Raw genomic sequence first — 72,089 nt, 5'->3', positions numbered from 1 at the left:
CAGCCAGAGACTTCCTCACCTCAAAGCATGCTTCCACTGTTTGCGAAAACAGTCCTCAGCCTCCATCTTGTGCCATATAAGGCAAGGGGCATCCAAAATGGACCCCATTGGCACTCATTAATCAGGCTCACCCATACACACAACCTATTACTGTACACATGCTAGGAACATTACATATGTACAAGCACTTGACATTTGGTATGCCAGCAGAAGGCTATGTGCAGCATACACATAATAGCAGAACTTTATAGAGGTGGGCCAGTAGGCCTCTACCCCCTTGACATAGTTGAAAAGGTCTGTATATCAATCAATCAATCAATCAATCACAATATTTATAAAGCGCGCTATGTACCCGTCAGGGTTTCGAGGCGCTGGGGGGAGGGGGGGGGCGTGGAGCGCTGCTGTTTAGCGGTCGAAGAGCCAGGTCTTGAGGAGCCTTCTGAATGCGAGGAGGTCCTGGGTCTGGCGTAGAGGTGTGGGGAGAGAGTTCCAGGTCTTGGCGGCGAGGAAGGAGAAGGATCTGCCGCCGGAGGTCTTGCGCTGGATTTGGGGTACGATGGCGAGGGCGAGGTTGGCGGATCGGAGTTGACGTGTTGGAGTGTAGAAGTTAAGTCTGGTGTTGAGGTAGGAGGGTCCGGTGTTGTGAAGCGCCTTGTGAGCGTGGGTGAGGAGTTTGAAGGTGATCCTCTTGTCTTGTGGAGTTCCTTCAGGTGAGGGGAGATGTGACATCGGCGGGGTTTGTCGAGAATCAGTCGGGCGGAGGCATTTTGGATACGTTGGAGTCGTTTGATGTCTTTGGTTGGGATGCCTGTGTAGAGTGCGTTGCCGTAGTCAAGTCTGCTGCTGACGAGGGCCTGGGTCACCGTCTTTCTGGTTTCTGTTGGAATCCACTTGAAGATTCTGCGGAGCATTCGAAGGATGTTGAAACAGGAGGAGGAGACGGCGCTGACCTGTTTGGACATGGTGAGGGTGGAGTCCAGGATGAAGCCGAGGTTTCTTGCGTGGTTGGCAGGGGTGGGCGGGGGTCCGAGGTCGGAGGGCCACCATGAGTCGTTCCAGGCCGAGGGAGTGCGCCCGAGGATGAGGACTTCCGTCTTGTCGGAGTTGAGTTTCAGGCGACTGTTGTTCATCCAATCGGCGATGGCTTTTAGTCCCTCGTGGAGGTTTGTTTTGGCGGTGAGCGGGTCTTTGGTCAGGGAGAGGACGAGCTGGGTGTCGTCAGCGTAGGAGATGATGCTGAGATGATGTTGGCGGGCCAGTTTAGCGAGGGGGGCCATGTAGACGTTGAACAACGTAGGGCTGAGGGAGGATCCTTGGGGGACGCCGCAGATGAGGTTGCAGTAGGTACACTACTGATTACCTCTAAAAACAGGCCAGGAATAGTATTCCACTGCCCACAGTGAGGATACTGTTGGTACATCTCTCAAGGTAGCAGGACAGTCCCAGGGCCCCCCACAGTCAGGGACATGCCTGGATCTCTGCGCACAAATAGAGTAGCATGACACTGGAGTCAAAATAAAACTCAGGATACCAGATATACACTCAGTTGAGTGCTCGGGGCAGGGGAATGCACCCTATACAATTCCTATCCCAACAATTCTGTTGTATTCAGTTCATTGCTGCCTAATATGGAATAGGGAAAAATCAGAGATGGGATAAAGTCTTAGAACACACTGGACCTGATTCACAAACTACATTATGTAGAATTAGTAATAATTGCTTACTATTAAATGCAAATCACAAACCTAGGGTGGAGATCTCCACCTCCACTTCTTCAATCTCTTCTAGGAGGAACTCTGCATGTACATGTTTATTACTTAATAGTAAATATAGGAGGGACCAGAAGCAGTGGTGGGAAAATTGGAAATATCTATTATTAAAAGGGAGGGATTTAGGGAAAACTAAGGATTGGTTTAGAGAGGGACATGCACATAAAAAACACCCACCCATGAAATAGTAAACCCATTGCTATTCACAATTATACTTCTAGAGTTACTGCAGCCCAAAAGGCCACAAAGGAACTAGAAAATGTACTTCAGTCAAACCTTGGAGTAACTGTAGCACCACACATGGCCACACATAGCCACTTACAGTTACTTCAACACAATACATTAGAAAATAATTGAGACATAGAGACTTAAAATAACACTCCAATAGAAAAGAATGATACATTAATTAATTTTTTTGACCTTTAAAACAAATATCTATAATTGTGTTTAGTGTTAAGTAATATTAAACTTAAATTTTCATATTTTATCATTTTAAAAAGACATTAAACTTTTAAGATTTCAATTCGCATTTTAAATTATTTTAAAATAAAAACAAACATACATTTTACTTAAATGTACTGAATAGTGATTAAATATTAAAATGGTAGTAAGGGTGGGATTTTTAAATGTTGATAAAAAAGTGATATTTAAAATTTAAATGAATGTGTTTTAACTATTAAAATACTTAATGGACATTTAGTTTGATGAGTTAATGTGCTGTAATATTTTATTTTAGTAGTTCTAGGATAATGACAATTATTTTAATTTAATTACATTTTTTATTTCACATTAAAGTATTTTAAGAGCCCTGATTCACAAAGGTACCTATGTGTATTAAAGTTATGAATGTGGAGTCTCCACACTTGGGACAAAGTCGCTGCAATCTGAGTGCAATCTCCAAATGGTGCATTGCCAAGAGTGCACCGTGCAAAGATTCCACCCCAAATGCGGATATTCCGCCCCGTGTGGAGATTCCAGGGTAGGTGTTCTATACTGGAGCTGCTCTCCATCTAAACTTGGGAAGTATCCAGAGTTCTCTCTTCTGCATAATGTATGCATCACTCTATGCCTGAAAGGGTATTGTTTTGACATAGTGGGTTCTCCCTTGTGTCTGGACAATGCTGAATTTAGCAGTCATAGTTGGAGTTATTTCAAGTAACTACACTTCGTACCCTAAGATAACTATAACTCACGCTCCCACCATGCACATTTTTCTTCTCAATAATTTTACTGCAAAAGCTACATTGCTATTATCAATGATGTTATCAAAGATGTCATGAGTGTTGCAATATGTGGGGTAATTAGCAGTGCATGGCAAAGGTGAGAGTTATAGTTACCTTAGAGCACAAGCTATAGCTACTTTCCACACAACACCCATGATGCACTCCCAGATTTACAAGAATATGTAAACCTGGGAATGTGTCAAAACTGTACACCTCCCTAGGGCAGGTGCAATGAGGAGAAATATTTGTATTTCTCCTTGTTGTTTCCTCTTTCTATAGATGTGCCATTCTGCAGCACTCATAGAAACAGGACAATGCCTCTCTGGATTTTTTTTGTGCAGGATGGTGCCCCTTCCTGCTCAAAGGCAATCCTGCCAACAACGCTGACAGCCTTGCCGCATGGTGCAAGTGTGCCTGGGTAAATGTTAGGCAGCAATTTGTGCTTGTAAATGAGGTGCGTTTCTACCCTTTCGAATTGGTTTAGGGCAGCACAGCAGAAAGGCTTGAGGAGCTGCCCTACACCAATTCCTAGTAAATATGCCCCTTAGTTTTAAGCAACTTTCCAGAGCTAAACAAGTTTTGTGCTGGAAAGTAAATCCAACTAAAAACGGTTTGCGCACGTTTACATAATTTTTATGATGCAAAACCAGCGCACAAAATTTGTAAATCTGGACCCACATCTCTACTGCTGGGCGTTTCCTCTACAGAAGACTCAGAAAATGCGAATAAGACTAGATTAACAAGGTGCTAGCATGGCAGACAATGGAAAGTTGAAAAATAAGTAAAACAGTGTACATTTTTTAATTGGCATTGCAGAACATTAGACGCGCATATCAATTGCTATTATTTTAAATATGTAACAATGTAACCAAGCTAGATGCGTGTACCCACTGAAAAATGTTGAAACTACCAAGAATGATAAGAGTGGCCATGCAGACACAGGCCAAGGAAAAGTTGTATTATTTACAAATCAGGCAATAGTAAGTCGGCACCACGCGCTCTGTTTTAAATGAAGTGACAATTTCGGCTTCAAAGATATGTGTATTTGGATCTTCCGGGTAGGTGCTAAAACAGTGAAAATGCTTGAAAGTATGCAGAAACGAGAGATGCTCTGCAAATAGTCAAGCCCCGCTCTACTTTTTTCACTTCGGAAACTCTTACTCATCTCTGGAGAGAAGCAGGGGGTGCTGCTTCTGCAAGTGTCTCAATTCTAGCCCCGTGTGATATTTTCTGTGTGCCGTCTGCGAGGCTCGATATATTTAAAATGGAAAAGGATATGGTTTTGGCTGACTAAACTGTGGAGTGGTATTTCACAATAAAAGGACTCGGGGGATTTTTCGGGGCGCCCATGCCAAAAATACATATCTACGTAGGTGTGAACAACAGACTCGTTATCTGCTGTTTGTGGCTGGCACAATCTTTTCGTCTGATAGACAAGTAGGAATGTCAAGACATTTTGTGCTGAATATAAGCACGGGGTCTACCTTCCAATCCGCCTATCAGCGCTCAGAAAGTGTGTAAGCCTGACATTATTTTTAGAGCTGTTTTTCATTCTGTGTTCACGTGTGTTCCACCCTTCCCATCCCCTAACTATGTTCTTCATTTCATAAGATTCATTATACACGCAGGTACCTTCTCACCTATCCCTTCTCATCACGCCTTCTCGCCTGTGTTCTGCTTGTGCTTTTGTGAAAGCTGAATTTATTACTAATTAATTTATGTATTATGAGTTATGAATTTGCATAAAATTAGGTTAACATAGAAAATAATGTGTGACTTGGAAAATGTGGCCACTTGAGTGGCCGTCAGTAAATACGTAAATGCTTTAAAGTGATACATATTAATCATTATTTAAAGTGTATATGTAGAGAAATTATAATAATATGTTATGTTAATAATTTTATGTTATGTATTTGCTTATTAACAGTAGGCCATAAGTTAGCGAAGTTTGGGCCTAGTTTGCAGAGTCACATATTAAGCTGCACTGTTTAATAAATCGTGGGAACGTATGTTCAGGGAAATTAATTCATGTATTGGTCACACCGCGTTGACAAACGGTAGCAGATGTCTTTAACTTTCTCATGAGAACTGCTTGCTAGAATATTTTGTATTAGTAGTTGTTACACTGTATAGTTTGATGCATGAGTAAGTGGTGTTCCCAGGAACCAACAATGGATGCACTGACTGGAGTGTGGATGGATACAAAATTGTTACCTGACGAGCTTTTGTTCCTATCTTTAACTTCATTGCTTAGATTTCCGATGCTGAATGCTGCTCCCTTAGACATTGCTTCTTAAATTGTTCAGATAGTTAGAGTCCCCGTGTCAGAACCATCCCCTTTCACTGCTTCTTGCTGAATCTGACTGAACAGATGTCCAACTGACGAAGATAATAGCAGATTGCCGATCCATATTGAGGAGAGGTTCTTGTTGGCTATGTTCTTTGTTTCTAGGTACCAACTGCTATTTTGATAGAGTCATAGTTAGATGTTTTCCAAATTAACTTTGACTAAAAGTGTTTTACATGAAGTTCAAACATGCCATTCTAATCAGAAGGTTAGTTAGGGAGACCTAGAGAAGGCTAACAAAGTATTAATAACAATTGATGATGCTCATTTGCTGAACCCAGATGTATGCTATTTCTATTGCACAGTTGTTATTGTTATTGATTTGTACTGTGACTCTCAAATGTTTAGTGATCAATGCATTACCTAAATTGAGATTCTTCAGTCGATTTGGTCAATCGGTGTTGTTCTTATCTGTTTATCAGTTGGTTTTGAGACTAATTTACGAGATATTAGCATTGTTAATATAGGGAAATAAACGTTCTAACTTTTACTAAAGGAGTGGTTATTCGTGGCCACATGTGTCATGGTGTGTAAAAATTACTGACTCCAAAGAATATTTGATGATGTTTATTGAGTATGATGTTGAAATTGTTGTGAATTGGAGACTTATGGTGGAATCACTCTAAGCGTAGTCAAAAGGTCTATCAAACCTCTAATGCGTCCCCTTATAAATTAAATATTCAAGACCAAATAAGGACAGACGCACTAACAGTTTCTCACCTGTGCTTTTTCATCTGTGCCTTCATGTCTGTGTCTTTCACCTATACCTTCTCATCTATGCCTTCATGCCTGTGCCTCTCGCCTGTGCCTTCTGACTTGTCCGTCTCACCTATATCTTCTCATCTGCGCTTTCTCACCTACTCCTTTTCACTGTACCATCTCGTCTGTGCCTCTCACCAATGGCGTCTCACCTGTGCCTTCTAGCCTCTGCCTTATGTACTGCCCCTTCTCAAATATGTCTTCTCACCTGTGCTTTCTCACCTATGCCTTCTCATCTATTTTTTCTCATCTGAGCCTTCTTTCCTATACCTTCTGACTTGTACTATCTCAGCTGTTGCTTTCTTGTTCTGTTCGCCTGGGCCTTCTAACATGCACTCCTAACCTGTACTTTCCATAGTACACCATACCTTGTAATGCCGTACCATACCAGACTATGCCATATGATAGTGCACAACACGAAACCACAGAGTGCCACATCCTGCCATTCTAGAGCCTAACATATCACCCTCATCAAAACTGAGCCCAAGTAATTTTAGATACAAATGGTTCACTTTCAAAGACGATCCCTATAAGGAATGGCTTACGCCAAGGATGTGTTCTGGTTCCATTATTATTCGCTATATTTCTGTCAGACTCACCATGGTTGTTAAAAGAGGCTGAGGCCTATGCCCAAAAATGGCTGGTGTTCATATTTCCTGCTTACTATATGTGGACAACCTAGCGATAATCGATATGACAGAGATAGGGCTACAAAGAAAATTTGATGTGTTTAACTCTTACTGTCAAAGAAAAAAATGGTAGTAAATATGGATAAAAGGAAAATTAAGACAATAGGAAAAAAGAAGAGTGTATTTACCTACTTTTTGGGACGAGAAAAAGTAGAAAAGGTTAAAAAGAATAAATATTTAGGCATGTGGTTTGACTCAGAATTAAGATGGAAAGAACATATTGAAGCTCTAAAGAATAGAGCTTTAACATCGGTATGGTGGTTGAAACAGTTTAGCAGTAAGTATGGGGGACCATCCCTCCGTCCTGTTGTGTCTGCTTTTAATGCTATGCTACACCCTCAATTTCAAAATGGGGTAGAAGTTTTAACACTCTCTGGGAAATTGAATTGGGAGGCAGAAGAAAGTAAATGTGTAAAACGCATGGTATCGCTGCCTTCCTCAAGCATGATACAAACTATAAGGGTGGAATGACAAATGGCGGCATGGACCTACCAGGGAATGCAGGACACGTTGAAATTTTGGTTGAGCCTAAGAGATAAGGGAATCCCTAAGATTGCAAGACCGTGTAAAACAGAAATAAAGACAAGTGACTTACACTGGACATCACAAGTGAGAGATAAGATTACGTCCTCTTAGGTTTATCTGGAAACCAGTGGTGCTGAGAACAAATCCCAAAGCAGGCTCTATGTACAATGGTAATTAAAGGGCAAGAGAAGTAGATCTGGAGTACCTGGAGAGAACATTTTCCACCCAGTTTATGGTAGGTGGGTCAGGGAATCCTGATAATTTCTCTTATATAGAGGCCCTACCCAACCCAAGACTAAGAAATGCAGTGTTACAGTTTAGAGTCGTGTTAAACCCCGGATATATGGGCCCCAAAGCAAAAGCCATACTTAAGGATGATCATGGTCTATGTACATGTGACCTACAACAAAAATGTAGCGCTCAACATATATTATTGGATTGCTTTTGGTTTTTAGAAGTGTGTAAGAAGTTTTAAAACCAATTTTCAAGGAATATGATATTATAAATCGGGATCAAGCGCTTAAGTTACTAGTAGATATGAGATTTTTTAATGTAATGTGTGCGCTAGGATGATTTTTAATTGAAGTACAAGGGATTTTAACGGGGCTTATAGGACCCCGCAAAATGTAGTAAGTGAAGTTGAACAAGAGATGACACTTTCTCAGATGAATGAAGAGTTTACAAATTAATTGCTTTTAAAATTATAGTGATTGATTGAAACATAGCACATTGGTATTGTTATAATGAGGTTTAAAGAAAAAGCATTGCCACTTTATTCAGATTTGTGCCACATGGAAATTATAGGAACCCTGGGTTCATCAGAAATAGAATCGGGTTAAGCGGGTATGCATAACTCACTTTGTAAAATTAGCAGGAAAATTAAATCTGTATCCGAGGTTAGGAAAATGTATTGATTTATGTAAGGAGGGCATGGTAAATATGAAATGTTATGAATTAAGAATATTGCATGGGAATACATCATGTAATAGATTAATTTTATGAAATATTGTAGAATTTATTTATGTTTTATACTTTTAAGGTTTTAAGCCAAATACAGAATTTATACAACAACAACCCTATCCCATCCCAAAACATAGCATATCAAAACATAGCCCAAAATAAAATAGGCATAGCCAACCATTATAACAAAATACACCACAATATTACTTTCCGTGACAGCACTTCAAGGCACATGAATGTGAATATGAGATGAAGTGCCACATAACCTCTAAATGTATCATCACTTTACCATTATTTTTCAACGTCATAACATCACTTAATATACCTCAAGTAACATAACACAAGATGACATGACATGCCATCCCACCACCCATTTCTAATTGTCCTACTCCCCTCTAAGCCAAAACATGTTTTCACCACGTATTCTGCCTCCTGAAGACTATGACAGCCACTGCATCCCTTCTTCTAAACACCTACTTGCTTATCATTGACTCACAATTATCATAACAACCGCACACACCTCCATTCAAATTTAATAAGCCCTACCTGGAGCAATCTCCCCTTCCCTTCCGTCTTCATGGCCAGTCTGGGCAGAGCAGATAACGCTGCTCCTCATATTACTTCAGCTGCCTCTTGGACCAGGATGCAGGTGCAGAGGACTCAGGATCTGGAGAACATTGGCAACTGGAGAGAAGCCAGATACATATGTGTACATGGATGTCTGAGTGAATAAGTCTGTTTGTGGCCAAAATCATGGACATTAATAGCTAGCTGCTACTGGTAACTTTCTTTGTCTGGAAATTGGGGCATGAAAGAGGCAACGTTCTGTGCCCTGTACCGTCTATTGTGTCCACAATGCTTGCACAACGGTGGCAGACTAAGCCATGGTCGGGCCTTGAAGACTGTCTACAGAATGGAGAACTCACACTGGAAATTTAGAGCTAGTAGTAGAGTTCTGGTAAACTAGCTCCTGCTACCTTGGGATCACTGAGAGCTAGGGCTCTTCACTTAACAACAAGATAAAGGCCCATGTCGTGAAGCCTAGTGTACCTCTCTTTCCGCATGTACAGACTCGTTAGGGACAGGAGCAACTGACACCTGCCTATCTCACATTACTTTCAGTTCCTTCTTCAGCGTTGTGCTATACAGATATATGTATAATGGTATCGCTTACCCATACCCTTTAAAAAACTCACCTATACCTGTGCAGCTCAGGCATAAAATCCCAGATTGGAGAACCTCACCTGGATGAATCACAACCGCAAAATAATGTTTGCACAAAGCTCCTAGAGATTAAGCAATTGACAAATGCTGTGCTATACAAATGCCTAGTATCAACATAAGAGAGCAGTGTGAATTCTAAATATGCCACCTAATTTTTTTTATTGGTATACTGTGTTCTTCTTAAAAATGACCCTCAGCCCATCATACTGTTAAATAGTTTGGAATCACTTTGGAATGCAACTACACATATCCTTAACTAGAGTTTGGTGGATAGACCATGGTTCTTCTGTCATGAAAGGGCTGATTGATCCATCAGGCCGGTGGATATCCATCTTCTGTATTTAGGGTGAGACCCGACTGCTATTCATCATAATGGAAGATGGTCCAGAGACTGAATTTCAGTCCTCTGTTGTTGGTCCCCCTGTCCACCACTGGAGGACATCACTCGCTAGTGTGGCAGGCATCTGTCAGAGTGGTCAGATGGACCCTCATGACAGAGGACAGCAGTGGCAGATAGGTTTTCCAACCACAGACGCTCCATAAAATGGATGAGTCCATAAACAAACACCTGATCAAAATCTACTTACATCAGCACGTCCAGCTAATAGCATAAAGGACACTCCTTTAACCACACAATCTGTTTACCACTCACAACATGAACCACCAGAAGCAGACCTACGTCTTCATTTTTAAGAGAAATGTCTGGAAGAAGACAGCCCCTGTTCACTAAAAATGAGTTAACTGTTATAGGGATAAGATAATTAGGGTTGAAGCCCATTTATCTGAAGCACTGGCACATACCACAATCATGAGCCAAAGAAGGTAAATGTGTGACAGAATCGTCAATAAGGTGAATGTCAACTCCAACATGAGATGCTCCCAAGATGACATCTGCAAGTGGTGGAAACTCTGGTGGGGAGAGCCCATTCCCTTCACACCAAGAGGCTCCGCAACCTCATGCCGTGGGAGGAAATTATGTAGTTCATACTCCACACTGAAGGTATCATGGGAATTGCAGGAAGAGTGGAGACTAGTAAGTACAAACACTAGCTCTGTCACAATAACTATTTTACCTCCTATGCACTCTGCCACCCTTAATCCCTAAAGCACATCTATGCACTAACACCCTACTTATTCAGGTAGTAGGCTAACAGATATCTCTCTCAAACCACTACATTCTCTATGGATTCATAATGCACCATTTACTCACTCTGGCACAACATTCTCCCTAACACAAGTCATATACAAATCACAATAAAACAGGTGTGATTTTACATTTGCACAAAAAATCGCACCCCCCTAATGTATCAATAACATTCTATCCAGCTGTTCATACATACAGTCTGTACTCTCTTCTTATTGGATTCACCCAACCCATGCTCTGTCTCTTGATCTGATACAGAATACAATTATTACTTTGTGGTAGTACAAGTTGGAGCATGTGAATACAATGTTCCATTTCTGGTTTTGCATATCACATATCACTGCATTTGTTTATTCGTTTTTTCTTATTGTACAAACCAACATGATTTTAACGATACCTAGAACCTAAATGATAGAAAATGGAGTCAGAGTGAATTGTAATCATGTTTATAAATAGCACTCTACTTTGACACACATTTTTATCACACATAACATTGAGGAGCTTGACCTTGAAAAGTGCAAGGACTGCTTATTTTTATTAAAACAACAAACATACATCCATTGGGTTATCTACATAGAAGTGGAAATATAATGCCATATATATGCCACTCAGAAGCACTGCACAGTGGCCTGTGTCTGCTGTACAGAGTGGTTAAGCAGTTTTACTCAAATTGTGGCACCACATACCTCTCCTAACAACAGACTGTCACTGAACTGTGGCACTTATACCTCTGCTAAGAACAGACTGTTCATGAATGGGAAACGCTTGTCAGGTGATTTCCAGAGATTATCAGTGCATAGGAAACACAATCCCACAGTAGTATGTAATGAATGATTGTAGGAGGCTGGTCTGGCTTATAGTGGGTACCTGATGCTACTTACACCTTGTGCAGGGTTCCAGTTATCCCTTATTAGTAGATTAGTAGTGTTTTAGCAGTTTAGGCTGATAGAGGTAGCTACATCAGAGCAGCTTAGGTTGAACTAGGAGACATGCAAAGCTCCTATTATGCCACTTATATCGTATAGGTACTATATCATAAGAAAGACAATACTCAGAGTTACTAAAAATAAAGGTACTTTATTTTAGAGACAATGTGCCAAAAATATCTCAGAGGATATACTCCCTTAGGAGGTAAGTAAAATGCACAAAATATACACACAAACCAGAATCAGATAAGTAAAACAGTCCGAAAGTAGTGCAAACACTGTAGAATACAATAGGATGCAATAGGCCTAGGAGCAACACAAACCATAGACTAAGAAAGTGAAATGCGAACTACAAATGGACCCCTAGGCTAGTGTAGTGTGTAAGGGGTCACTGGGAGTGTAAGAAAACACTAAGGGTGTCCAAGATACCCCACCCCAAGACCCTAAATAGTAGGAGTAAAGTACTACTATTTCCCCAGAAACACACTAAACTCGTGATAGAGTATTTTGCAAAGGCCACAACAGACTGCAAAGCATTGAAGATGGATTCCTGGACCTAAGGACCTGCAAAGGAAGGGGACCAAGTCCAAGAGTCGTGAAAGTGTCCGGGGGGGGGGGAGGCAGGAGCCAACTAAACCGCTGATGAAGGTGCAAAATGGCTGCCTCCAGATGGAAGAAGCTGAAGATTCTGCAACAACGAAAGGTGCTAGGAACTTCTCCTTCATCAAGAAGATGTCCCATGGGGTGCAGGAGGATGCTGAATTCTTTTTTTTGGCAAAAGACCGCAAACAAGCCTTGCTAGCTGCAAGAGTTGTGGTTGAAGAAAAAGGGTGCTGGCTGGGCCCAGGAAGGACCAGGATGTCGCCACTTGGGAGAGAAAACAGAGGGGGCCCTCAGCAACGCAGAGAGCCCATGCACAAGAAGGTAGTACCCACAGAAGCACTTGAACACAGGTTTAAGAAGTATGAACACAGTGGTCATCTCAACTGCAAAAGGGGGTCCCACGAAGCCAGAGATCAACTCAGGGAGCTGAGCATTACAGGACAGAGTGCTGGGTATTTGGGCCTGGCTGTGCAAGAAGGATTTCCTGGAAATGTGCACAGAAGCCCTAGTAGCTGCAGTTCATGCGGTGCACAAGATTACTGTCTGGAGAGGGGAGGCAAGGACCTACCTCTTCCAAATTTGGACAGTTGGACCACTGGACAGTCTGAGTCACTTGGGTCTACCACCTGTGTTCCAGGGGCCATGCTCGTCAAAGATGAGAGGGGTCCCAGAGTACCAGTGACGCTGAAGTTTGGTGCCTGCTGGAGCAGGGGGAAGGTTCCGTTGACCCACAGGAGATTTCTTTGTTGCTTCCAGTGCAGGATGAAGGCAGGCAGCGCCCACAGCATGCACCACCAGGAAACAGTCGAGAAAGCTGGCAGGATTAGGCACTACAATGTCACAGGTAGTCTTCTTGCTACTTTGTTGCAGTTTTGCACGCGTCCTGGAGCAGTCAGTGGTCGATTCTTGGCAGAAGTCGAAAAGAGAGGTGCAGAGGAACTCTGGTGAATTCTTCCAAGTCGTTATCTGAGGAAAAGCCCACAGGAGAGACCCTAAATACCCCTCAGAGGAGGATTGGCCACCTAGTCAGGTAAGCACCTATCAGGAGGGGTCTCTGACGTCACCTGCTGGCACTGGCCACTCAGGGGCCTCCAGAGTGCCCTCACACCTCTGGATTCAAGATGGCAGAGGTCTGGGACACACTGGAGGAGCTCTGGGCACCACCCCTGGGGTGGTGATGGACAGGGGAGTGGTCACTCCCCTTTCCTTAGTCCAGTTTCACGCCAGAGCAGGGACTTGGGGTTCCCTAAACCGGTGTAGACTGGCTTATGCAAGGAGGGCACCATCTGTGCCCTTCAAAGCATTTCCAGAGGCTGGGAGAGGCTACCCCTCCCCAGCCTTTAACACCTATTTCCAAAGGGAGAGGGTGTAACACCCTCTTTCAGAGGAAATTCTTTGTTCTGCCTTCCTGGGACTGGGCTGCCCAGACCCCAGGAGGGCAGAACCCTCTCTGTGGGGTGGCAGCTGCGGTAGCTGCAGAGAAAAACCCAGAGAGATGGTTTGGCAATACCCGGGGTCCATAGTGGAGCCCCGGGATGCATGGGATTGGCACCCCAATAACAGATTTGGCATGGGGGGACAATTCCATGATCTTAGACATGTTACATGGCATATTCGGAGTTATCTTTGTGAAGCTACATATATGTATTGACCTATATGTAGTGCACACATGTAATGGTGTCCCCACACTCACAAAGTCTGGGGAAATTGCCCTGAACTATGTGGGGGCACCTTTGCTAGTACAAGGGTGCCCTCACACTTAGTAACTTTGCACCTAACCTTCAGCAAGTGAAGGTTAGACATATAGGTGACTTATAAGTTACTTAAGTGCAGTGAAATTGGCTGTGAAATAATGTGTGCGTTATTTCACTCAGGCTGCAATGGCAGTCCTGTGTAAAGGTTTGTCTGAGCTCCCTACGGGTGGCAAAAGAAATGCTGCAGCCCATAGGGATCTCCTGGAACCCCAATACCCTGGGTACCTAGGTACCATATACTAGAGAATTATAAGGGTGTTCCAGTGTGCCAATTGAAATTGGTAAAAGTGGTCACTAGCCTATAGTGACAATTTTAAAGGCAGATAGATCATAAGCACTGAGGTTCTGATTAGCAGAGCCCCAGTGACACAGGCACTACACAGGTATACACATTCAGCCCACAAACTATGAGCACTGGGGTCCTGGCTAGCAGTGTCCCAGTGAGACATATTAAACACACTGATAAATAGGGTATTCACTATGAGCACTGGGGTCCTGGCTAGTGGGATCCCAGTGAGACAGTAAAAATACACTGACATATACTCACAAACAGGCTAAAAGTGGGGGTAACAATGCTAGAAAGAGGCTACCTTCTCACAATGATGAGCAGTTACACCCCCTAGTGTAACTAGCTAATATCCCCAACTCTAAATAAGTAACAGGGAATCAACTAACTAAGTTGTATTTGAATTACACCTTCCTATTGCCTAACTGAAATGTAATTTCTTTTTCTATTTTAAGTATCAGTTACATATCAATACTATTTGTCCTAAATCAAATCAGAAGGAATCATTGTGAATCCACATATTTTAAAAGATCTATACTTTCAATGTTGAAATCATATTGAACTGTATGTTCTCTCTATCCTCCACAAGATGACGTACTCACTGAACTGTGGAAGCTCAAATAATCTCAGTTTGCTCTGTATCAGTCTTTCTAAATCTTTTTCTATTTAATATGAATAAACAAAAACATCTGGACCCTCAATTCAATCAGCAGTGTACAGAAACTTTAAAGACATTTGACATTATAAACACAAATAAAGAGAACATGTTCTAGAGCTAATGATGTTGTTAAAATTGGTATAAATTATCATTGCATAAGGTGTGTTTTTCGTGCAATATGAAGCAGCAAGGTCTTAGTCTTCAACCTTAATTGTGTTGCCCCACTATCTGAGGCAAGAAGATCACAACTCTTCATTGGGAGCTTCACTCCTGCCGATAAGGATGAGCTTCAAGAACAGACTGGCCCATCCGGTTTGTCTGTTCAGTGTCCTATGCCCCTCCATGAGAACAGAAGGTCTACCTCAGCCAGTAGAAACCTGTCCCCATTACACACATCTGTGTGACCTCAGCCCCCCACCACACATGTGGCCCTTCACCAGCAGCAACTGTAGCTACCCCTGTCCTGATTTCTGCGACAAACACAGCCATAGCTTCTGCTGTGCAGCCAGGATACATTAGATCTACTCAAGGTCACAGGGTAGTTTGAAAAGGGCTGGGGCATGACCCGATGTGTGCAACGAGGTCCAGGATGCAGTAACCAATGTCAGCACCTTGAGGTCTTGGGGATCAGGAACTTACACCCCCAGAGGTCAGCAGGGCTCAGACTGGTCCAGTTTTTTTTAAAACAGATTTTATGAGGTTTTACGGAGTAACAAACCCAAACAAATTAACTGGGAAGACAAGGCAAGTGGTGCTATATATTCATGATATACCACGTAGTAATGTGATAACAGTATGGAACACTCTTATCCCGCTTCCCAACCAGCCACCTCCCCCCATCCTCTGATTCAGGCAGTCGCTGCCATGCAGTGAATATAGAGGATTGCAAGTGTAGAGCCTAAAAAAACGAAAAACAAATGCAGTGTGACTAGGCAGTGTCTCAATGAGAAATATGCAAGGAAAAGGGTTGAGTAGGGGCACTGGGGCAATAGTTGCTAAATGAGAGAGTCTCTTAGATAGGTTCAAACTGGGGGCTGAGGTATAGGTGCCCCGGGGGGGGGGAGGTATAGGCGTGCCCATTTGAGAAAGATGATCTGCGTCCCTTAGGCTGTCACCCAGAACTTCCTATGCTAGAGCTCTGTATAAGTTACTGATACCTCGACATGCTTCTCACAACAATATGGCTCCCTCACAGCTCACCCACTTTTCTAGTACCTTACGCCACATCAAAAGGCATGGGCTTCTCAGATCCTTCCAATGAGGGGTGATCTTGCATTTGACGAGTAATAATGCTAGGTCTGTAAATGTACTAGTTATCTTGGTTTTGGAGGTATTTCAAAACCAGTGGAGGAGGCAATGACCAGGGGTGGTGGGGACAGGTCTCTCAATGAGCTCTGCCAGTGTTGTCATGACTCCCTTCCAGAATGCAGTGAGGACGGGACATGACCAGATCATATGGAGGAAGTCAGCACTTAGGGCCAGATGTAGGTAGGTTTCCTTTTGCGAGTTGCAAATTGCGAGTCCCAGCGACTCGCAATTTGCAACTCGCAAAAGGAACTGCAGAAAGGTGTCTCAGACACCTTCTGCGACTCGCTATGGGGTCGCAAAGACCCACCTCATGAATATTTATGAGGTGGGTCGCAATTTGCGACCCCATAGCGAGTCTAGGCACTCACAGGGATGGTGGCCTGAGACAGCAGACCACCATGTCCGTGACTGATTTTCAATAAAGCAGTTTTTTTTTCTCTTTGCAGCCCGTTTTCCTTAAAGGAAAACGAGCTGCAAATAGAAAAAATACCGAAACCTTTTTGTTTTGGTTTTTTTCAGAGCAGGCAGTGGTCCATAGGACCACTGCCTGCTCTGAAAAAATATTTTTGTGAGCATTCACTAAGGGGAAGGGGTCCCATGGGGACCCCTTCCCTTTTGCGAATGAGTTACCATCCACTTCAAGTGGATGGTAACTGCGAGTTGGTTTGCGACCGCTTTCGCGGTCACAAAGCAACTCTACATCGTGATGCGGTCGCAAATAGGAAGGGAGCACCCCTTCCTATTTGCGAGTCGGAATCACATTTTGCAAGTCGGTACCGACTCGCAAAATGTAATTCTGCATCGCGGAAGGCCTTTTGCGCCTCGCACACGGCGTTGTTCGCCGTTTGCGAGTCGCAAAAGGCTTACTACATCTGGTCCTTAATTCCCTGCATCTAGGGCAGGCAGCATCAGCAACTCCAAAGTATTTGTTGAGTTTATCTGGGGTGAGATGGGCTCTATGTAATATGTAGAAACCAATCAGCTTAAAGCGTGCATTTCTTGAGATCCTGGGAAGCCGCTCAAGGATAAGTTCCCCGGTCCTTTCTGCAATAGGGGTCCCCAGGTTCTTCTCCTATCAGGTTCTCAGGGAATCAAGAGTGCTCAGTGTATCTATTTGTAACAACCCATGTAAACATGTTATTGCCTTAAAAGTACCAGCAGATAATGCAAGATATCGGCAACAAAGCTGAGCCTATGGTTCAAGACCTCCAGCCCCCCCAATGGTAGCGGATGGCTGCCATCATGATCTATGTAACAGAAAGTGCCCAGGGGGAAGGTCAAAATTTGTCCTGAGGTCGTCAAAGGGGAGCAGGGCTGAATCTCAATACAGTTGTTCCACCCTAGTAAGTCCGACATCTAATCATTCTCATAGGCCAGTCCAACCCACTCCATGAGGCAATTAAGTCAGCATGGTGAGGGGCAGGTCTGGGGAGTAGGGGGGTCTTAACATGTAACTTTCACAGTGTTTTAGTCAGACTGTCCAATGTGGGGACTAAGTGGCTCAGATCCCAGCCAGGGGTTTGTCTCCCTGCAAGCCATTAGGTGTACCATTGGAGTTGGGCTACCACATAGTAAGATTTAAAGTTGGGCAGTGCCATCCCTCCCAGAGAAGACAGCTTCTGTAGTGTGGTGAGGGCCACCCACCAGCGACCTTGGTCCCATTTGAATAACCCTAGTATAGGGTCATAGTACCTAGGTATGCACAGGAGAATCATTTCAAATAGGTAGAGAAAGCATGGGAGCACCACCATCTTCAGCAGGGTTATACACCCGGTTATTGTTACGACTCTTCCATCCGATTTCTAGGGGGTGCTGTAAACGGACTCTCTGTAGCCTGGGGATCATCATTAACACTCACCCAGAATGGTTTTCTGAATCCTGTTTGCTTCCCTTTTCGATATGGCATGCTATAGAACAACTACATTTGCTCCTATGGGCTTCAGGTTCCATAACGCACTGCCTGGTAGTCGGTAAGACCTGTAATCTGCTGTCCTTTGCTTCCTATGGGAAAAGTCTGGTTGCTTCTTTTTACTGGATTCTCTTCTTCAGGACTGGTGAGAGACTGAAACTGCACACACCTGTTACCTATCTTGTGCAGCCCAACCATGTGACTCCGCCCTAGGCTTGCTACAGCCTTAAACTGCTTATAAGCTGCCATTTCCTGAAGCTCCTCGTCGTGCTTTGGAGTTTGATTACTTTGTTTAGCAGACCCCTTGTTGGATTGTGTTCCAGTCCTGTTCCTGTTCTGCTTCAGCCTGAACTTACTCTCTGGTTCTCAGCCCTGTTCCTGCTTGTTTCAGCCAGAGCCTGCTCCCTGTTTCCCAGCCCTGTTCCTGCTTGTTTCAGCAAGAACCTGCTCCCTGTTATCCAGTCCTGTTCCTGCCTTGTTTCAGCCTGAACCTGTTCTCTGTTCCTCAGCCCTGTTCCTGCTTGTTCCAGCTCACTGTATTCCAGTCCAGTTCTTGCTTGTCCCAGCCAGAGCTTGCTCCCTGTTTTTCCAGTCCTGTCCCTGCCTTTGCTTCGGCCTGAGCCTGTTCCCTGTTCCTGCCTTTGCCTCCTAGTTTGTTCCTTCTGTTTCCTCTTGGGTTATCGTGTTTGATGAGTGTACTATCAGTCCTAACCTGTGTATAAGTGTTTTCTTTTGTACTGGGGTTGGCTCCTGGTTTCCAGCCCCCATCCTCTGTCTAGTGTTGTATGTAGTCTTTAGTGCCTAACAGTGACAGTGTGCTATTGCTGTTTTCCAGGAATTGCAACTGTGTTTCCAGCTGCACTCACAAGGGCTAGTCTCGTTTATGTAAGTGCAATCCTTGTTTGTTACCTAAGGGTCCAGAGACAGAATCACTTCTGCTGCCTCCTTTCTATGGGGCTTGCGTGGTGACTATCTGTAAGAGTAATCTGCACAGAGGCATTGACCTTCCCTGTTGCTGTGGGAAGTTCTGAGCCCTACCCTGTGTACAACCTTAGTGATAACCCCAGCGTGTTTGTCCATTACTGATTCGTTCCTTGTTTGTTCACACTAAGGTTGCTCTGCTTTCACTTTCCTGTTTCCTGTGCCATACCATAGCTGTCCTTTCCCCTTGTATGCCTTTAGCTGCTCCTCTGCTTCGGTACACTACCTTCTTGGGAGATATTCTGTGACCTCAAGGGGTGCCTCAACTAGAGTCCTGAAAAGACGCATCCAAAACCGTGACAGGCTACTGATAGTGGTAGGGTCTTCCAGAATTCTCTGTGGGTCTTTAACTTTCTAACAGTCTACCCCAGGGTCCCATCAAAAATATCTGACTGGGTTTGATAAATCTTGACTCTCAAGTAGGAAAAGCCTCTAGGGGCCATATGTACGAACACATTTCCCCATAGACACAGAATGGGTAAAACCCTTTGCTACATCTGGCACTAGGTTCCCAGTCAAGGATATCTAGCTGCCCAGGGGGTTGAACCCCATTGCTGGTAGGGAATAGGCAAGTCTTTTGCCATTTGACCCTGAGACCAGAAAAAATTACCAAAGTTCCCAATAATGTTTTTCGCTCCAACTAGGACATTCTGAGTATCATCTAGAAACAGTAAAAATCATCAACATAGAGTGCTATCTTTTGGATGACCGAACCCACCTGGATGCCCCCATAGAGGGTCCCTGTTCGGGCCATACACGCAAGTGGCTCCATAGCTATCACAAAAAAGAGAGGGGAAAGAGGGCAACCCTGTCAAGTGCACGTCTCCACTGCATAGCTTTCTAGATGGTCCAGCCCATGCAAATTCGGGCCATGGGGTTTGTGTATGAGAATCGCGTCCAGTCAATAAAGTAATTTCCTAATCCCATCCGGACAATGACTCTGTACAAGTAATCACATTCAATGCTATCAGAGGACTTCTCCATGTCCACACGTAGGATGGCGGCCTTCTCCTTATCATATGTAGGAGCCACTAACAGTGTCAGTAATCTCCTCACATTCGGGCAGTATTGCGCCCAGGGATAAAGCCCGCTTGGTTGGGGTGAATTATTTGTGTCATAAGTGGAAGAAGTCTGTTAGCAACGACTTTGCTCAGTATTTTATAATCGACATTGAGCATTGATAATGGCCCATATGCTGTGAAGTCTGTTGTTCGTCTCACAGGCTTTAAGAGAGGCACTACCAATGCCTCCCTGGTGCTCTGCGAGACGCCGCCAGACTGCTTGGCAGCTTTGAATTTGAAAAGAGTTGCTTGTTGGTGGGGAGAGTTCTGAGGAGTAAAGCGCTTAGAATTCCACTGGCAATCCATCAGATTCTGGGGTTTTGTCCTTTGCCAGCCCCTCCATTGCTCCAGGGATCTCCTGTGTTGTGGTTTCAGCCCCCAGGTTACTGGCCTTCTCAGCTGTTATTCAAGGGAAAGGAATGGGTGCTAACAAGTCTTGTATTGCTAAGCTATCATATTGGGACCTGCTTGTGTATAGCTGTTGATAATAATGTAGGAAACAGTTGTTAATGTCCGTTTGGGGATAGAGGGCATCGCCAGTCAGCGAAAGTATTACCACTATGGGTGTGCCCCGTCAGCCAGGCTAGTAGGCGACTACATTTGTCACTCTCTGCATGGGTTCTTTCTGTATGGGCTATATAATCAAATGATCGTAACTGCTCAGTATGGATCGCCACCCTCTCCCTGGCCTCTAAAAGGGTGGTCTGTAGGTCTGGGTGTTCGGGGCGTTTTTCGTTCAACCTTGTGTAGTTTGTCCTCTGCTTCACTGATTTCCCAGACCAGATTGCTTCGGATCCCCTTTGACTCTGACAAGCAATAGATCAGGATCCTACTCCAGTTGAGGGGGTGGAGGCAGTTCCTGCATTATCGGCAAAATACCTACGTATTTTCTCTCTCATTGTGAAATAATGGGTCATCCAGTGCTTCCGGTTCCAGTCTCCAGGTGGGTATTTTGGTACGTGGTCTCTGCCAGTTCAAATGTATGAGGACTGGATTGTGATCTGATGGAGTGCAAGTAAGATATTAAACATTTTGAATTAGTGCCTGTATTGTAGCAGAAAATGCAAAGGTATCAAGGCGCACATGTAGCTCATGAATGGGGATAAGAAGGAATAGTACTTAGATCAGGGGTACCTGTGCTGCCAGGAGTTCACTAGGGCCCAGTTATATTTCCAGTCCGTAAATACTCAAGCCAGGCAGTAGGTGGGAGAGTCATGCAGCAGGGGATATGAGCGATCTAGAGAAGGGTCGGCCATGCAGTTGAAGTCTCCCCCAATAATAGTATTGTGCATGAGGAACAGGGCCAGATGGGCTGAGAGCTTTGCTAAGAATGTACGTTGGTCAGTATTAGGCCCATAGACATTGGCAATGTTTATATCTTGTCTGTTGAGCTTACCAGCAAGTGCCAGGTACCTGCTCCCTGGGTCTATGTCAGAGGTGTAATGCTAATAGGGCACTCCCACTGTAACCCAAACCAATACCCCTCTTGCAAAGGCAGAGAGGGAGATGTAAAAGGCCTGCCTTCTCCATCACCACTGAAGGGCAGCACCCTCTTTGGCTATCAAGTGTGTCTCCTGTAACAGGGCAATTTGGACACTTTGCCACTTTAAGTACGAGAACATTTTGTAACATTTTGACATGGTGTGTATGCCCTGGACATTCCAAGAGATCATCTTATACCTGTCACTGGTTGCCATGTTAGTAGCAGGTTTAATCCAAAAGCTTCTGCTGCTCTTCTATATAATATGCTTGGTGGTGCGCTGTAACACAATAACCGGAATGTTAACAAGTGCTACAACCAATAATACCAAACTCCCTCTACCAAGGATAAGAAGTGGAACCCCTCCCGTCCAAACCATAGAACAATTTAAGGTGTGCAATTTGCTTCTATAGGGGAGAAGCAGTGAGATGATACCTAAGGACAGCTGCTCAAGCACCCATTCAACTTTTGATAGCTTAGGAAAAAGATACCAGTGGGGGGGACTACAGGATGTATCAAGCATTACCTCTTGCAGCGGTTTATCAGCCATCCAAAGTAACCCCCTCTCAGGTATCAGACCCCCAGTAAGGGAAAAGTATATTTAGATTAAGTCATCTGCTGATCTAGGGGTTACAACTGGCAGATGAGCACTGGACATCTCAGAAGCAGAAGTGTCGTAGTCTGAGTCATACTCGTCTCCTTCCACTTGCTGGAACGGGGTGGGTGTGCCAGTGCTGGAGCCACATAAGCAGGCCACTGCCTCCACCACATTCTGCCTTTCTCTCGGTGTCTCTGCAACTGGCAATCCCTCTGCTGCAGGGAGTGCATGTCTGTCGGATGGTAAGTTGGAGGGTCCTATATGTGCCAGGATGGAGTCAGATGGGGCTAGGCTCGCCAAAGTACCTGGGCTCACGTCTCACTCCATTCACAGCAAGCCACGCACCCCACAGACAGATCCAGTTGCAGGGCCAGGCCAGTCCAGTTACAGTAGGTCAGCTGGGCAATTGCAGAAAGGCCTCAGAAACATGTTATGAACCTGTAGCTCACACAGGAGATTAGCCTGCTTACTTTTGGAGTCACTCCTGTTAGCCTAGGATGAAGGCAAGCAGGTTTAGTCTTCCTTCTTAGAAGGCAATGCAGTCCCTCAAGCTTCAGGGCAGTCCTCTTGCAGCAGGGCATAATTTCTTCTGTAACTTCCACAAGTCCAGAAGTGTTCTGAATAGTTGCTCTGGAGGTCCAATATTTATTTATACCAAGTGCCAGTCATTGTGTGAGGGGACTCCCTGTCCTACCCTCACATCTGGTTTTGGAATGTTCTTCTCCTTCCCCTGTCAAGGCTCCAAACTGTCTAGGGTGACAAAAGGCAGGGAAGGCCTGGTGTCAGATTCCTTTGTGTGTGCAGAGTAAAAGCTCCAGGGCACTGGCAGAAGGCACAAATGGCTGGGACAAGAAAATGGCGCCTTTCTATAAATGGTACTTTCATAATTCTAACTTAAGATCCAACGTCACCATTAAAGAAGGTTTTAGATTACAACTAACATGAGCATGAACAGTATATTTTTATCTGCTCTCAAGTAGCATTTCTTAACTGAAATTAGGTAATCCAATATTAGTCAATGGGAGAGACAGACCTTCTAACAATGAATAGTGGATTTAGGAGTTTTTCACTGCCAGGACATGTAAAACATATGTGTTCATTATGAACACGATGGGAAACACCGCCGACCGCTGTGGCGGCGGTGAACAGAATTCCGCTGTTGCCGGTGAATGGAAACCCGCCATATAATGAACGAAAATCCCATCCCTGCCAAAAATCACCAGACCACCACTCCCTGCCATGACCCTTTCGGCGGGAATCCCGGACCTCCTCACCTCACCACCGCCAAGCACACCCACATCCCGCCCTCCAAATAATGATGCACAAATCACTGTGGTGGACAGTGGAGGCCAGGCGACTATTGGCGGCTGCGACCGCCATGGGCGGTATGTGGACTTAATAGCAAGAAGTGCATACATTGGATAAACATATAACCCACACACCTGACACATATCCAAAACCCCATAAAACACCCCCAGACACATCCCACAATCCTTTGCAACAAAACCAGGCCAAGAAGACTGAGAGTACCAGAGGCAGACAGCGAACACTTTTCTCACAGCAGAGCACCCTCACCTCGTTCCCAGCCCTGACACCATTCACCACACGCATCATGTCACCCCCCAAACATCCACGCTTCACTGAAAGGGAGTTAAGGACCATGGTGGACGAGATCTTGAAGGTGGAGCCACAGATATTCAGGGCTGAGGTGCAGCACACACACATCGCAAGGAAGATGGAGCTATGGCAGACCATTGTGAACAGGGTTGATGCAGTGGGACACCATCCATGCACCAGGGACGACATCCGGAAGAGATGGAACGACCTGCAGGAGAAGGTCAGGGGCATGGCATCAAGGTACCACATCGCAGTGCAGAAGACTGGGGGAGGTCCGCCACCAACACTACCAGAATACACAGACTGGGAGGAGAAGGGACACACTGGACTCACTGGAGGAATGGACTCGGGTAAGTCATCAACATATACCCCATATACACCATTCCTGTAATGTATGCACCACCCCAGCCCACCCACACCCACCAGTACCAACAACCCACCTAGGCATCAGCCACTAAATCCACCCCCGCATGACCACAAACCCACTAACAGGCCCACATCCCTCCCCCTGTGCACAGCCACCTACCCCTGCAAGTACCCACAATGGAATGACATCCCCCACCACAATGCAAACCCACACTGGCACTAAATGCAGTGTCAACCTCACAAAGGCACCCTGGAAGGCCACTGAAACGAACACCAGCACAAAATAGCCCAGTCCTGTTCACCTCAAACGTTCATGCATCTGTAACTGATATGTCCATGTCCTCCAACAGACACCACCACCCATGCAACCCTAACGGACGGGACAAGGAGTGCCAGTGCCCCCCAGGGAGACAGAGGCACCTCACAGGACACAGATGAAGGATCCCTGGACACTGATGAGCAGGCAGGCCCCTCACAGAGTCCTGGACTCTCACCATGCAGCAGCCCCACCCAGGAAACCACTGTCACCCCTACCACCCAGTCAAGACCAGCAGCCCAGGGCAAGCGTCCCCACACCAGTGTATCCAGGTCACAGACTGGTGGAACACAGGTACAGAGGCCCTAGTCTCCCACTCCCAACATGCAGGAAGGCGACGGCCCCAGTACAAGTGGTACTGCCAGACCGGTGCAGGGGACACAGGCACAGGGAGCTATGGCAAGTGCAAGGGTGGCAGTGGGCCAGGGGGAGGCCACAGGATGGATGCAGCAGCCTAGGACATAATATCAGAGGTATTGGGGGCCTACCAGCATACCCATGACAGGTTGGCACAGATTGTGTCCGCCCTGGAGCACAGTCAGAGGATGCGGCAGGAACACCACCAACAGGCCATTGAGCAGCGGAAAGAGCATAACGCCACAATGGCCACCATAGCAGGAGCACTGCTGCAGCTGGTCCAAAACCTGTCTGACACCCACACAGGACAAGAGGCCCCCACAACAGCACCGGACAACCACTGTGAGATTACACCATTAGCAGAAACATCCAGGAACCACCCTTACAGGAAACCCAAGGGCCTACCATGTCATCCCCTCAAGGTCAACAGCAGACGCCCAAACGGACCCTCAGGCCAAGATGTGGCACTGGAACCCAAGCAAAGAACAAGGCCCCCTTCAAGAAGTAACTCAGCAACAATCTGCACAGCAACCATCCCACTCAATCACCAACCACACATTGCTAAGAGGCAATATGAAGTACTGTTAGACAAGATGGACCCATCATTAGTACCAACAAAGCTGCCACCATGTTGGTCTTGAGCACACCCACCCCTTACGACTTGCCATCACTGCAAATAGCACTATTCACTCACATCAACCAATAAAACACATATCACACTTGTAACACTGTCCCTTGTGTTAAATTGTGAACAAAGTGAAGCATGGATGAAACTGGCTGATAACTACTTTATTGTCAAATCTGTGCATGAAGGGAGTCCTGTGTGCCTAAATGGTGGCTATGAGTAAATGCATAACATTTAAATCGGTACCATGAAGAAGTGGTACATGTTTCACCTATCATTACCAACCCCCCCTATATGACTGAGCACACTGACAGTATTTGTCACAAACCCCAATGTCAGGGCCCACATAGTTACTGGAAGTAGAGTTGTATCAGATGGGTCCTGGAATTTACATCTTCCCCTTCCTCATCATCACCATCACTCTCCTCCCCTCTCTGAGGTAGCTGGTCAGGACATACAGCACCCTCCACCTCCAAGAGGGGGATAGAATGTCTCACTGCCACGTTGTGCAGCATGCAGCAGGCCACCACTATTTTACACACCTTATCAGGCCCATAGGCCAGGGAACCCCCAGAGATATGTAGGCAACAAAATCTAGCCTTCTGGAGACCTATAGTTCGCTATATCACCCTCCTAGTACGTCCATGGGCCTCATTGTAATTTCTCTCTGCATCAGTCCTGGGATTCCTCACTGGTGTCAGGAGCCAACCCAAGTTTGGATAGCCAGAATCACCTAGAAAAAGGTGCAATTCAGAGTCGTCATTATTAAGCCCCTTAGTCAGACAGCCTGGCTGTCTGCTATGTGTCAGTTAGTGACAGGCACACTTACCTATGACCCACCCTCTGTCCTTTTGGAGTTGTTCCATCCTGTGTGGCACACTACTGTTCCTCAACACAAAGGAATCATGGACTGAACCTGGGAACATGGCATTCACATGTGAGATTTACTGGCCTGCAGTACATACCAATTGGATGTTCATGGAGTGAAAGTTCTTTCTGTTTCTGTACACCTGTTCACTCACTCTTGGGGGGATGATCGGTATGTGGGTGCCATAGATGGCACCTATAACATAGGGTATGTTGGCAAAGGCATATAATTCAGACTTGATGGCAGGGAGGTCAGTACTTTGGGGAAACCTCACATAGGACTGCAGGTGTCGTACAAATGCATTCAGAAATCTTGTCAGTACCCTGCTGAACATTGGCTGTGAAAATCCAACACCCATGCCCACTGTCACTTGAAATGATCCTGTGGCCAGGAAATGGAGTGCGGAGAGCACCTGCACTTCAGTAGGGATGGCATGCTGATTACGATTTCCCGGAGTTAGTGTTGCATCCAGTAAAGCACAAAGTTCCTGAATTGTTGCACGTGTGAGTCAGTAATTGATTATGATCTGACACTCCACCATGGTCCTCATATCCACAAGTGGTTTGTACACCGATGGTGCCCTTCCTCGCCACAAGAGTCGGTACCTACGAGGGGTTTCAAAAAGGTGTGATGAAGACACATACCTAGGCACACTTGTCATCATTTGTGCACTGCATAGTTCATTGTACTGACTCTACATTAACTACTTCCTGACGGATCTACATGTACATCACAAAGAGGCAACAGAGTATTTCAGGTGTGTTAGAATACGGAATGGGCAGAGGCTTAGGTGCCTCATGTGGCTAGAAGGGCCTGCATTGTGAAAAGTTTAATTTATAGATCCGTAGTTCATGCCAAAATGTCTGCCCACTGTAAATCTGCCCTTTCGTTGTGGAAGTGACCTCATACCACTAGCAGTTGACGTCACAGTGTAAGGCGGTGTTTACCGCTGTTCGCACACTCAATGGGGAATCCTGGCGTATCATGATCGCCGCCGGCGGTGACAGTGCACACCGCCACAGAACGTACGCAAGTTCGTCAGCGATTATTCATTTGACTCCCTGATCTCGTGCGGATAGGTACTCCACTGCTGTGGCCTGCCTCTGGCTATGGATGTGCCTTGTGTTGCAGGGGAAAGGGCCCCGGCCTTCACCCAGAAGGAACTGGAGAGGCTAGTGGATGGGGTCCTGTCCCTGTACGCAAAACTGTACGGACGGCCAGAGGGTTTGGGGGGCACTGTTTGTGTGTAATGTATGTTGTTGATTGGACATATGTGTACACCTCTGAGCCTGCATGGGCCATGGTGCATGGCATGCTGCATGCGTATGTCCTGTATGTCTGACAGTACTGTCGGTCCCATAGTGGACGAATAGCCAGCTGTACCTATCATGCAAGTGCCTGACCTTTGTGTTCCATTTCTGTGTCACCCTTTTAGGTCAGCGCCCACCAGAAGAGGGCACTTTGGCATGCCATCACCAAGGAGGTGTGGACCCTGGGGGTCTACAACCGGCAGAGCACCCACTGCAGGAAGATGTGGGAGGACCTGCGGCGCTGGGCGCGTAAGATTAGTGAAGCCCAGCTAGGGAAGTCCTCCCAACGTGGAAGGGGTGCCCATTGGGCACTGACCCCCCTCATGCCGGATCATGGCATTGGCGTACCCAGACCTGGATGGGTGCTTGAAGGCTGCACAGCAGTCACAAGGGGGTGAGTACTCATTTCATAAACTTCAGTCTGGAAGGATGTCTGGTGTGTGCATTAGGGATCATGCTGCTTAGAGGCAGGGACTTCGACTGGTGTCCATCTACTTTATGGTCCCCAAAGGGTGTAGGGGTGCCTTTGTCAGGTCTCCCACACGTCGTCTCCTTAGGTAGTCCAAGGGATGGGTGTAGAGCAGTACTCTGGTCAGTATTCAGGGTCATGGCCATGGGCAGAGTGAACGGTGCTGGCTGTTGGGTGTTTCTTCTGGGTGGGTGTATGTCTGGCCATTTTGTACCTCCATTCAGCTACTTACAATTGTCCCTCCTGTTTTGTCTCCCCGTCCCTATTCTCTTGTGTTGGTTTGGTAAAGCATCAACATCTGGCGAGGGAGCTGAGGCACCGGCAAGTAGGGAAGCAGCGGCCCACGGATCCTCGGAGGCAGAGACAACTGATACCCAGGGGACCATTGGGTGGGAGGGCGAGGGGAGTTCCACAGGGGAGGCAACTCTCACAGGCAGTAGTGACTCCGAGACCTCCTTCGATGGGGGCTCCACGGCGGTGGCGGACCCTAGTGGCCACACCACTACTGTGACATCTTCCGCCACCCCCCCATTCCATCACCGCCCTCCCTTCTGCTCCCCACTGAGTTGCCCGTGCCCGCTCACCCAGAAAGGTGGGCGTCTCCTTCGCCCCAGGCACCTTCTCCCCTGCCCCAGTCAGCCCTGCTGCCCTCACAGAGGAGGCTATTGACCTCCTGAGTAGCATCTCTGTAGGGCAGACAACCATCGTCAATGCCATCCAGGGGCTAGCATCAGAGGTGCAGCAGAAAAATGCCTAGCTGGATGGCATTCACGGTGCTGTGTCTGCCCTACAGAGATCTTTTCAGGCTCTGGCTTCCTCTTGGACGGCAGCCAGTTTCCCTGGCCATTTCGTCCCCCCTCCAACCTCCTCTACCCCTTCCAGCACCCCACTCCCTTTACCCCTCCAAGGCACACATTCAGACACGCAGTCAAGCACATCAAAATACAATAAGCACACTTCTAAACACAAGCACCACACCTCCCACCACAAGCATTCACACAGCCAACAGACACATGCACACACAACAACATCCACTTCCCCCAGTGTGCCCAACTCTTCCTCCTCCCTGTCTGTCCCCTTACATCCACACCCTCATGCACTGCACCTTCACTCACTGTTGCTGCTCCTCTTACTGCACTCACCACAATAGCAAACATCCATACATGCACCCCATGCACCACACCTGCACTTACCACAACTACTGTAGTTGACACATGCAGCACACTCACCAGACTTGCAGACACCAACACAACATACATCCACACTAGCTGTCTGTCTTTTCCCACTGTGTCCACCCCCTCCTCCAAAAACACACAAACGCACCTAGACACCCACCCATCAGACATCCACCACAGCATACTGTCCAGTCACCTGCACCCACTACACACACCCCTACACCACATACATCCACTGCCTCTGCCTCCACTCCCACGACCTCATCCAGAACCACCCCAATTGCTCCAAAGAAACCTTTCCTCTCCCGTGCTGACCTCTTCCAACCCACTGGCCCACCCCATCTTCTCCCCAAACGTGCTCACCTCCTTACTCTCTCCACTCCTTCCACATCACAGCCCACCCCTGTCTGCCCTTCACATTCCCGTGCCCTTTCCCCAGATAAAGAAAAGGCCCGGACTAAGCCGAGTCCATCTGGCTCCATCCGATCTAAACACCCCCCACCCTCTGCAAAGGACAAGCCCACCCCCTCCACCTTCCAAATAAAAGTCCAAGGCCCACCCCCGTCACAAATGAACACCCCCACCATCCCTTCCCCCGTTCCGTGAGGTGACTGGATGCCCATATGTTGCCCCATTAGGTGGAGTAACATGCACTTGTGGGAGTCAGGTTGGGTCCATTGTGGCCCATGGCAATTCTAGCCATACGGACTGGCCAATGGCCCTGTTTGGACTGTTTGGCTCTGTGAGCTTCACATTAAAGATTTCTGTGTTGCCTGTGTTTTGGTGGCATGCTGTTGAACCCTGGTCTTTTGTTTCATTGTTTATGGGTGTGGGGCATTTGTATGTACTATGGACAAGTTGGATTAGCCTTGTGTCTGGTAAGTACCTCTTTCTGTGGGGTGTATGACTTGTGCTGTTGTGAAGGGTTGTGGGGGTGTAGCGTGGGTATGTAGCTGTGCCCTTTCCTCCCTTGTTTCATAGATTGCTGAACTTACCGTCGCCGTCTTCGTGGGCGGTCTCGGTCGTGGAGGTATATGGCAAGGAGCAGGGCTGGCATGATCTGCAGCTCTCTATCCATGTCTGCTTCAGCACGTTGTGTGGGCCTCCGGTGAGTGTTTCCTTATATTTGGTTCATTTCCACCTGGCTTTGCGTGGCGGTGGTTCCCGCCCCAGAACGGGCGGCGGACTGGTGGTTCATTATTTGATGGGAGGGTTGGGCCATTCCGTCGACCTGTGGGCGGACTCTGCCATCGTCGGCGGCACTCCTCAGCTGGCAGTGGGTGGTTTTCAGGATGCCTGTCTTTCGTTTGGTTCATTATTTGGCGGTCCAGCCCACTCTGTTGTTGGTTTTTTCCGCAACCGCCAGCAGCGCGGAACGGACCACCATGTTCATAATGAGGGCCATAAGTACACATATCCTACTTTTTAAAGACAATGCACCCTGCCCTTCGAGCCTTTAGGCCCTACCTTATGGGTGACTTGTAAGTATTCAGAAGGAAGGTTTGGGGGTGTGGTCTGGCTGCCAAGGAGAATGGCCGCCTGAAGAAAGAGCTCTGCGTGCTGGGCTGGATTCAAGCCTCAGCGGGAGCACCATTATCTGTCGGCAGCCTCATCTACAGCCTCTCGGCACCGCAGGAGATGCGGACCAGAGAGGCAGCGGGGACTCGCGGCGCAGAACAGCAGCTACAGCAGTGCCGAGCCGCGGTCTGGTGCGCACGCCACGTCCGGACCTGAGAGCAGCCACGCAAGAGATCGAGGACGCCGCCGCCCCGGGGAATAGCGGCAGACAACGGGAGAACGGAGCCATACGCCGGGGGGCCCGCAAGTAAGGAACGGGGGGCTAGATCTTCTTCTTCCCCCCCTCCCTTCTCCACTGGCAGCGCTGCAAAAGCACATGCACTCCCAGGTTTATCATTGACCCTCAACTCGATAGTGGAGCCAAAACAGAGCACAGCACTAGGAGGCCCCCTAGGCCAGCCAGCAAAAGTGGATGGGCTCACATTATCGAGGAAACTTGAGCCCTTGCCCCATAACACCCATGGATTAAAGGGTAAAAGAACTCCTAAGCACATCCCTGGCAGAAAAACAAAGAGTGTATCACAAACATAAACTACAGCTCTCTTCCTGAAACAAACTGCCGCCCTGTTAGAGATCCTCACAAGGGATTCCTCGCTGAGGTAACGAGACAGATCGCCACGACGGGACAACACAAATGCGGAGGGGAAGGGCCTCTCACTGATCTGCAGCAGCGCTACACTTGAAGTAGTAGGCACTCAGGCCCCCCCTCCAAACCCCTCCTGCGATTGTCGCATCCTTAACCTCAGCCTGAGCACCTTATAGGGGACCGGAGGCAGACCCAGACATAGCACAAAATGCACTAGACAGCGCAGGAACCGAGGCCTATGGTCACCCAGATTGTCTGGAAGGACAAGTGAGAATGCCATCCACAGGCCGCACAGCTCCTCCCATGTTCAAATCTACCCCCCACTCAGCCACAGCCTATGGAGACTAGTCCTTTGCAACCGCTGCAGCCTCAATAACTGGTCCGATCGAAATAAGGACTGCAACCGACGAAACCTGGACCCATCACGCGCATACTCACTAGATACCCTCCTCCGGAGACCCTCATACACTGGGGGAAAAGCCAAACGGGAAGCCTTCAGGTAAACACTCCCGACAACTGCTGTTTTCAGAGGCCATTGCACAACCAAAAACCATGGCGGCACAGGCTGCACCACCCTGCCCCACACCCTCGCCAGCGGACCATCCTGCACTGGAAGCGACAGACCGTATATTGCAGGAGATTGCCTTGGTGGGACGTCGTCTCGAGGCAATGGATCTAAAGATAACGGACTTAACTGTGGCCTCCTCCTCCACCCGAGCTGACATTGCCGGCTTCTGGGAAACAGCGAATGCCTTAGACCAATGACTCACAGCTGTGGAAGACCAAGTAGCAGCATTACCCGATCAGGAGGCAGAGCTAAGATACCTCCGAGCATAGGTCACCGACCTGGAAGATAGGAGTTGCAGGGACAATGTACGCTTTTTTGGCATTCCGGAACATAAAGAGGGATCTGATATCAAGGCCTTCCTCAAATCACTCCTGTCTGACCTTTTCGGCAAAGAACTCTCACCACCACCAGAGTTCCAGAGAGCACACAGGATTGACCCACCCCATAAAGCCACCTCCGACAAACCGCGTCCTATCATAGCATGCTTCCTACACCATGAGCAAGCCCGCCAGGTCATTTCAGCAGCCAAAACACAAGGTCTGGTCTCCCTTGAGGGTCACGAGATCAGAGTAGCTGCGGATTTCTCCAGACTGACAAATGAAAAACGGAAGGCATTTCTGCCTCTCCGCCCGCAACTCAGGAACCTAGACATTAAATATAGCCTTTTTGAGCCTGCGCGTAAGTCGATCACTTACCATGGCAAATCCAAAGACTTCACTGAGCCTGAAGACCTTAGCTCCTTTCTGAGTGACCTTGCTTCAAACCCCATGGACACCTCACCCGGGCACACGGACTCTGACTCCCTCCAGACTGCAAACGTCCTCACTTCCACAACCTTGCGGTCCCAACCCCAGCGTACATCTACACAAAAGAGAGGCAGAATATACGAACGCCCCCCTAAATCTCAAGACAATCGTGAACATGTCCTGCAAGCAGTAATTGGCCACACCCAGGACATGGGCAGAGACAAATCCCGTTCCCCCTTGAAACCATCATTGGACTACCACCCAGGACATTGAACTACCAGAGCCCCTGAGGAATGCTGGATCCGAACCCGTCGCCAGGTCCACTCACCTTCGGACAGCTAAGTGGCAAACCCAATTAATCTAATTGAGGACTACCTTTTTGGTGGGAGGGGATCTGGGTGGGATGTGGGCTCCAACCTCATCCTATTATAAGTGAAAGACGTTCGATACCTATTGGCAATGCTACTACCATATCAGCTCAGGGCCCCAACTATGACTTCTGATTGGACAAATGGAGGAAACTCCAGGGGTGGTAAATGTCATGTTAATTTGTAGTTGTGTATTCTACCCTTTAATTTTTACGATGAGGTCTCTCTGATATAATCGTTACAAGGTTAAAAGTCCCTCCCCTTATGACGAGCCCACACCCCCCCTCAATATTCTTCCGCAACCTGGTTAAAGAGTAGGCCGATTCCACATCAACCAATCATCCCCTCCACGTATGATAGATGGGAAGGGTCTGCAGGGTTCTAGTACAAAAAAATCCCAGCAGCCACACTAAGGGGGTCATTCTGACTTCGGTGGTAAAAGGCGCTTACCGCCGGTCAGAAGACCGCCATAACACCGCCGCGGGAAACCGCCACGGTCATTCTGACCCGCAACAGGCAAACCGCCAAAAACCCGACATCCACAAAAGTCCGCCACACCAACGGGCAGTGAAAAACTGGCGATAACCAAACCTCCACCGTCACGCCAACAGAAATACGCCCATTCCATTCCGACCCACGAATCCACGCGGTGATCTTTCAACCGTGGTATTCCATTGGCAGTACACACCGCCGTGGTCAAAATACACACACAGCTCCAAAACACTGCCACATTGGACATTTTGAAATACACACACCTGATACACATACAAACACCACTCCCACACACCCAACACAATATAAAACACACACCCACATCACCCACAAACCCCTACGACCACCATTTATTGACTAAGGCCAGAGAGAGACACCACCAGCTAGTACAGAGCATTCACAGGCACATTACATCATCACTCACACAACATCCACGCACAAAACACCACACACCACCACACTCACCACACTCATCACCACAAACACCACCCCACACCTCATCCACACCACCCCATGGCACCCCAAAGACACCCCAGGTTTTCAGACGCTGAACTCAGGGTCATGGTGGAGGAAATAGTTCGGGTAGAGCCCCAGCTCTTCGGGACACAGGTGCAGCACACCACCATTGCCAGGAAGATGGAGCTATGGCAAAGAATAGTGGACAGGGTCAACGCTGTGGGTCAGCATCCAGGAAATCGGGACGACATCAGGAAGCGGTGGAACGACCTACGGGGGAAGGTGCGTTCCATGGTATCCAAACACAACATCGCGGTGCAGAAGACTGGCAGCGGACCCCCACCTCAACCCCCAGAATTTACAACATGGGAGGAACAGGTCTTGGCGATCCTGCATCCTGAGGGCCTCGCAGGAGTAGGCGGAGGAATGGACTCTGGTAAGTCTAATCCAACTACTTCATCCCCCCCCACCCACCGGCATGCCAAATCATACCCCCACCCTCCCCCCCCACCCCATCACACATCCTCCTTGCTAATGTCTCACCATCACAACCCACCCATCCCAACACCAAGCCCTGCATGCGACCACAAACCATGGACACCCATCACCTAAGCATGCCCACTGCACATACCCATCCCCCCCAAACCACCGTCACAACAGCCCCCACAAGGGAATGCAAGCACTGGGGTACACGGGCAGCCACCCATTGCACGCTATGGCACACACAGAAGCAATAACCATACTCTTATACCCCTGCAGGACCCGAACGCCACGACACCGCTCAGGAGGGTCCAGAAATGTCCATTCCACCCCCAGAAGAGGCCCACAGTGATGACAGCAGCTCTGTCTCCCTGGACCCAGATGACCAGCCCGGCCCATCGGGGACCTCGGGACAGTCGGTTCCCCTCAGACAGCCACAGGCCACAGCAGACCTACCCCCCTCTGGGAACACCAGCACAGCACCCACCCAGTGGGCCCATGCCTCTGTCTCCAGGACACGTCAATCAACGGTGTGTCCACCACTACAGGGCACCCAGGTTAACCCACCACCCCAACAACAACAGGGACCTGGGGGCAGTGGTAGTGGGCACACGGTCCAGGGGACAGAGGCCCAGGGAAACAGGGGAACTGGGAGGGCTACTGTGCGACAGGGGGGGGACAGGCCCAGGGAACCCACTCTCCACGAGGCCCTATCCTCCATCATGGGAGCATACCACCGCTCCCAGGAGACAATGGCGACGGTCCTGGCCAGGTTCCAGGAGATCCAGGTACTGCAGGAGGAACAGTTTATGGGGTTCAGGGAAGAACTCAGAAACATCAGTTCTGCAATGGGCACCATCGTTGTGGCTCTCAATCAGATTGTCAGCACATTGCGGAACCATGTGGCACCACAAAGGGCCCCTGTCACTAGCATGGACCAAGAACAGGCTACCACCTCCGCCGGCGCTAGTGGACAGGAGGCCCCGACACAAGAACAACAGGCCACCAGAACCCCACCCCCTGCAGAAGGAGAACCACCCCGCAAGCGGTGCCTGAGATCTAGGAAGATGACAGAGTAGGATGCCAAGACCCCCGCCAGGAAAGGATACCCCCTGATTGTCATCCCACTGTCCCACATTGTCACCCTGTCCAACTTTAAACTGCCCCAGCTCCACCTTCCACAGGCATATGGACAATGCACCTGTGAGACTGAAAATCTGGACTCTGCCATGGATATTCCTCCACCATCACCCATCACCGAATTGCAACCATTACCCAAAATTGAGCACTTTAATAAACACACTTATTGCACAAAAATAATCTGGAGTCTGCCTGGATTTTTGAACAAATGTATTACACAGAAACGTGCCAAAATGTCCAGTTACATTGTGATGACAACATATCATTGTCACACAGCTGCAGTCCATGGGGAAACAAAGCAGAGGTCACGGAGTGGGGCCCACATCTCTGAAATTGGAAGGGAAAGTCACAACTCAGTTAACATACACTGGGGGGAAACTCAGACAGTAGAGAGGCAGGAGATTTTAAGAAAATGTAAAATGCCGGTGTTGATTCTTACCTGTCTGTCATTGAAAATACTGCTGTATTACTGTGTCCCTGTTGTCTGTGTCGTCCTCTTCGTCTTCCTCCTCTTCACTCTCCGCAGGCTCCACAGCTGCCACAACACCACCATATGGACCATCCTCCTGCAGGAAAGGCACCTGGTGTCGCAAAGCCAGGTTGTGAAGCATACAGCAGGCCACGATGATATGGCACACCTTCTTTGGTGAGTACATTAGGGATCCACCTGTCATATGGAGGCACCTAAACCTGGCCTTCAGGAGGCCGAAGGTCCGCTCGATCACCCTCCTAGTTCTCCCATGGGCCTCATTGTACCGTTCCTCTACCTTTGTCCTGGGATTCCTCACTGGGGTCAGTAGCCAGGACAGGTTGGGGTAACCAGAGTCACCAATTAGCCACACACGGTGTCTCTGAAGTAGTTCCATCACGTAAGGGATGCTGCTATTTCGCATGATGTACGCGTCATGCACTGACCCAGGGAACTTGGCATTTACATGGGAGATGTACTGGTCAGCCAAACAGACCACCTTGACATTCATGGAATGATAACTTTTTCTGTTCCTGTACACCTGTTCACTCGTGCTGGGGGGGGACCAAAGCAACATGTGTCCCATCAATTGCACCAATGATGTTGGGAATATGTCCAAGCGCATAGAAATCAGCCTTCATTGTAGCCAAATCGCCCACCTCAGGAAAAACAATGTAGCTCCGCATGTATTTCAGCAGGGCAGACAACACTCTGGACAACACCTTGGAAAACATAGGCTGAGACATCCCTGATGAAATGGCAACTGTTGTTTGAAATGACCCACTTGCCAAAAAATGGAGTACTGACAGAACCTGCACTAGAGGGGAGATCCCTGTGGGTTGGCGGATGGGTGACATCAGGTCTGGCTCCAGCTGGGCACACAGTTCCTGTATAGTGGCTCTGTCAAGCCTGTATGTCAGTATGACATGTCTTTCTTCCATTGTCGACAGGTCCACCAGCGGTCTGTACACGGGAAGATTCCTCCATATCCTCGCAAGTCCCAGCGGACGGTGCCTAGGAAGGACAACATGGAGCACAGAGTCAATCAACCCACAGGTACGTTCCCACAGCTTGCACAGTACACGATTCTCAATGCATTGAATGGCTTGTATGAGTGTTGATGCAAGGCCTAGGCATGTGTGACGTAGTAGAAATTAAGATATGGGGGCCCTTGAAATGGCGGCTGCCTGACCTGTGAAGTGCGACAGTGGGATGTGAGGTCAATGCGCTGGCGTGGCACACCGTGGTGGTAGGCGGTCGAAGACCGCGGCGCAAAGCCGCATTGGTTAACATTGAACCCTATGGGTTTCAGGAGCCAATGACGATGTGCGCCGGCGGTCGCGGTACGCGCCGCCGCGGTACGCACCGCCGCGGGCGTGACCGCCATTTTCTATCTGCTTAATCACTCGATACCTGATCATCCACAGGAGAGGACCTATACTGCAAGTGCTGCTGTGACCTCGGTCTGGAAGAGACAATGGCTGCTGCGACTGGGGAAAGGGCCCCTGCCTTCACTTCTGAAGAATTGGAGAAACTCATGGATGGGGTCCTCCCCCAGTATGCGCTACTCTACGGTCCTCCAGACCAACAGGTAAGTACACTGGGACCATGCTTTGTGGCCAATGCCTGGGTTGAGTGGGGTGAATGAAAGATGGTGGGGAGGGGAGCGAATGAGGCATGCATCAAACGACAGATGAGAGCATGTGCCACATGGCAAGGGTGGGGATGGGGGGCACTCACATCGAGCATGCAGAAGGTGATGATGTTTTATTTTCTCCCCCTGTACATGTCACATAGGTCAGCGCCCATCAGAAAATCGACATTTGGCGTGCCATCGCCAAGGACGTCCAGACCCTGGGGGTCCACAACAGACTGGGCACCCACTGCCGGAAGAGGTGGGAGGACATCCGCCGCGGGAGCAGGAAGACCGCGGAGGCTCTGCTGGGGATGGCCTCCCAACGTAGGAGGGGTGCCAGTCGTACCTTGACCCCCCTGATGTCCTGGATCCTGGCGGTGGCCTACCCCGATTTGGATGGGCACGTGAGGACATCACAGCAGACACAAGGGGGTGAGTACAAGCACATTCTGCTGATTTTGCGCACATTGGAGGTGTCTGGGTGGGGGAGGAGGGCTGTGGGTATCCCTAGGCCAGGGCGATTTCTGTAGGCTAGGCCCCTCCATTAGGCATGGCCCTGTGCCCCCGCCCCCCACCTCTGTAGGTTGCCTAGTACAGCTATTCATGGCCCTGTGTCACCTATGTGTGGAGTAGTCGTCCATAGGCTTGTAGGCCATGTCCCACGGATTGAGTAGTGTACCCCAAGTGCGCGGCGTAGTGCAGGGGGCTTCTGTGTCTGTCCTCTCCGCCACCGGTGTCGCCAATGCATGCACTCAACATGTCTTTGTTTCTCCACCCCCCCCCTTTTTTGGTGGTCTTCCTGTTCATGTGTGCATTAGCATCATCAGGCGGAGGAGAAGTGGCATCGGAGCACGAGGGAGCTGCATCTCACATGGCCATGGAGGGCCATGCAACTGACTCTGATTTCACCAGTGAGACGGAGGGCGAGGGGAGCTCCACAGCGGGGACACATGGTGACACCAGCGACACAGACACGTCCTCGGAAGGGAGCTCCCTTGGGGTGGCGGCAACATCCGTGCCCACCGCAACAACAGGTACAGCCGCCACCCAGCGCACCAGCTCCGCCCTCCCAGCAGCCCCTCAGCCTTCGCCCGTGCCCGCTCACCCAGGAAGGTGGGCATCTCCTTCGCCCCAGGCACCTCAGGCCCTGCCCCAGTTACCCCTGCTGCCCTCAGTGAGGAGGTCATTGACCTCCTGAGGACGCTCATTGTTGGGCAGTCTACCCTTTTGAATGCCATCCAGGGTGTAGAAAGGGAGGTGCACCGGAGTAATGCATACCTGGAGGGCATTCATTCGGGTCAGGCTGCCCATCAGCGATCGTTCAACGCTCTGGCCTCAGCACTGACGGCAGCCATTGTCCCTGTCTCCTGCCTCCCTCCTCCAACTTCCTCAACCCAGTCCCACTCCCCTGTACCTCTGCCTATCCCAGACTCACCTACAGACCAGCCTGCACACACCTCAACACCCAAGGGAAGCTCATCCAGACATAAGCACCACACATCACACAAGCATTCACCCAAGCAACATCCAAATGCAGACATGCCAACAGCCACTGCCTCCTCTGTGTCCCCCTCCTCCTCGTCTCCCTCCTCCCTCCCTGTGACATCTCCACTCACACTTGCATGCACAACATCTTCAGCCACTACGTCCATCACCAGCACACCCACCAGAACACTCCGCACACGTGCAGTCACCACCCCCACTACCATTTACACGTCCCCTGTGTCCTCTCCCAGTGTGTCTGTCACCCCCTCTTCCAAACCACACAAACGCAGGCAGCCACCCACCCAACAGCCATCCACCTCACGACAGCCTCCAGCACAAGCACCTGCACCCAAAGACACCAGACTTCACTCTCCAACAACCACATCCTCTTCCTCCACTCCCATACCCACTCCAACTACCCGTCCCTGTCTCTCTAAATTGATTTTCCTTTCCAACCTCAACCTCTTTCCAACAACTGACCCACCCCCTCCATCTCATAAGACTCCAATCAGCACCTCAGCCACCACAAAACCTGGACCTACAAAGACAATAGTCCAAGGATTTTGGAGTCCACCACCTTCAAGGCCAGCTACTTCGGCTAGGAGTAAAGAGACGGCCAGCCCACCCCCTGAAAAAAAATCCAAGAAAGCCAGTGCCCGGCGCGACAGGCCAAAGACAGCAGGCTCCAAAAGCACTACCCTGGTGCCGTCAGGGAGTGGGGTGCCACCTGGCACACCGCCAAAGGGAGGAAAGGGCCACAGACGAGCAGGGAAGGGTGGCAAGGGAGGCACGCCCGGCAAGTCGGGCAGCAGGCGAGCTGCCCAGGAGGGCCCCACCAGCCCCATTCCAGGTGTGCAGGAGGACACCCACGGGCCCGGGACGGCAGCACAGGAGGGCCCCGCAAGCAAGAAGACAGATGTGCACGAAGGGCCCGGCAGCCACATGTCAGGTGGCGAGTGAAATCCATGTAATGGCCGGATCTGGTGACCTGGACACACATGTCAAGCACCGCTGAACAGGGCACCGCCGTCTCAAGAAACCGCTGAACAGGGCCCTTCAAGTCAAGAACCGCTGAACAGGGCACTGCCGTCTCAAGAACCGCTGAACAGGGCCCTTCAAGTCAAGCACCGCTGAACAGGGCCCTTCAAGTCAAGCACCGCTGAACAGGGCTCTTCAAGTCAAGAACCGCTGAACAGGGCCCTTCAAGTCAAGAACCGCTGAACAGGGCACCGCCGTCTCAAGAACCGCTGAACAGGGCCCTTCAAGTCAAGCACCGCTGAACAGGGCCATTCAAGTCAAGCACCGCTGAACAGGGCTCTTCAAGTCAAGAACCGCTGAACAGGGCCCTTCAAGTCAAGCACCGCTGAACAGGGCACCGCCGTCTCAAGAACCGCTGAACAGGGCCCTTCAAGTCAAGCACCGCTGAACAGGGCCCTTCAAGTCAAGAACCGCTGAACAGGGCACCGCCGTCTCAAGAACCGCTGAACAGGGCCCTTCAAGTCAAGCACCGCTGAACAGGGCACCGCGTTTCAAGAACCGCTGAACAGGGCCCTTCAAGTCAAGCACCGCTGAACAGGGCACCGCCATCTCAAGAACCGCTGAACAGGGCCCTTCAAGTCAAGCACCGCTGAACAGGGCCCTTCAAGTCAAGAACTGCTGAACAGGGCACCGCCGTCTCAAGAACCGCTGAACAGGGCCCTTCAAGTCAAGCACCGCTGAACAGGGCACCGGTGTCTCAAGAACCGCTGAACAGGGCCCTTCAAGTCAAGCACCGCTGAACAGGGCACCGCCGTCTCATGAACCGCTGAACAGGGCCCTTCAAGTCAAGCACCGCTGAACAGGGCCCTTCATGTCAAGAACCGCTGAACAGGGCACCGCCGTCTCAAGAACCGCTGAACAGGGCCCTTCAAGTCAAGCACCGCTGAACAGGGCACCGCCGTCTCAAGAACCGCTGAACAGGGCCCTTCAAGTCAAGCACCGCTGAACAGGGCACCGCCGTCTCAAGAACCGCTGAACAGGGCCCTTCATGTCAAACACCGCTCCGCTGGGCCCTTCATCTCAAGCACCGCTCCGCTGGGCCCTTCAACTCAAGCACCGCTCCGCTGGGCACCGCCGTCTCTTCACCGCTCCGCTGGGCACCGCCGTCTCAAGCACCGCTGGCCCGTTGGCAGAAGGGGCAGGCCCACATCTGTGTCGGGCAGGGCTGCACGAAGCACTCTTGGCACCATGCCTCCTCCAGAACCAGTGGAGTCTGTAATCCACTTGTGAGACTGTGGCTTTTCACTCCCCAGGATGGCACAGTGGGCAATCCACCCACTGTAGAGACTTGTGAGACTGTGGCTTTGCACTCCCCAGGATGGCACAGTGGCCATGGAGGCCCCTCGTGGATCTGGCGTCGTGGACTCATCTGGCTGAGGTGCCCCCCCTTCCCTTCCCCCTGGGGTGCCTGTAGTTTTGCTATCTGATGCCCCGGCAGTGTTCTCTCCATTGGAGTCGGGTATCCTGTGTGGGCTTTGCCCAAGTGTTTAGGCCCATTGGCCCACAAACAATGGCTGATACCCAATTTGGACAGGACAATTTACATATGTATATATAGTTATTGATGTTTGATATATTTTTTTACTTAGCCGTACAATATACTTCAAATTTCATGATCATTTTATTTTCTCCTTGCATTCTTCCGGGGGGTTTGGGGGTGTCACTCTGAGTTGTTGCTCTGCATTGATGTGTATGTAGTTGTGGGTGAGGGTGAGGGTGGGTGTGTCGCGTATGTGTGTCCCCGTAATTTTTTGCCTCCCCTGTGTCGTAGGTGCAGTACTCACCGTTGTCTTCTGCGCCGGCGTTCGTGCTCCTGGTAGAGGAGCAGGAAGACAATGGCTGGTAGAATGTGTAGTTCGGGTTCCATGCTGTCCAGATTCCTTGTGGAGTGTGTAGAGGTGAGCATTTTCCGTTCGTAATGGCTGTTTCCGCCGTGTTTTTATCGGCGGGGCTACCGCCCCGGAAAAGGTGGCGGATTGGTGGGTTGTGATAGGGTGGGCGGTACATTGTCTCCCGCCTGTCTGTTGGCGGTGACCGCCGCGCTGTTTGTTTGTCCCGCCGTGGCGGTCGGAGTGTTAAAGTGGCGGTCTCTGTTGGCGGTTTCCGCCAGGGTCAGAATTCCATTTTTTTTACCGCCTGCTTGTTTGCGGGTTGGCCGCCGCTTTAACACTGACTACCAGGGTTGGAATGACCCCCCAAGTCCCTGGAGCCCTACCTGACCTTCCTAAACACACCCCCCAGACGAAGCCCTGCGGCTAACCCCCCTGTAATTGGCACCTGAGAATAGAACAGCAAGGACACATCCACCAACTGCTAAAACAGGCTTATTAGGCACTAGCTTCCCCAGATCGAGACAATGACAACACTGCACCCACCCCGTATTTGACAGTATTGGGTCTATATCCTCTGAATAGCTATTTGGGTACCTACACAGCATACAGCTCTGCCTGCTATAATTCTCAACACTCTGCAATACCTGGCTATGCACATACCATGCAATGCCTATACTTTAAGATATATTGCATGATTCACCATCCCCGTCTCAACAAACCTTGGCCCTCATATCTATAACCTTCAGCGTCCCACCCCCCATCATACAAAACTCATTTAACAAGGAGGTTGCCTGACGGACTTCTAAGACTATTTATGAACCATCAATCCCCCCACTTCATCCTCACCCTGTAACAATACCCTCTCGACGCGTGGGCCCTACAGGTTCAGACCCCCAGTTTAATAGGACTTCCGGTAGCGAGCTACTTCTCGCTACTGTTCTCCCCCCCCCTTTTACCCAACATCACTCATCCCGGCTTCCTATCCCCAGAGCTTTACACCTTTTTCCCCACCCCTGCACTTATTAGAACGCTAGCCACTTTCCGGCTACCTAGGGACTATTTCTTCCTCCCTCCTATCTCCCTATACTATTCGATACATAATATTCAATATCCCCCTGTCTTGTCCTCTCACCTATCTAACCCCTTCCCCTCTGTGACCGAGGGTTCTACTTCCACCAAACTTTTTATTCTTCACAGCTTCCTCACCACCACACACTTGGGCGGAGCTCTTTTACACCTGACACCCCCCTACTCTTCCCCTCTCTCTTTTTATCGCCAAACACAAAATCCGGCACATCCCGTAGACTAGGCCTCACCTACACACACCCATGGGATCGACAACTCCACTCACAGTCCTATCCTGGAATGTACACGGTATGACCCACTACATCAAACGGCAGAAGGCACTATCCTTCCTCCGCTCCAAACATGCCGATATTGCTTTATTTGAGGAAACACACCTCTCCTCAGCAGAATCCGAAAAACTCCGTAGAGACTTTGTGAGCAAGGTGCTCTTCAGTGGACTGCCATCTGCGCATGACGGAACACAGGGCACAGGGATGAGACGCGGGGTAGCAATACTCCTTCGTTACTCATTAAAGTTTCGGCTACTCAAAACATGGCATGACCCGGAAGGACGTTACGTTCTCGCCAAACTCACGGTAGGCCCCTCCACAATTTGTATAGGCTCCATATACGCTCCCACAGGCTCTGAACGTTCCTTCTTCCTGTCTCTCAATCGCCTATTAACGCAGATTGGTGCCTCACAATATATACTAGGAGGAGTCTGGAACATTGTTCAAGACGCCATCCTTGACCGCTCAAGCGGTCTTGATATAGGCAACAATGCAGACCGAGCTCTTCTACATGATGTCCTTTCCGATCATCGTCTGCTAGACTGCTGGCGTCTATCACATCCTCCCGATCGCGAATATACCTTTGTCTCCTCGGTCCATGGGACTCAATCACGGCTAGACTACTTCCTGATTAATCACCGGATGGTGCAATCGATTCAAACGTCAGAAATCCTCACGGCCGCACTGTCTGACCATCCCCCGGTCTTACTAACTTTAGAACTTGGGATGATCACACCTGGCCGTAAGCCCTGGTGCCTCCCCAACCCCAGATACCGAACCCCGAAAGGAAAGGAACAACTTAAAACACACGTAGCCATGTACCTTAAGGACAATAAGGGCTCAGTGTCTTCGCCCCAACTTCTATGGGCAGCGGCAAAGGCAACTATTAGAGGTCAGCTAATGAGAGATGCTGCCATCTCCAATGCTCAAAGCAGAGATCAACAGGCCAAACTAGAAGATAGCATTGCCGGCGCCACCAGGGAGTACACTCGAGCCCCTACCTCACTCAACCGTCGCCAACTAGAACAAGCTAAAATGGAGCTCAACTCACTATATCCCCTTCTGTGCTCAGGACGTAATGGTTACGTCGTGAGGCACAGTGCTCGTGTGCCCAGGACGTAACCATTACGTCCTGGGCACAGAGCCCAGAGGGAGCGCTAGCGCTCCCTCTGTGGGGTTCCCTCCACCCCCCAAAGGCAGGGATGGAAGGGGAAGACCTTCCCCTTCCACCCCGACCACCCCCGTGAGGTCAGCGAGCGATCTCACGCTGATTGTCACTGTCACAGAGAAAGAGCATTTCTCTTCCGATCACGTGGAGGAGGCAAGAGAGGCTTCAAAGGGAAGGAAATGTATTTCCTTCCCTTTGAAGTCTCTCTCTGCGTTTCAAAAGCCGGATTGTAAAGCAATCCGGCTTTTGAAACACCCACTAGACACCAGGGATTTATTTTTGTAAATGTAATTGGCATGAGGGAGCGAACCCTTGGGCAAGGGTCGCTCCCAGGGGGGACATTTTTTTTAAAGGCCTTTTCTGCCCCACCTGGGGGCAGATCGGCCTATAATTAGGCCGATCTGCCCCCAGGGGGGGCAGAGACCTCTAGGCACCAGGAAGCAGTTTTTTGTTGTTGTTGTTTTTATTTGTGTTTTATATTTTTGAGGTGGGGAGCAACCCCTTAGGCAAGGGTCGCTCCCCTGGGGGGCAAATTATATTTAGGCCATTTCTGCCCCCTTTGGGGGCAGATTGGCTTATTTTTATGAGGCCAATCTGCCCCCAAGGGGGACAGAAACCACTAGACACCAGAGAGTTTTTTTTCCCGTGAATTTCACGCAAGGGGAGCGACCCCTTAGGCAAGGGTCGTTCCCCTGGGGGGCAAATTTATTTTAGGACATTTCTGCCCCCCTGGGGGGCAGATCAGCCTATTTTAATTAGGCCGATCTGCCCCCAAGGGGGGCAGAAACCACTAGGCACCGGGGATTTTTGTTGTTGTTGTTGTTTTACAGATGGGGAGCGACGCCTTAGGCAAGGGTCGCTCCCCTGGAGGGGCAAATTGTATTTAGGCCATTTCTGCCTTTGGGGGCAGATTGTCCGATTTTAGGTCAATCTGCCCCCAAGGGGGGCAGAAACCACTAGGCACCGTGGATCTTTTTTTTGCGCCAACGTCACGCAAGGGGAGCGACCCCATAGGCAAGGGTCGCTCCCCAGGGGGGTGGGGGCAAATTTATTTTAGGCCATTTCTGCCCCCCCTGGGGGCAGATCAGCATACTGCCTACCGGAAGGGCAGAAACCTCTAGGCGCCAGGGCAAAAAATTTGTTGTGTTTTTTTTTTTTGTTTGTTTTTTTAGAGATGGGGAGCGACCCATTAGGCAAGGGTCGCTCCCCTGGGGGGCAAATTGTATTTAGACAATTTCTGCCCCCCTTGTGGGCAAATCGGCCGATTTTAGGTCAACCTGCCCTCAAGGGGGGCAGAAACAACTAGGCACCGGGGATCTTTTTTTTTGCGCCAATGTCACGCAGGGGGAGCAACCCCGTAGGTAAGGGTCGCTCCCCGGGGGGGTTGGAGGGCAAATTTATTTTAGGCCATTTCTGCCACCCCCCGGGCCGGCTGAGCTAGAGGCCAAAATCCACAGGTAGGCACTTTGCAAAAATCACCTCTGTTTTATGTGAAAAAATGTGATGTGTCCACGTTGTGTTTTGGGCCATTTCCTTTTGTGGGCGCTTGGCCTACCCACATAAGTGAGGTACCATTTTTATCGGGAGACTTGGGGGAACGCAGGGCAGAAGGACATTTGTGGCTCCTCTCAGATTCCAGAACTTTCTGTCACCGAAATGTGAGGAAAAAGTTTTTTTTGACCAAATGTTGAGGTTTGCAAAGGATTCTGGGTAACAGAACCTGGTCAGAGCCCCACAAGTCACCCCATCTTGGATTCCCCTAGGTGTCTAGTTTTCAAAAATGTGCTGGTTTGCTAGGTTTCCCCAGGTGCCGACTGAGCTAGAGGCCAAAATCCACAGGTAGGCACTGTTTTCTGTGAAAAAATGAGATGTGTCCACGTTGTGTTTTGGGCCATTTCCTTCAGTGGGCGCTAGGCCTACCCACACAAGTGAGGTACCATTTTTATTGGGAGACTTGGGGGAATGCTGGGTGGAAGGAAATTTGTGGCTCCTCTCAGATTCCAGAACTTTCTGTCACCGAAATGAGTGGAAAAAGTGTTTTTTTGGTCAAATTTTGAGGTTTGCAAAGGATTCTGGGTAACAGAACCTGGTCAGAGCCACACATGTCACCCCATCTTGGATTCCCCTAGGTGTCTAGTTTTCAGAAATGCGCTGGTTTGCTAGGTTTCCCCAGGTGCTGGCTGAGCTAAAGGCCAAAATCCACAGTTAGGCACTTTGTAAAAAACACCTCTGTTTTCAGTGAAAAAATGTGATGTGTCCACGTTGTGTTTTGGACCATTTCCTTTCGTGGGCGCTAGGCCTACACACACAAGTGAGGTACCATTTTTATCAGGAGACTTGGGGGAACGCTGGGTGGAAGGAAATTTGTGGCTCCTCTCAGATTCCAGAACTTTCTGTCACCGAAATGAGAGGAAAAAGTGTTTTTTTGGTCACATTTTGAGGTTTGCAAAGGATTCTGAGTAACAAAACCTGGTCAGAGCCCTACAAGTCACCCCATCTTGGATTCCCCTAGGTGTCTAGTTTTCAAAAATGCGCTGGTTTGCTAGGTTTCCTCAGGTGCCGGCTGAGCTAGAGGCCAAAATCCACATGTAGGCACTCTGTAAAAAACACCTCTGTTTTCTGTGAAAAAATGTGATGTGTCCACGTTGTGTTTTGGGCCATTTCCTTTCGTGGGGCTAGGCCAACCACACAAGTGAGGTACCATTTTAACGGGAGACTTGGGGGAACGCTTGGTGGAAGGAGATTTGTGGCTCCTCTCAGATTCCAGAACTTTCTGTCACCGAAATGAGAGGAAAAAGTGTTTTTTTGGTCAAATATTGAGGGTTGCAAAGGATTCTGGATAACAGAACCTGGTCAGAGCCCCACAAGTCACCCCATCTTGGATTTCCCTAGGTGTCTAGTTTTCAAAAATGCGCTGGTTTGCTAGGTTTCCCCAGGTGCCGGCTGAGCCAGAGGCCACAATCCACAGGTAGGCACTTTGTAAAAAACACCTCTGCTTTCTGTGAAAAAATTTGATGTGTCCACCTTGTGTTTTGGGCCATTTCCTTTCGTGGATGCTAGGCCTGCCCACACAAGTGAGGTACCATTTTTATCGGGAGAATTGGGGGAATGCTGGGTGGAAGGAAATTGGTGGCTCCTCTCAGATTCCAGAACGTTCTGTCACCGAAATGAGAGAAAAAAATGTTTTTGGGTCACATTTTGAGGTTTGCAAATGATTCTGGGTAACAAAACCTGGTCAGAGCCCTACAAGTCACCTCATCTTGGATTCCCCTAGGTGTCTAGTTTTCAAAAATGCGCTGGTTTGCTAGGTTTCCCCAGGTGCCGGTTGAGCTAGAGGCCAAAATCCACAGGTAGGCACTTTGTAAAAAACACCTCTGTTTTCTGTGAAAAAATGTGATGTGTCCACGTTGTGTTTTGGGCCATTTCCTTTCGTGGGCGCTAGGCCAACCACACAAGTGAGGTACCATTTTAACGGGAGACTTGGGGGAACGCTTGGTGGAAGGAAATTTGTGGCTTCTCTCAGATTCCAGAACTTTCTGACACCGAAATGAGAGGAAAAAATGTTTTTTGGGTCAAATTTTGAGGTTTGCAAAGGATTCTGGGTAACAGAACCTGGTCAGATCCCCACAAGCCACCCCATCTTGGATTCCCCTAGGTGTCTAGTTTTCAAAAATGCGCTGGTTTGCTAGGTTTCCCCAGGTGCCGACTGAGCTAGAGGCCAAAATCCACAGGTGGGCACTTTGCAAAAAACACCTCTGTTTTCTGTGAAAAAATGTGATGTGTCCACGTTGTGTTTTGTGCCATTTCCTTTCGTGGGCGCTAGGCCTACCCACACAAGTGAGGTACCATTTTTATCGGGAGACTTGTGGGAACACTGAATAGGAAAACAAGTGTTATTGCCCTTTGTCTTTCTCTACATTTTTTCCTTCCAAATGTAAGGCAGTGTGTAAAAAAGACGTCTATTTGAGAAATGCCCTGTAATTCACATGCTAGTATGGGCATCCCAAGAATTCAGAGATGTGCAAATAACCACTGCTTCTGAACACCTTATCTTGTGGCCATTTTGGAAATACAAAGGTTTTCTTGATACCTATTTTTCACTTTTTATATTTCAGCAAATTAATTGCTGTATACCCGATATAGAATAAAAACCCATTGCAAGGTGCAGCTCATTTATTGGCTCTGGGTACCTAGAGTTCTTGATGAACCTACAAGCCCTATATATCCCCGCAACCAAGAGAGTCCAGCTGACGTAACGGTATATTGCTTTCAAACATCTGACATCGCAGGAAAAAGTTACAGAGTAAAACGTGGAGAAAAATGGCTGTTTTTTTCACCTCAATTTCAATATTTATTTATTTCAGCTGTTATTTTCTGTAGGAAACACTTGTAGGATCTACACAAATGACCCCTTGCTGAATTCAGATCTTTGTCTACGTTTCAGAAATGTTTAGCTTTCTTGAATCCAGCATTGGTTTCTTACTCATTTTGGTCACTAACTGGAAGGAGGCTGAAAGCACACAAATAGTAAAAATGGGGTATGTCCCAGTAAAATGTCAAAATTGTATTGAAAATTTGGGTTTTCCAATTCAAGTCTGCCTGTTCCTGAAAGCTGGGAAGATGGTGATCTTGCCACCATAAACCCTTTGTTGGTGCCATTTTCAGGGAAAAAACCACGAGCTGCCTTCTGCAGCCCTTTTTTCCAATTGTTTTGAAAAAAACAACATTTTCACTGTATTTTGGGTAATTTCTTGGTCTCCTTCAGGGGAACCCACAAAGTCTGGGTACCTCTAGAATCCCTAGGATGTTGGAAAAAAAGGACGCAAATTTGGCGTGGGTAGATTATGTGAACAAAAAGTAATGAGGGCCTAAGCGCGAACTGCCCCAAATAGCCAAAAAAAGGCTTGGCACAGGAGGGGGAAAAGGCCTGGCAGCGAAGGGGTTATACCTCACGGGCGGAAAATGCATTACAAAAGCTGAAGGGCCGCCACTATGAACACGGCAAGAAAGCGGGTCGCATACTAGCCGCCCAACTACATCAAAGAGAGGCTGCACTAGCTATACCAGCAATTAATAACGAGACAACACGCTTATTACACACCCGCAGGCAATTGCAAATGAATTTGGCCACTATTACCAAGCCCCATATACCCCAGAAACGGTCGAGGATACTGATCCCCTGCATGCCTTCCTGCAGAGAGCAAATATACCCTGTCTCACGGCTGAAGGTAGGGCACTATTAGAGGGTGATATTAGTAAAGTGGAGATTCAACAGGCGATAGCCAACTTATCATACCATAAAGCGCCAGGAGAGGATGGGTTTACATCCGAATTTTATAAATGGTCAGGAGCTGATACTGTGGATGCTGTGTACGAGGCATTCCAAGGGTCTGACCAAACAGGCTCCCTACACCCTCTCTCCAATAAAGCCTCCATCACAGTTTTACCTAGACCAGGAAAGGACCCTCTTTTCTGTGGAAGCTACCGCCCCATCTCCCTCCTCAATGGAGACATCAAACTATTGGCGGGGATACTGGCATTATGCCTCAAAAAAGTCATCCCCTCCCTAATTCACCACACTCAAGTAGGCTTTGTACCGGGCCACTCCTCAAGGAACCACCTCTGCACGTTTTTTCACACTATCTGGACAGCGCAAGACTCACGAGAGGAAGCCCTTGCCCTCTCATTGGACGCTGAGAAAGCATTTGATTGAATAGAATGGTGTTATCTTTCTGAAGTCCTAAAACATTTTGGACTAGGGAATAGTTTCATCTACAACTATTATATGACTCCCCGACAGCCCAGGTAAATTGTGGAGGGTTTCTCTTGGATACCTTCACGATCCACAGAGGGACTCGACAGGGTTGCCCGTTATCCCTCTTGTTGTTCCTAATGGCCGTAGAGCCCTTAGCAGCGGTAATCCGGGGCTCCATTCTTTTATCAGGAATCCCGATCCCAGGCGGGTGCTCCACCATCTACCAATATGCAGATGATATTCTACTCACCCTCACTGACTTACCCAGCTCCCTCCCAGCCCTTTAAAAGATATTAACGGAATTTGAACATCTCTCGGGCTACCGGATAAAAGCGAAGCACTACCATTATCTCCTGTAACAGTCAGCACCTCTTTACAAGGCCTCCCGGTCAAATGGAAACACTCGCGTCTTCGCTACCTGGGCATCAACATAAATAGAGATCTGGATAAAGTAGTGACAGACAATTTAGACCCCTTACTTAACAATATGAAGCGAGACTTTGAGAAGTGGAAGCAGCTGGGATTCTCCATGTGGGGCAGAATGCAGGCGGTGCGAATGGTAACCCTTCCAAGATTCCTATATGTCCTGGGCATGCTCCCCCTACATATACCTCTAGCTCTCCTCCGAGAGATAGACCGCTGTATCCGAGCTTTTGCCTGGTGATCCATGCGCCCACGACTACCTAGATCCACACTAGTAGCCCGACGTGAATTTTGAGGTCTAAACCTCCCCTCATTTGAACATTATGCCTCCACATTGCATCTCTCGCAGCTGGTCTTCTTACTCCCGGATGCACGAGACCCGCTGCTTTGGGTGGAAGTGGAAAGAACGCTTGTGGGTGCCCCACACGGCCTCCAGATGCTATATAATACAGGCCCGGTGAATCAACGATCACCAATCCCATAATTGGAGCTATGAGGAAAGCTTGGCGACAGGTACATCGTTCCTTGAAAGTAGACCCCCATCTACATGATAGAGCCCCATTATGGGGCAACAAAGGGTTTCAGATTGGGGGGAAGACTATCTACTGGAGGGACTGGAACCTAAAAGGTATCATGCGGGTAGATCAGCTCATCTCCGGAGATACCTGGAAGACGTTTGGAGAACTCAGGGAAGAATTCAATCTCACCGAACATTACTCGTGGCGTTATCTACAACTTCGGCACTGTCTAGTACAACGGTTAGGGCACCTTCCCTGACGACTTGCACACTCCCCAGTACTCCAATATCTGGAAACGTGGGGTCAACTGAAGGGGGCCGCATCCGGACTACAGGCATTATTGAACCGGCACCTTTTCTCACTACCCCTCCTTAATTCCCTTAAGAATAAATGGCAAACACGCCTACAGACTGACTATGACCTAGAGGACTGGGCTGACTTGATCGAGGCCAGAGACCGAGGAGCCCGTGAGGCCCGCCTGAAATTTTGGGGCATATTTATACTCTGTTTGCGGCGAATGTGCGTCAAAAATTTTGCGCAAAATCGGCGCAAACCCTGCCCCATATTTATACTTTGACGCCCGACCCCGCGGGCGTCAAAATTCCACCATGTGCGTCATTTTTTGGAAGGGGGAACCAGCCTTGCGTTAATTATATGCAAGGTAGGCGTTCCCTTCCAAAAAATGACTTTAAGGCCTGTGCCCCTTATTTATACTCTGGTGTCATTTTGACGCACAGGAGGGGGTGGGCTTTAAAAAACGGCGCACAGCCTGATGTGCGCTGTTTTTTAACGTCTGGGTCAGGGCAGGCGTTAAGGGACATGTGGGCTGGGAAGGAGCCCAGAGGTGCCCTCCCCTGCCCCCAGGGACACCCCCTGCCACCCTTGCCCACCCCAGGAGGACTCCCAAGGATGGAGGGATCCATCCCAGGGAAGTAAAGGTAAGTTCGGGTAAGTATTTTTTTCTGATTTTTTTTGTGGCATAGGGGGGCCTGATTTGGGCCCCCCTACATGCTACTATGCCCAATGACCATGCCCAGGGGACATAAGTCCCCTGGGCATGGCCATTGGGCAAGGGGGCATGACTCCTGTCTTTGCTAAGACAGGAGTCATGTCAATGGAGGTTGGGCGTCAAAAAAAATGGCACAAATCCGGTTTGAGGCCTGAATTTTGCCTCAGACCTGACATGCACCATTTTTTGACGCACAACCCCCATTTTCCCATACGCCGACGCTGCCTGGTGTGAGTCATTTTTTTTAACGCACACTGCCGGCTAACGTCATTCCATTAATAAGGCACCCGCATGGCACGTTGGAATGGCGTTAGCCGTCGGTAAAATTTTTGACGCACAACTGCGTTGGCGCAGTTGTGCGTCAAAAAGTATAAGTATGACCTTACATGATTGGTATTGAACCCCCCAGAAATTATGCACAGCAAGATTATTGCCCCATACATCTTGCTGGAGATGCTCACACACTCAATGTGACCTAACCCATATTTTACATGATTGCCCAGCCATACAACCCTTTTGGCGGCCGGTAGGAAATACCCTTAGGGAAGTGCTACCCCTGCCATTACTTTTCACCCCATCCCTCCTACTATTGCATGATACTAGGGAGTTATATAATCTCTCCCGACCTCGAGGCTGACTACTGCACACCGCATTGGCCACAGCAAAATTATGGTTGTCATTACAACCCTGGTGGACGGTGTGAAAGCAGCGGTAAGACTGGCAACAGGCCGGCGGTAAAAAAATTGGAATTACGACCGTGGCGGAAACCGCCAACAAAGACAGCCACTTTAACACTCCGACCACCACGGCGGTGGAAACAAACAGCATGGCGGTCACCACCAACAGACAGGCGGAGGACAAAGTACTGCCCACAGTATCAACACCTACCAATCCGCCACCTTTTCCGGGGCGGATTCACCGCGGACAAAAACACAGCGGAAACAGGACCTCGAAGGGAAAACGCTCACCTCTACACACCCCACGAGGAATCCGGATGCCATGGAACCAGAGCTGCAGATCCTGCCAGCCCTTATCTTCTTGCTCCTCTACCAGGAGCACGAACGCCGGCGGCGAAGACCACGGTGAGTACTGCACCTACGACACAGGGAAGGGCGGAGGGAAAAAACAGGGGCACACACACGCAACACCTCCACCCACACCCTCACCCACGACAACACACACACTAATACATCATGATATATTATAGTTACACCCCCAACCCCCCCCGAAGAATGCAAAGACCAAAGAAAATTAGTGTAACCATTGTAATATATTAAAATCCAGTACGCAAAAATATATATATACACCTTAAACAAAATATACACCAAGAATAGTAGTCCAGGTAGTGCTCCATTGAAGTCCGTGGAACACTAGGCCCACACGGTATGGGCCAGGCCCACACAAGATCCCCGACCATGACAGAGAGAACACTGCAGGGGCATCAGATAGCAATAGAACAGGCACCTCAGGGGGAGGGAAAGGGGGGGCACCTCAGCCGGTTGAGTGCATGACGACAAATCCACGAGGGGGCCACATGCCCACTGTTCAATCCTGGGGAGTGCAAAGCCACAGTCTCTCAAGTCTCTACAGCTAGGTGGGTTGCCCACTGTTTAATCCTGGGGAGTGCAAAGCCTCAGTCTCTCAAGTCTCTACAGTGGGAGGGTTGCCCACTGTTCAATCCTGGGGAGTGCAAAGCCACAGTCTCTCAAGTCTCTACAGTGGGTGGGTTGCCCACTGTTCAATCCTGGGGGGTGCAAAGCCAGAGTCTCTCAAGTCTCTACAGTGGGTGGTTTGCCCACTGTTCCATCCTGGGGAGTGCAAAGCCACAGTCTCTCAAGTCTCTACAGTGGGTGGGTTGCCCACTGCTGCATACTGGGGAGTGCAAAGCCACAGTCTCTCAAGTGGATGACAGTCTCCACTGGTTCTGGAGGGGGCTTGGTGCCCAGAGTGCTTCATCATGCCAAGGACTGAGGTAGTGGATGGATCTCCAGAGTGCTTCATCCTGCCAAGGACTGAGGTAGTGGATGGATCTCTCCACTGGTTCTGGAGGGGGCTTGGTGCCCAGAGCGTTTCATCCTGTCAAGGACTGGGGTAGTGGATGGATCTCTCCACTGGTTCTGGAGGGGGCTTGGTGCCCAGAGTGCTTCATCCTACCAAGGACTGAGGTAGTGGATTGATCTCTCCACTGGTTCTGGAGGGGGCATGGTGCCCAGAGTGCTTCATCCTGCCAAAGACTAAGGTAGTGGATGGATCTCTCCACTGGTTCTGGAGGGGGCTTGGTGCCCAGAGTGCTTCATCCTGCCAAGGACTGAGGTAGTGGATTGATCTCTCCACTGGTTCTGGAGGGGGTATGGTGCCCAGAGTGCTTCATCCTGCCAAAGACTGAGGTAGTGGATGGATCTCTCCACTGGTTCTGGAGGGGTCTTGGTGCCCAGAGTGCCTCATCCTGTTTGTGACGGACTCAGTAGCGTCAGTGCTCTTGGCGCTCATGGGCCAGCGGTGCATGTGGCGGCGGTGCCCTGTTCAGCGGTGCTTGTGGTGGTGGTGCCTTGTTCAGCGGTGTTTGTGGCAGCGGTGCCCTGTTCAGAGGTGCTTGTGGCGGCGGTGCCCTGTTCAGCGGTGCTTGTGGTGGCGGTGGCCTGTTCAGCGGTGCTTGTGGCGGCTGTGTCCTTTGCAGTTACTCAGCTGCTGGCGGTCCTTCATGGCCCAGCGGGGCTGGTGCTGGTGGTCCTTCATGGCCCAGCGGGGCTGGTGCTGGCGGTCCTCTCTGGCTCAGCGGGGCTGGTGCTGGCGGTCCTGTCTGGCCCAGGGGGGCTGGTGTTGGCGGTCCTCTCTGACCCAGCGGGGCTGGTGCTGGCGGTCCTGTCTGGCCCAGCGGGGCTAGTGCTGGCGGTCCTCTCTGACCCAGCGGGGCTGGTGCTGGCGGTCCTGTCTGGCCCAGAAGAGCTGGTGCTGGCGGTCCTATCTGGCCCAGCGGGGCTGGTGCTGGCGGTCCTGTCTGGCCCAGCGGGGCTGGTGCTGGCGGTCCTCTCTGGCCCAGAGGGGCAGGTGCTGGCCTCTTGGGCAGCAGGGCAGGTGCTGGCGGTGGCCTCTTGGGCAGCAGGGCAGGTGCTGGCGGTGGCCTCTTGGGCAGCAGGGCAGGTGATGGCGGTGGCCTCCTCGGCAGCGGGGATGATGGCGGTGGGCTCCTGGGCAGCGGGGATGATGGCGGTCTTCTCCGCCGTGCTGCTCTTCCCAGACCTGCTGACTTTCTTGTGGCCCTTTCCCACCTTGGAAGGTGTCGCAGCTGACTCCACACTCCCACCTGTACCCCTGGGAGCACCTTTGGTGGCTGGAGTCTTCCCCCTCTCCCGCTGGGCACTGGCCAACTTTTGATGCTTCGCAGGTGGGGGACTGTCCGTGCTGTGGCCGGTGCACTCCAGAGTCCGGTGACTACAGGCACCACTGGTCCCGGAGGTGTTGTGGCTGAGGTGCTAGGTTGGGACCTGGAGAGTCGGGCCCTAGGAGACGGACGGGGTGGGGGAGGTGTGGGAAAGAGGTCAAGGTTGGACAGGAAAAGTTTTTGGGAAACACTGGGGCGGGTAGCTGGAGGGGGTTTGGGAGTGGAGGAAGAGGTTGTGGTTGTAGGAGGTGTTCGTTTGGTGACTTTGGGTGAAGGTGCATGCGCTGGAGGCTGTCGTGAGGTGGATGGCTGTTGGGTGGGTGTGTGCCTGCGTTTGTGTATCTTGGGAGGTGGCGTGACAGACACACATGGAGAGGACACAGGACGTGTGAATGGCAGTGCGGGTGGTGACTGCACGTGAGCGGGGTGTGGTGGTGTGTGTGCTGGTGATGGCAGTAGTGGCTGTAGATGTAGTGCATGCAGGTGTGAGTGGAGACGAGACTGGGAGGGAGGAGGGAGACGAGGAGGAGGGGGAGGCAGTGGAGGCAGTGGATGCTGGTGTGTCTGCATGTGTGTGATGCTTGCGTGAGTGCCTGTGGGATGTGTGGTGCTTATGTTTGCCTGAGCTTCCCTTGTGTGTTGACGTGTGTGCATGCTGGTCTGAAGGTGTGCTTGGGATAGGCTGAGGTTGAGGGGATTGGGTCTGGGTGGAGGAAGTTGGAGGGGGGAGGCTAGAGACAGGGACAATGGCTGCCATCAGTGCTGAGGCCAGAGACTGAAAAGCTCGCTGAAGGGCCGACTGACCAGAATGAATGCCCTCCGGGAATGCATTTGTTTGTTGCAACTGCCTTTCTACACCCTGGATGGCATTCAAAATGGTAGACTGCCCAACAGTGAGAGACCTGAGGAGGTGAATGGCCTCCTCACTGAGGGCAGCAGGGGTGACTGGGGCAGGGGCTGAGATGCCTGGGGCGAAGGTGATGCCCACCCTCCTGGGTGAGCAGGCACGGGGCAAAGGCTGAGGGGCTGCTGGGAGGGCGGTGCTGGTAGGGGGGGTGGCAGCTGTACCTGTAGATGCGGGGGGCACAGATGTTGCCGCCACCACAAGGGAGCTCCCATCAGAGGACGAGTCCGTGTCACTGGTGTCAGCTCCTGTCCCCGCCGGGGAGCTCCCCTCGCCCCCGTGCCACTGGTGAACTCCGAGTCCGTTGCCTCGCCCTCCAGGGCCATGTGGGATGAAGCTCCCTCCTGCTCCGTTACCACTGCTCCTCCGCCTAATGATGCTAATGCACACAAGAACAGGGAGACCACAAAAAGGTGGGGGACGACAGTAGAAAGACATGTTGAGTGCATGCATTACCGCTACCATTGGCGGACATGACAGACACAGAAGCCCCCTGCACTACGCCGCGCACTTGGCCTCCACTGTTCAATCCCTGGGACATGGCCTTCAAGGCTATGGACGACATCTATGCACATGGATGACACAGGAGCCAGACTAGGTGTACTTGGCACTGTACACTAGTGGGGTGGGGTGCCACAGGCTCTGCCAGAACAAGGGGACCTTGCCTCCTAAACTCGACCAGGCCTAGGGAAACCCACAGCCCACCTCCCCCAGCCAGACACCTCCACTGCACGAAAAATCAGAAGAATGAGAGTGTACTCATCCCCTTGTGGCTGCTGTGATGCCCCCAAGTGCCCATCCAACTCCGGGTACGCCACCGCCAGGATCCTGAACATCAGGGAGGTCATGTTGTGACGGGCACCCCTCCCACATTGGGAAGCCATCCCCTGGTGGGCCTCCGCCGTCTTCTTGCTCCAGCGGCGAATGTCCTCCCATATTTTCCAGCAGTGGGTGCTCTGTCTGTGGTAGACCCCCAGGGTCCGGACGTCCTTGCCGATGGCACGCCAAATATATTTTTTCTGGTGGGCGCTGACCTACATGAATTGGACAGGGGGAAAAAAAAGTTATTACCAAATGCACCATCACAGTCATTGGTCCCCATCCCTACCCTTGCCATGATGCACACACACTCACCGTCGTTTCATGCACGCCTCAATCACCCCCCCATTTTTCATCCACCCCACTCCACACAGGCATAGCCCATACAGCATGCTCCCAGTGTATTTACCTGTTTGTCTGGAGGACCGTAGAGTAGCGTGTACTGAGGGAGTACCCCATCCACGAGTTTCTCAAACTCCTCCGATGGGAAGGCAGGGGCCCTTTCCCCAGTCACACAAGCCATTGTCTCTTCCAGACCGAGGTCACAGCAGCACTTGCAGTGTAGGTCCTCTCCTGTCGAAGATCAGGTATCAAGTGATTAAACAGATAGAAAATGGCGGTCACGTCCACGGCTGTGTGTACCGTCACCGCCGACGTACATCGTCATTGGGTCCTGGGACCCATAGGGTCCAATGTTAACCAATGCAGCATTGCGCCGCTGTCTTCGACCACCTACCGCGACGGTGTACAACGCCAGTGCAGTTACCTCACATCCCATTGTCCCACTTTACAGGTCAGGCAGCCACCATTTCAGGGGCCCACATGGCTTCATTTTTAACTGTGTCACATATACCTAGGCCTACTCTCAACACACATACAGGCCAAATATCGGATTATGATTTGTGTTCTGTGTAAGCTGTGGGTATGTACCTCTGAGTTGTTTGACTCTGTGCTCTTTGTTGTCCTTCATAGGCACCGTCCGCTGGGACATGTGAAGAGATGGCGGCATCCTCCGGTGTACAGACCGCTGGAGGACCTGTCGACAGTAGAGGAAAGACATGTGATCATCACCTACAGCCTTGACCGTGCCACAATCCAGGAACTGTGTGCCAAGCTGGAGCCAGACCTGATGTCAGCTATCCGCCATCCCACAGGAATTCCCCCTCAAGTGCAGGTGATGTCAGTACTCCATTTCCTTCCAAGTGGGTCATTTCAAACAACAGTGGCCAAAGCATCAGGGATGTCCCAGCCTATGTTTTCCAACGTGTTGTCCAGAGTCTTGTCTGCCCTGCTGAAACACATGTGGAGCTACATCGTTTTCCCTCAGGTGTAGGATTTGCCTACAATGAAAGGAGAGTTCTATGCCCTGGGACATATCCCCAACATCATAGGTGCCATTGATGGGACCCATGTGGCTTTGGTACCCCCCCGCAGGAGTGAACAGGTGTACAGAAACCGGAAGAGTTATCATGCCATGAATGTGCAGATGGTGTGTTTGGCAGACCAGTACATCTCCCATGTGAATGCCAAGTTCCCTGGCTCAGTGCATGATGCCTACATCCTGCGGAATAGCAGCATCCCTTATGTGATGGGTCAACTCCAGAGGCACCATGTGTGGCCTCTGGGGATATCCCTCCAGGTTAGTGTGTGTCTAACAGTTGTCCCTTGCCATTTACAGGTGACTCTGTTTACCCCAACCTGTGATGGCTACTGACCCCAGTGAGGAATCCCAGGACAAGGGCAGGGGAACGCCACAATGAGGCCCATGGGCGAACTCGGCGGATAAAAGAGTGGACCTTTGGCCTCCTGAAGGCCAGGTTCAGGTGTCTCCATATGACAGGTGGATCCCTATTCTACTCCCTAAAGAAGGTGTGCCAGATCATCGTGGCCTGCTGTATGTTTCACAACTTAGCTTTGCGACGACAGGTGCCTTTTCTACAGGAGGATGGTCCAGATGGCGGTGTTGTTGCAGCTGTGGAGCCTGTGGACAGTGAAGACGAGGAAGCAGAAGAAGAGGACATGGACAATAGGAACTCGGTGATCCTGCAATATTTCCAGTGCGACACAGGTAAGAATACAAACCTGCCTACTACATGTACTTTAACACTACTACCTCTCTACTGTCTGTCGTTTTCACCCAGTGTATGGTCACTGAGTTGTCACCTTCCCTTACGATTTCACAGATGTGTGTCCCACAGTGTGACATCTGCTTCGTTTCCTCATGGACTAGAGCTGTGTGACCTAGGTATGTTGACATTACAATTGAAGGAGCATTTTGCAACAGTAATGGCTAATGCACTATTCCGAAATCACAGACTGACTCCAGAATGTTTTGGTCTTCAAGGGTGTTTATTTAAGTGCTCAATCTTGTAGGGGGTTGTAAAATGGTGAGGGGTGATGGTGGAGGAATGTCCATGGCAGAGTCCAGTCTATTAGTCTCACAGGTGCATTGCCCAAATGGGCATAGGAAGTGGAGCTGGGGCAGTTTGAGGATGGACAGGGTGACAAAGTGGGACAGAAACATGACATTCAGGGTGGTCTCATTTCTTGGCAGGGGTCTTGGCATCATTCTCTGTCTTTGTCCTGAATCTCAGGGACCGTTTGCGGTGTGGTTCTCCCTCTGCAGGGGGTGGGGTGCTGGTGTGGTGGTCCTGTGGCGGTGCCTCCTGTCCACTAGCTCCGTTGGAGGTGGTGGGCAGTTCATCGTCCATGCTAGTGTCAGGGGCCCCTTGTTGTGCCACAGTGTCCCTCCTGGTGTTGAGTACTTCTTTCAGCACCCCTGCGATGGTGCCCATGGTGGAATTGATGGCTCTGAGTTCCTCCCTGAAGCCCAAATACTGTTCCTCCTACAGGCGCTGGGTCTCCTGAAACTTGGCCAGTACCGTTGCCATCGTCTCCTGGGAGTGGTGGTAGGCTCCCATGATGGAGGAGAGGGCCTCGTGGAGAGTGGGTTCCCTAGGCCTGTCCTCCCCCTGTCGCACAGCAGCCCTCCCAGTTCCCCTGTGTTCCTGGGCCTCCATCCCCTGGACCGTGTGCCCACTACCACTGCCCCCAGGTCCCTGTGGTTGTTGGGGTGGTGGGTTAGCCTGGGTTCCCTGTAGTGCTGGACACACTGCTGATTGACGTGTCCTGGGGACACGCTGGGTGGGTGCTGTGCTGGTGTTTCCAGAGGGGGGAAGGTCTGTAGTGGCCTGTTACTGTGTGAGGGGAACCGACTGTCCCGAGGTCCCCGATGGGCCAGGCTGGTCATTTAGATCCAGTTGGACAGAGCTGCTGTCATCACTGTGGGCCTCTTCTGTTGGTGGTGTGGACATGTGTGGACCCTCCTGTCCGGTGACGTTGGGTACGGGTCCTGCAGGGGTATAAAAGGATGTTTATTACATCTGTGTGTGCCATGGTGTGCAATGGGTGGGTGTCCGTGTACCCCAGTGCTTGCATTCCTGTGTAGGACCTTGTGTGATGATGGTTTAGGGGGGTGTATGGGTATGTGCAGTGGGCATGCTTTGGTGATGGGTGTCCATGCTTTGTTGTTGCATGCAGGGCTTGGTGTTGGGATGGGTGGGTTGTGATAGTGGGACACTTGTGAGGAGTAGGAGTGATGGGGGTGAGGGTGGGGGTATGTGATGGCATGCAGGTAGGGTGTGGGATGTAATAGTTAAGATTTGACTTACCAGAGTCCATTCCTCCAACTACTCCTGCAAGGCCCTCAGGATGCAGAATCGGCAAGTGTGGGGGAGGAGGTGGGGGTCCGTCACCATCCCGCTGAACCGCAAGGTGGTGTCTTGAGACCATGGAACGCACCTTCCCCCGTAGGTCGTTCCACCTCTTCCTGATGTCATCCCGATTTCTTGGGTGCTGTCCCACTGCGTTGACCCTGTCCACTATTCTGCACCATAGCTCCATCTTCCTAGCTATGGAGGTGTGCTGCACCTGTGATCCAAATAGCTGTGGCTCTACCCGGACGATTTCCTCTACCATGACACTGAGCTCCTCCTCAGAGAACCTGGGGTATCTTTGCCGTGCCATGGGGTGGTGTGGGTGATGTGTGGGGTGGTGTGTGTAGTGATAAGTGGGGTGATATTTAGTGGTGTGTTGTGTGAGGTGCGTAGATGTTATGTGGGTGATGGTATTGTGTGCCTGTGGATGCTTGGTAGTTGTTTGTGGTGTCTCTCTCCTGCCTTCGTTCGAGATTTTTGTCGTTAGGGTTTGTGGGTGATGTGGGTGTGGGTTTTATATTGTATTGGGTGTGTGGGTGTGGTGTGTGTATGTGTATCAGGTGTGTGTGTTTCGAATTGTTCAATGTGGCTGTGTTTTGTAAATGTGTGTGTATTTTTAGCCTTGCATTTCCATTCATGCTTTTCCTCCTGTTCTGCATCTTTCTGACTATTCTCCTAGGCGCCCCAGGGCTCATCAGGACCTCGTTGTAGGAGCAATATGGTAAAAAACATAATTTAGCACTGATACTGCTTGCGCTGTGGATATCATAACAGATGGAGTAGAGGGAGGAACAGTTGGATAAAATTGCAGTCAGATGAATGGGAGCAGCAGGTGGGGCTGGTCAGTTGGCCTTGTTGGTGGGGGTGCATTGGTTCTGTAGGACCATCCTTGGGCATTAACCTCTTCTTGTTCTGGGCAAACATTTCTCCAGTGCCCTGGCTTCTTGCGTCTGAAACATAGATTATTTTTTACTTCCCCCATCCCCCCAACCACTTCCTCTTCCCTTTCCTCTGCCACCTTGCTCACTGCCGTGAAAAGCAGGCCTTCTGCAGGGGCGATGAATGATACCTCAACCTCCCAAATCATCTCTTGATGCTACCAGATTGTGGTCACAGAAGCCTCAGTGGATGCCTCAAAAGGGAAGGGGAATTGTAAAGGAGACAAAAAGACACTGGCAGGGTCCAGCCAGGCACCCGGTTTTGTGGGTATGCAGTAGGGTAGCGTTCTGTCTGTCTGAATTGGTGAGGATAAAGGATATGCCGCAGGTTAGTTCGGGTAATGAGCAAAGAGCATATATATCAGTAACACATTCACACAAAAGACCTAACATACATGGCTTTTGTTGACTAGAAATACCTAATGTAATAACCTAATCATTTTAAAAATTATCCAAGCTCCCTTCATTGGGGTAACTGAGAAACGTTTCTTGGATGATTTATTCTCATCCATCTTAAAGTTAGAACAGCAACCTTGCACCCACATGTCAAAATCCTAGGAGTCCAGGATGAACTTCACTCCAGCTCCCTTGAAACTGTAGCAGATTATAGCATAAGGAATAACCAATAAGAACGCAGATTATTTTACCAATATGCATGCAGTGTGACTGAGAATTGCCCTATGTACTGTTATAATCCTGGGAGTTCAGAAGAGTTTTGTTCTAATCTTCTGAATTTACATCAGGCATTAACACGCAGGAATACAAATGAGAACCAAAAGTTATTTCACCACAAAACTCCTCTTCGAAGCTGAAAGTCACCTGAATAGTTTCAGTATAAACAAATGTTCAGGCTCCATAGCACATATGTCTTAGGGAAAACCACTCTAATGAGGAGGAGATGAAATGTCTATGAAGTTTAGGGCCCACGAAGAAAACACTCATGCACTTAGCTCATAGTTCTGCTTCGACACAGGATCCCTCGGAAGCCTTCAGACTTCTCAGAGTAAGTGGCCCAGTTGCAGAACAACAAAGTCAGAATCCAGAAAGGAGTTCTGATGTGGTGAAGGATGCGGGTTGCTAGGAACAGGAAAAGTAAAGCCAGGGACAGTGTAAAGGTGGGTGTGGCTTTTATAGCCAATCCTCGGTGACGGTTCACAAGCATGTGGCCCATGCTGTACACTTGCAGCTACATCTGTAAACAACATGAGGGGGCGTGCCTGCGGAGCAAGGAGTGGGTGTTACCATGGAAGCAACCAAAACAAAGTAGGCCCACAGTTCAGTACAATGTGGGCGAGGTTCACCAACAAGCACTGGGCACATCAAACATGGAATAAGGACACAAAAAAGCATTGGAACAATATCCCTTGTGAAGTATATTAAAAGGCACACACAAGCATTATAAACAAGTGAACTCTCACTTAGGATTGGGGAGAGGAACTAGCACAGCAACATGAGTCACTAGTGACCCCTGTGAATCGTGGCAGATAAGACAGGACACAGCATGGGACTGGGAAATCCTGACAGTCCTCCCCTCTATGGGCCCCCATACCACACAGGGTTTGGATGGATGTTGCATATGGAACCTTCATACAAAGCGGGGGGAATGAACAGTGGAAGTTGGCTCCCAAGAGTTGTCCCTGAGACTATAACCCTTCCAAGCCAAACAGTAATACAGGATTCCACGACTTCATTTTGAATCTAAGATGCTGGCTACCTCATATTCCCATTGGCCATCAATTTTCACAGATGGCGGTGGCAGGGAAACACAGGTTTTTGGGGAATAGGGTTGTAACAAGGATGCATGAAAAACTGGGTGAACTTTGAAGTTGTCCATAGAGGAAGCTCGACTGTCACGGGGTTTATGGCTTTGGTGACTGGGAAAGGGCCAAGATATCAGGGATTTCATTTTGTTTAACCTGCTAAGTATAAATTCTTGTATGATAACCAAACCTGATCTCCTATCTGGTATGAGGGGGCATGTCTTTTATGTTTATTGGCCTGGATCTTAGTTTGTTGTTGAGACTGTTCTAGATGCTGTTGTACCTGTTGTTGAACATCTTGCAGTTTTTGTGGTGTTCCTGCACTGATGGTACTTTGACTGTAGCCTGTGTGTCCCCTGTTTCCTTATTCATGCTGTTGTTATACAGAAATTTCACAAGGGGCAGCGCCTTATCCCATTCAATGATCCATGTAGACACTAAGGCCCATATTTATACTTTTTTAGCACCACATTTGCGTCATTTTTTGACGCGAAAGAGGTGCAAACTTACAAAATACAAATATATTTTGTAAATTTGCGCCACTTTTGCTTCAAAAGATGATACAAATGCACCGCTAAAAAAATATAAATATGGGCCTAAGCACTGTAAGATCTGTTCTGGTGATTGATTAACACACTCTGTCGGACCATCCGTTTGGGGATGATATGCAGAGGACAGACAGCCATCTACCTCTACAGAGGAACAGAAACTCTGTTAAAACTGTGATACAAACTGTGGACCTCAATTAAAAATGATCGTGGTGGGCAAACCATGCAGTCTGACTACATGTTATAAGATGATAAGGCCACGTGAAGCACGTTTTAACAGGACAAAGTGGACCATTTTGGTTAAATAATCCACTACCACCCAAATGACAGAAACCCCATTTTACACCGGAAGGTCTGTGATGAAATCCATACTTAGTGGGTGCCCTGGGGCTGCTGGTATGTGCAAGGACTGTAATAAGCCTGAGGGGGGCACATGAGAGGTTTCTGAACCTATGCAAGGGGATCAGGTGTGGATTCGTTTCTGATGTCCTGTAAAAGTGTTGCCCATCAAAACCATCACTGACACAGTGCCACTATTTTCTTCAATGCTGGGTGCCCTGCCATCACCAAATAAGGCCCCCAATTCATCACAATCTCTTGTAACTCTTGGGTAGGTACTAATAACTGGTTCTCATGGTACAATAATCCTTCCTTTTCAATGAGGTCAAGTGGTAGATATGTGTCAGTTTATTCAGCTTGAAGTTGGTGAAGGACGTCCTGTGTAGAGCAAAAGGCTATGATTTTGTCTGAGGGTATAATATTTTTGTGTTGTTCCTTCTACTGGTCAGAAATGAAAATACCTAACCGCGATAATGTGTCTGCCTTCTGTTGTGGGCTGCCAGGGCAATAAGTAATGACAAAATCATATTCGTTAAAGAACAACAGCAAACACAACTGACATGGTGTTAAGGCTTTTGTTTTCTGAAAGAACTGCAGATTACAAAGGTCTGTATAGAACATAACTGTGTGTCTTGCCCTCTGTAAATGATAGTGCCATTCCTGGCGCACGCGTTTTATGACCAGTAGTTCCTGTTCCACTGCAATATAGTTCTGTTCCGCAGGTGGTAGTTTCTTTCAAAATATGCTACTGGATGGAAGTAAGCAGACTGAGGGTCTCTTTACGAGAACACCTATTCCTCTTCCACCTGGGAAGCATTGGCCTCTATAAAAAAAAGGGTTTTGCCAGATCAGGTGCTGCAGGATGAGTGCTTAAGTGAAGGCTTGCTTAAGATGCTGAAAAGCTGTTTTTGCTTCAGTATTCCATTGGAACAGAACACCCTTACGCAGCAGACGCATAATGGGGGACATCGTGATGGAAAACTGGGGTATGAACCACTGATAGAAATTGATGAAACCTAGAAACTGTTGGACATCTTTAATAGATTTTGGAGCATCTCAAGTTAGTATTGCTTTTACCTTTGACTGGCCCATAGAGATGCCATCGGCAGAGATGGCAAAACCAAGAAAATCAATGGTTTTAGCATGGAAAACACATTTTTTGGTGAATAATTGGTGCTCACGAAGCTGTTGCAATACTGCTCTCACTTGGCCTATATGTTCTTCGTGGAAGACGAGTAGATCAGGATATTGTCTATGTGCATTACTAAACAGACAGCAAAGAACTGCTGCAGCACCTCATTGCAAAAAAATTGATAGGCTTCTGGACAGTTACACAGACGAAAGGCATCACAGTGTATTCAAAGAGCCCAGACATGGTCCTGAACTTGACTCTAATCAAGTGATAGGTGCCTCTTAAGTCAAGTTTTGTATATATAGTGGACTACCTTACTTGGTCCAATAATTCCAGTATTAGGAGAAAACGATATTGGGGGTCATAACAACATTGGCAGTAAAAGGCGCTTACCGACGTGCAGAAGACCGCCAATACACCGCCGTGGCCGCGAATCCCGCCACAGCTATTATGACACACATCTCGGAGTCCGCCGAAATTCAGACACCCACACAACTCCGCCACACCAAAGGTCAGGGTTAAACTGGCGAAAACAAATCCTCCACCTCCACGCCAACAGAAACACGCCCATGCTATTACGACCCACGAATCCACGCGGCGGTCTTTCAACCGCGGTATTCCATTGGCGGTACACACCGCCGCACTCAAAATACACACACATATCCAAAACACCGCCACATTGGACAATTCCAAATACACACACCTGATACACATACAAACAACACTCCCACACACCCAATTCAATATAAAACACACACCCACATCACCCACAAACCCCTGCGACCAGAAATTTAGACGAGAGACAGCACAGCAAAGACAACCCCACCATACAGAGGCACACAACACCATCACCCACACAACATCCACGCACAAAACACCACACACCACTACACATCACCACACCCATCAAGACTCACACCGCCCCACATATCACACACACCACCCCATGGCACGCCAAAGACATCCCCGGTTTTCCGAGGAGGAGTTCCGGATCATGGTGGAGGAAATTGTCCGGGTAGAGCCACAACAATTTGGCTCACAGGTGCAGCACACATCCATAGCCAGGAAGATGGAGCTATGGCGAAGAATAGTCGACAGGGTCAACGCTGTGGGACAGCACCCAAGAAATCGGGAGGACATCAGGAAGAGGTGGAACGACCTACGGGGGAAGGTGCGTTCAATGGTCTGCAGGCACAACATCGCGGTTCAGCGGGCTGGCGGCGGACCCCCACCTCCTCCCCCACAACTAACAACATGGGAGGAGCAAGTCTTGACCATCATGCATCCAGAGGGCCTCGGAGGAGTCGGTGGAGGAATGGACACTGGTAAGTCAAATCTTAACTATCATATCCCCCACCCTACCTGCATGCTATCACACACCCCCACCCTCACACCCTCCCCTATCACTCCAACACCTCACTAATGTACTAATAACACAAACTACACATCCCAACACCAAGCCCTGCATGACACAACTAAGCATGGACACCCATCACCAAAGCATGGCCACTGCACATACCCATAACAACCCCCTAACCATCATCACACAAGCCCCCACACAGGAATGCTTGCACTGGGGTACACGCACACCCACCCATTGCACATGATCACACAAACACATGCAATAATCAAGCTCTTATGCCCCTGCAGGTTCACGAAGGACCGTCACCACACCGGAGGGTCCAGACAACTCCACTCCACCCACAGAAGAGGCCCACAGTGACGATAGCAGCTCTGCCCTACTGGAGCCTGATGACCAGCCCGGACCATTGTGGGCCTCAGGACAGTCGGTTCCCCTCGCACAGGCACAGCCCAACACTAACCTTCCACCCTCTGGTAACACCAGCACAGCACCCACCCAGCGGGCCCAAACCTCCCTACCCAGGACAGGTCAATCAGCGGTGTGTCCACCACTACAGGGAACCCAGGATAACCCACCACCCCAACAACAACAGGGACCTGGGGGCAGTGGTAGTGGGCACACGGTCCAGGGGACGGAGGCACAGGAACACAGGGGAACTGGGAGGGCTGCTGTGCGACAGGGGGCGGACAGGCCAAGGGAACCTACTCTTCACGAGGCCCTATCCTCCATCATGGGAGCATACCAAAACTCCCAGGAGACGATGGCGACGGTCCTGGTCAAGTTTCAGGAGACCCAGCGCCTGCAGGAGGACCAGTATTTGGGGTTCAGGGAGGAGCTCAGAACCATCAGCTCCGCCTTGGGCACCATCGTAGGGGTACTGAAGGACATACAGCAGACCATGAGGGACACCGTGGCACTCCAAGGGGCCCCTGACACTAGCATGGACGATGAACTGCCCACCATCTCCGCCGCGCTAGTGGACAGGAGGCACCGCCACAGGACCACCACACCAGCACCCCACCCCCTGCAGACAGACAACCACCCTGCAAGCGGTCCCTGAGAGCCAGGAACAGGACAGAGCAAGATGCCAAGACCCCCGCCAGGAAATGAGACCACCCTGATTGTCACCCCACTGTCCCACTTTGTTACCCTGTCCATATTGGAACTGCCCCAGCTCCACTTCCTATGCCCATACAGTATGGGCAGTGCACCTGTGAGACTAATAGACTGGACTCTGCCATGGACATTCCTCCGCCATCACCCATCACCATTTTACAATCCCCCTCCATTTTTGAGCACTTCAATAAACACCCTTGTAACACAAAACAATCTAGAGTCAGTCTATGATTTGGTAAAATTTAATATCTATGACAGTGTCAAAATGCGTTGTTAGATGTAAAGGCAACATACCAATGTTACACATCACAAGTCCTTGAAAGATGCAAGCAGATGACACACGTTGGTAACCACACCTGTGAAACCGTAATGGAAAGAAACAACTCAGTTACCAAATAATCCCATTAAATTACACACAGGATAGAGGAGGACGTGTGACAGTGAATGTAATGGTAAAAATGAAAATGTTCTCACCTGTGTGTCACTGGAAATATTGCTGTATGACTGACTCCCTGTTGTCGTTGTCTTCTTCCTCAGCTTCCTCCTCATCACTGTCCACAGGCTTCACAGGCTCCACAGCTGCCACAACACCGTCATCTGGACCATCCTCCTGCAGAAAAGGCCCCTGGCGTCGCAATGCAAGATTGTGAAGCATCGAGCAGGCGATGATGATCTGGCACACCTTCTTCGGTGAGTAGAATAGGGAACCACCTGTCATAGAGGCACCTGAACCTGGCCTTAAGGAGTCCGAAGGTGCGTTTGATCACCCTCCTTGTCCGCCCATGGGCCTCATTGTAGCGTTCCTCTGCCCTGGTCCTGGGATTCCTCACTGGGGTCAATAGCCATGACAGGTTGGGGTAACCAGAGTCCCCTAATAGCCACACACGGTGCCTCTGGAGTTGACCCATCATATCAGGGATGCTGCTATTCCGCAGGATGTAGGCGTCATGCACAGAGCCAGGGAACATAGCATTAACCTGGGAGATGTACTGGTCTGCCAAACATACCATCTGTACATTCATGGAATGATAACTCTTCCTGTTCCTGTACACCTGTTCACTCCTGTGGGGGGGGACCAGAGCTACATGGGTCCCATCAATGGCACCTATGATGTTGGGGATATGTCCAAGGGCATAGAAGTCACCTTTCACTGTAGCCAAATCTTCCACCTCAGGGAAAATAATGTATCTCCTTACGTGTTTCAGCAGAGCAGAGAACACTCTGGCCAATACGTTGGAAAACATAGGCTGGGACATCCCTGATGCCACGGCCACTGTTGTCTGAAATGACCCACTTGCAAGGAAATGGAGCACTGACAGCACCTGCACATCAGGGGGGATTCCAGTGGGATGGCGGATTGGTGACATCAGGTCAGGCTCCAACTGGGTACATAGTTCCTGGATTGTGGCACGGTCAAACCTGTAGGTGACGAGTAAATGTCGCTCCTCCATTGTCAACAGGTCCACCAGCGGTCGGTACACCGGAGGATTCCGCCATCTTCTATAATTTCCCAGCTGATGGCGCCTAGGAAGGACAACAGCGACGATCAAGTCAATTTTTTTCCAGGTATGTACCCACAGTTACACAGAAGACGACACCAAACACAAAACCCTTCCTGTATGTGTGTTGAGTGTTGGCCTAGCTATGTATGACGCAGAAGTAAATGAAGCCATGTGGGCCCCTGAAATGGCGGCTGCCTGACCTCTAAACTGGGACAATGGGATTGTGGGGTAACTGCGTTGGCGTTGCACACCGTCGCAGTAGGCGGTCGTAGACCGCAGCGCAATGCTGCATTGGTTAATATTGGACCCTATGGGTCCCAGGAGCCAATGAACAGGTGCGCCGGCGGTGATGATACGCACCACTGCGGACGTCACCGCCGCGGACGTCACCGCCATTTTCTATCTGTTCAATCACTAGATACCTGATCTTCGACAGGAGAGGACCTACACTGCAAGTGCTGCTGTGACCTCGGTCTGGAAGAGACAATGGCTGCTGCGTCTGGGGAAAGGGCCCCTGCCTTCACTGCTCAGGAGTTGGAGAAACTGGTAGACGGGGTCCTCCCCAAGTACACGCTACTCTACGATCCTCCAGACCAACAGGTTAGTACACAGGGAGCACGTTGTATGGGCTAGGCCTGGGTGGAGAGGGCTGGTTGTAAGAGGGAAGTGGGCAGAGTTCAGGGAACATTAATGCATGTGAATGAATGGGCCACATGGCTAGAGTAGGGAGGGGGGCCACTCACATCGACGGTGCAGTTGGTAATGACTTCTCTTCTTCCCTTGTGCATGTCATGTAGGTCAGCGCCCACCAGAAGAAGGACATTTGGCGTGCCATCGCCAAGGACGTACGGACCCTGGGGGTCCACCAGAGATGAGGCACCCACTGCCAGAAAAGATGGGAGGATATTCGCCGCTGGAGCAAGAAGAGGGCGGAGGCTCAGCTGGGGATGGCCTCCCAACGTGGGAGGGGTGCCCGTCGCACCATGACCCCCCTGATGTTCAGGATCCTGGCGGTGGCATACCCGGAGTTGGATGGGCGCTTGAGGGCATCACAGCAGACACAAGGGGGTGAGTACAACCTCAATCTGCGGACTTTGCGCGCAGTGGAGGGGTCTGGGTGGGGGAGGAGGCCTGTGGGTGTACCTAGGCCAGGCAGAAAAACGTAGACTAGGCCCCTCCGTAATGCAGGCCATGTGGCACTCCACCTCATCGCAGTAGAGTGCAAAGTACAGCTATACATACCCCTGTGGCATCCATATGTGCAGATGTCCACCAGAGCCATGTAGGCCAGATCCCAGATATTGCATCTGCAGAGGCCAGGAGCACGGCGTAGTGCAGGGGGCTGCTGTGTCTGTATTGTCCGCCAACGGTAGCGGTATGCCATGCACTCTACCTGTCTATCTTCTGTCTTCCCCCCCCCCCCCTTTTTGTGGTCTCCCTGTTCTTTTGTGCATCAGCATCATCAGGCGGAGGTACAGTGGCACCGGAGCACGAGGGAGCTGCATCCCACATGGCCATGGAGGGCCACAACACGGACTCGGAATGCACCAGTGGGACGGAGGGCGAGGGGAGCTTCACATCGGCCACCGGATCACCAAGCAGCGACACGGACTCGTCCGCCGATGTGAGCTCTCTTGTGGTGGCAGCACCATCTGTGCGCCCCACTTCTACAGGTACAGCCGCCACCTCCCCTACCAGCACCGCCCTCCCAGTAGCCCCTCAGCGTTCACCCCGTGCCCGCTCACCCAGGAGGGTGGGCATCACCTTTGCCCCAGGCACCTCAGGCCCTGCCCCAGTCACCCCTGCTGCCCTCAGTGAGGAGGCCATTGACCTCCTCAGGTCACTCACTGTTGGGCAGTCTACCATTTTGAATGCCATCCAGGGTGTAGAAAGGCAGTTGCAACAAACAAATACATTCCTAGAGGGCATTCATTCTGGTCAGGCTGTCCTTCAGCGAACCCTGCAATCTGTGGCCTCAGCACTGATGGCAGCCATTGTCCCTGTGTCTAGCCTCCCCCCTCCAACCTCCTCCACCCAGACCCAATCCCCTGTACCCCAGCCCATCCCAAGCACACCTACAGACCACCATGCACACAAGTCAACACACAAGGGAAGCTCAGGAAAACATAGGCACCACACAACCCACAGGCACACACACAAG

The sequence above is a fragment of the Pleurodeles waltl genome, chromosome 8, assembly GCF_031143425.1.
Source record: "Pleurodeles waltl isolate 20211129_DDA chromosome 8, aPleWal1.hap1.20221129, whole genome shotgun sequence".
Taxonomy (NCBI): Eukaryota; Metazoa; Chordata; class Amphibia; order Caudata; family Salamandridae; genus Pleurodeles; species Pleurodeles waltl.
The sequence above is the reverse complement of the archived record's forward strand: the minus strand, read 5'-3'. Positions refer to the sequence as shown.